Source organism: Molossus molossus, unplaced genomic scaffold (genome assembly GCF_014108415.1).
Source record: "Molossus molossus isolate mMolMol1 unplaced genomic scaffold, mMolMol1.p scaffold_m16_p_3, whole genome shotgun sequence".
Taxonomy (NCBI): domain Eukaryota; kingdom Metazoa; phylum Chordata; class Mammalia; order Chiroptera; family Molossidae; genus Molossus; species Molossus molossus.
In genome coordinates, this window is record NW_023425366.1 from 89,439,609 (window position 1) to 89,508,194 (window position 68,586).

Genomic DNA, 68,586 nt, shown 5'->3' on the forward strand with positions numbered 1-68,586 from the left:
CAATCCATTTACATTTAAGGTGATTGTTGATATGTACTTATTTATTGCCATTTTGTTTAGTGTGGTTATATTTTCTTCTTATTTCTTCTACTAATTACAGCAGTCCTTTTAACATTTCTTGCAGTGCTGGTTTGGAGCTAATGTATTCCCTTAGCCTTTTTTTGGTCTGGGACCTTCTATTTTGAATTATAGCCTTGCTGGGTAGAGTAGTCTTGGATTCAGATCCTTGTTTTTCATGACCTTGATTACTTCATGCCATTCCCTTCTGGCCTGTAGTGTTTCTGTTAAGAAGTCAGCTGAGAGCCTTATGGGGGTTCCTTTGTAGGTAACCTGTTGCTTCTCTCTTGCTGCTTTTAGGATTCTCTTTGTCTTTAATTTTTGGCATTTTGATTACTATGTGTCTTGGTGTGGGCCTGTTTGGGTTCTTCTTACTTGGGGCTCTCTGTGCTTCTTGAACTTTAATGCCTTCTTCCTTCACCAAATTAGGGAAGTTTTCTGTCACTATTTCTTCAAATATATTCTCTAACCCGTGCTCATTTTCTTCTTCTTCAGGGTCTCTTATGATGTGAATATTATTACTTTTCCAGTTGTCCCACAGTTCTCTTAAGCTGTCTTCCTGTTTTTTCATTTTGGTTTTCTGATTGGTTGATTTTTTTCTACCCTGTCTTCTAATTCACTGATCTGATCCTCAGCATCCTCTACTCTGCTGTTTAGTCCTTCTGGTGTGTTCTTTATTTTTGCTATGTCATTCTTTATTTCCACTTGGTTGGTTTTAAATGCTTCTATATCTTTACTCATGGTGTTGAAGTCCTTTCTCATGCTGTTGAGCTTCCTCAAGATCATGGCTCTGAACTCTACCTCTGATAACTTGCTTAACTTGGTTTCATTTATCTCATCTTCAGTAGAGGTCTCTTGTTCTTTCATTTGGGATTTGTTTCTTTGTTTACCATTTTGGCTAACTCACTGGGTTTTGGAGCCTGTCAAATTTTCCTTGTGTGTGTTGGTATTCTGCTGTTTGTAGCTCCCTCTACTGGGTTTGGATAAGCGTGGGAGGACCCACATTAAACACCACTGTCAAATCCTACTTTCCTGGGTAGATTTGCAAGCTCAGGAATGGTTCAGTTATCCTCTAGTTTTTTGCCTGGAGGCTATTAGTCTCGGTTACTTGAAGAGCCTTGGGTTCTGAGTTGAATGAAAAACTCCCTCACGTGTTCAGAGTAAGAGCATTTCCCAAGGGTGGGGCAGATACTGGTTGTTAATGGGCCTCAATTTGCATTTCTTTTGCCCACCTAAGTGGGGTTGAATCTCCAAGGGAGGGGCCACCATCTCTCCCCAGAGCCCTGGAAAGGAGTAACATGGCCACCATCCTGCATAGCCACAAATCAGCCAAAGCTCTGAGCACCCTCCAAATCCCAAGTGTCCCACACAGTTCCAGTCCAGTCCTCACTCCCTCTGCCGGAGCCCAAGGTGAGTGGCTGTGTCTAATTTAGTGCTCTCTGCTGGCCCTTTGCACTGTGGAGCCGATTTGGGATTTTTAGCCCCAAGGGTGCTTCTCACAGCTAAGACAGCTGCTGTCCATGGGCTCCCAGCCCCCCTTTCGCACCTCTGCAATCCTACCAGGATTGATTCAGTGTCCCTGATTATATGGTCCTTGCAAGCTGCTTTTCTGTTGCATTTTCCTGATGATTTGTCTTTATTTTATTTGAATTCCAATTTGGTCCTGGGAGATGGTGTGTGTAGCTTCCATTCACTCCACCACCATTTTTGAATCCTCCCAAAATCATATGAAATGTTAATGGGTCTTCTTGAAGAAGAAGATTAAAAAATATGAACAATAAAATGGAAATAAATACATATCTATCAACAATTGAATCTATAAACAAAATGAGCAAGCAGAACAGAAACAGACTCATAGATACAGAAAACTTTTTGTTGGTTGCCAGATGGGAGGGGAGTTGGGTGAAAAAGATGAAGGAATTAGGAAGTACAAATTGGTAGTTAGACTGATGAAGGGGGGAGGTAGGGTGGGAAGAGAGAAACCAAAGAACTTATATGCATAACAAATGGACACAGACAATAGTGTGGGTGCAGCAGGAGGGGGGTGGAATTGGGGAGGAGGGGGTCAAGGGGAGGAAAAAGAGGGACATCTGTAATGCAATCAACAATAAAGACAAGTTTTAAAAAAATAAAAAGAAAACTGTTTAATAACAAAAGGACATACCTTCAGTAAAAAAATATATTACTTATAGTTCTGGTAGGGTAGCTCAGTTGGTTAGTGTTGTCCTAATACACCAAGATTGTGGGTTCAATCCTCAGTCAGGGCACATATAAGAATCAACCAATGAATGTGTAAATAAGTGGAACAACAAATCAGTGTTTCTCTCTCTTCCTTCCTCTCTCTCTCTAAAATCAATAAATACATTTTTAAAAAGAGTTACTGTTAACAGTTAAAATGTGTGTGTGTGTGTGTGTGTGTGTGTGTGTGTGTGTGTTACTTATATAGAAATACATGTGTGGAATGAGAGTTATTTTTAGCAATGTATCTTCAAATAATTTTCTCTTTGTAATTCTTAGTGTTCTGGGTGGCTGTGAGAAGCTACTTAAAAATCTGTAATTCTCAGTTAGGAAAGGCAACAGAAGTGACTGCCACCCTGACTACTTCCTACTAGTCTCACTATGTTAAACAACTGCCCCCCGCCGCCCCCCCCCCCCCCCATCTATGTCTGGAAACCACCAACAGCTTCCTTAGCAATAGTGGTTTCTGATTGGGTCACTGTGAAGCCAGGCTGGGGAGTGAGGTCAACAGCGCCACCAGGGGATACAGACTGAATTCTGATCATCACTGGTCTCTGGTACACTCTTTTATGTTTTTTGAAAAAAATTTTTTAATCCTCACCAGAGAATATTTTCCCATTTATCTTCAGTTATAGCAGGAAGGAGAAAGGGAGGAAGAGAGAGAGAGAGAGAGAAACATCAGTGTGAGAGAGACACGTCAATTGGTTGCCTCCCACACGGTTGCCGGAGCCAGGGACAAACCGCAACCATGGTATGTACCCTTGGCCAGAATCAAACCCAAGACTCTGGTTCGCAGGCTGACGCTCTAACTGCTGAGCCAAACTGGCCAGGGCATCCCTGGTACCGTCTTCAGAGCAAGACAACATCCACTCCTTCACCCCTGCATTATGTTCCATCAGCCCAATGCCAAACAAAACTGGGTTGCTTTCTTACTGAGGTGATCCACCTAAAATTGCCACCCTCTTTCTATCTGGCACCCCCAAACCCCTGACTTCATTTTAGCCTCCCTGTAGCATTTATCACTTTTTAAAATACCATATAATTTACTCATTGACTATGCTTCAGGATTTTTTTCCCCCACTGATATAGTCTCAAACCCTAGAAAACACATTATAGTTCTCAATAAGTGGTTTTTAATAAAAAAATAGATAAAGAATGAACTAACAAATAAATGGATATTATAGCTCTTTAAAACTTCCTTTACCAAAGAATCATTTTTAGAGCAAAATTTATAAATGATAATTTATTAGCCATGTCCAGACCATACATTTTAGTAACTGCAATTTTTTGTTGTTGTTGTTGTTCAGGTAGAGTGGGAGGGAGAGAGAGGAACAGAGAGAGAGAGAGAAACATCGACGTGAAAGGGACACATCGAGTGGCTGCCACCTGCACGACCAACCAGGGCCGGGGACAAACTGCAACCGAGGTACTTGCCCTTAGCGGGAACCGAACCCCGGTCTCTCAGGACCGCAGGTCAACGCTCTAACCGCTGAGCCAAACCGGCCAGGGCAACTGCAATTTTTTTTTAACTTCATATTTAGAGGTAATTTTAGGTTACCAGACATGGCAAAAGCTATATAATGAGTTTACGTGTACCCATCAACAAGCTCCCCTCAATTACATCTTACATAGTCCATACAATATTTTACTTTGGAATATGCCTACATGTAAAAGTCAGGAAATTAGCCTGGCCGAGTGGCTCAGTTGGTCGAGCATCATCCTGTGCACTGAAAGGTTACTGGTCAATTCCCGGCCAGGGTACATACCTGAGTTTCGGGTTCAATCCCCAGTTGGGACACATACGGAAGGTAACCAATCTCTCTCTCTCCCCTCTTCCTCTCTCTAAGCATGCCCTTCAGTGAGGATTAAAAATAATAACAAAATAAAAATCAGGACATTAAACACAAAAACATGAATTCATAATGTCTACTTAATCAGTAAGCCTGTGACCCTAGGCCCACCTTACCACCTGCAAAAAAAATCACCTGGGCTGACCACAGCTGCCCCGTTCAGGCAGGGCATATACAGTCCTGTTTAATACAGACCCCACTTATTTTATTGCCAACATTGAGATTGTCAGTTGACACTTATCTTCATACAACTCAGCTATATATTAATGCTCCTTCCTAGAATTTAAACTCCCCGAGGACATAAACGGTTTGGTTTTGAAGTCTTATGTTAGGTTGGATTTTTTTTTTTTTTTTCACTGATATATTTTAAGTGCTCTCACCAGTGCCTGACAAACAGCAGTTGACTTAATCAATTAATTGATTACTACATCAAACCAACTCATTTATGTTGCCTGCCTGACCTTCATAGACTTTCATTTGTAACCTCTAGTATACAGCAACTGAGTTTCTCCAGTGGAGGAATTTTTCTATGATGAAAAATCATTCACTCAAACATTCTTGGATAATTACAATCTAAATTTTGTAGACAGAGTTCAAAGTGATACTTTTCTAGGTGTCGTACAATCTTTGATTCTCAGTTTACTCATCTGCAAAATGGATACACTAATGTCTCAGAAGATTAGAGATAATATAAAATGTGTAGCATATAGTGGCCACTGTACTATGTGCAAATGAAACAAAGGGAGATAACAAAAAAACCACTAAGGGAGACTTAGCAAAATTCTCACTCACACACTGTTTGGAAGTCTGGGATAATTAGATCAAATAATAAATAGTCTACATGAAGATCCAGTCCTATTTGGTTATGTCAGTATGTCTTAGACATGGCATATAACCATGAGTTTTAAAAGATTTTAAGAAAAAGGTTTATTAATGGCAGAAACAACTGTTATGAACAAGAAATGGTAAAGAAAGATAATATATTTTTTAAAGTTTTCCTAGTTCATTATTTTAAACTTCTTAAAAGGGCTACAGAGAAGACATACTTTATGAAATTTAACATCTAGACTAAGCAATTCAGTAGAATTTCTGAATATATATTTGAAGGAAAAGAAACATCATTTTGTTACTGAGAGCCATCTCTGAGTGTGTTGACAGAGCTGCTGAAGAGATAAGTGGGTGGAGAAAATATCTATTTTATTTGACCTCCAGGACCCCATATTCTCCTTGCTGTCATGATCTCCCTTATTCCTGCACCAGATCCTGTGGTTCACCCCTGGGACCTTCTAGCTCTCAGATTCTGAACTGTGGGGGTGTGGCTCCCTAAACTTTTGTGTTACATTGTTGCAAGAACTCCAATGCCATAGTGCTAGGTATGCATGACATAATTCAATAGGCAAATCTTAATTGTTTTACCAAAACTCTCCTTGCTCTGCATTAGGCTTTTATGGAAGTCACATCCAGATGACTGACATATGGAATTCGGATTTATCCCCGGCCCCACCCTCCACCGCCACCAGCCCCCTTGCCTGGGTCATGCTCCCATGCCTGGAGCCTTCACTATAGGACTCTCTCCTAGGAGAAGCTTTGTGGAATATTACACTGTACAATCTTCCCTGAGATTGCTCCACCATACTATCCGAAGTGCTCAGTTTGTCTGAACGCCAACTCAGGACTCACATGAGTTTTTTCCCAGGAAGCTTTTCAACATCCATGCAAATAAGCTTCCAATGTAGCTACCACAACATTGGTCAGATAGTCTAAATCATGTCTGAGCATGCCATATTCAAGCATTTCCTATACTACAGCAAAACCATAAGATTCTAGTAATGATCAGGAAAGTGGAAAACAAAAAATCAAAAGAAAAATTCATGTAGGTTGGGATAATCCACTGGAGTAGGGAGGAGGAGAGGGACAGATCATCCAAACTCTCTCTTACAACATCTTAAAGCTCTTGGGCCATTTCCACAGTGTAGTGGTTATCACGTTTGCCAAACAAAATCTTAGAGCTCTATTCTGTCCTTCTCTGGACTTTGGATCTTAAAAGAATGTTGACAGATCTCTAAAAGCAGAGACCCAGAGTGGTGCAGCAGACAAGTTAAATAAAATGCCAGGCCTTGTCAGGAAAAGATCCCATCAGTGCCATATCTGGAACACTGCATGGCGTTCTGGCAGCTGAATTATAATACAGTCAAGAAAAAGGAAGCGCTAGACACGGGTGAATGTAACATTTGCGATATTATAACATTTGCGATATTTGCTTTAAAAATACACATATCAGAATGCTTTCGAAGTTCAACCCAATTACCCTTGAGGGGAGGAAGAACTTACCAACACCTGGAATGACCTCCCAAACCTTAGTACCATTTCTGCCTTTTAAAAAGTTTTTATTTTGAAATAATTTCAGACTTAGAACAAAGTTGTAAAAGAGCACAAATACTTCATGTATATCCTCACTCAGATGTTGGTATACTACATAATCATAGTATAATTATCCAAAAAAAGGAAATTAACATTGGTTTTATGCTATTAATTAATCTATAGTATGTATTCAAATTTCACCAATTCTCCCACTAATACTGTTTTCTGGATCCATCCAGTATTTCACATTGCATTAGTTGTCCTGTCTCCCTTATCTTCTGCAATCTGGACAATTGCGTAGCCTTATCTCTTTTGACCTTGACATTTTATAACTGTGACGGCTAGTTATTTGTACAATGTCTCTTAATTTTGGTTTGTCTGATGTTTTCTCATGAGAAACTCAATTTATGAATTTTGGGCAAGAATACCACAGAGGTTACGTTGTGACCTTCTCAGCGCAGCTTCTCTGGAGGAACACGATGTATGTCTCATTACTGATGATTTTTACTTTGCTCTCTTTGTTAAGGTCAGTTCTAGCAAGTTCTCCCACTGTATTCATTCCTCACTGTAATTAATAAGTAGTTCATGGAGAGATACTTTGAGCCTCTGCAAGTATCCTGTTTCTCATCAAAATTTCACCCACTAATTTTAGCATCCACTTAATGATTCTTGCCCATAATAACTATTACTGAGGTGTTTGTCAAATGGTGATTCCAATTTCCCCATTGCTTCTAGATTTATTCATTGGAATTGTACTATAAGGAAGACCTGTCCACTCTCTCCAATTTATTTCTTTGATTACTTATATCATATGTACTAATAAATATTCACTTTATGAGTTAGAATTAATTTTTTTAATCTTGTTCAACTGTACCAGATTTGGCCATTAGGTATTCCTTCCAGTTGGTTCCTATGTCCTTTTGACATAATCCCACATCACCTTTCGACGACTTTTACTTTGTGGCACAGAGTAGATCTTGAACTTTCCCTGCCCCAGCCCTGGAATCAGCCACTTCTACAATAACCATCCTCTGTGCAGAAAGGGAAAGAGTTAAACAAAATACTTCTAACTCTAGTGTCAGTCCTGGGATCCTTCTTTATATTTAATTTCTGATTATAATATTTGGAGATCATGATGATTAATTTTATGTGTCAACTTGAATGGGCTAAGAGATGACCAGATAGCTGAAAAAATATTATTTTTAAAAAATATATTTTTTATTGATTCCTAGAGAGAGATAAAGGGAGAGAGAAAGGGAAAGAAACATCCATGTGAGAGCTGCCCACCTGGGATGGAGCCCGCAACCCAGGCATGTGCCCTCACCAGGAATCAAACCAACGAACTTTTGATGCATGGGACAACACCCTACCAACTGAGGCACACTAGCCAGGGCCTGAAAAAATACTCTTTCTGGGTGTGTCATTGAGGGACAGACTAAAAATCTGTCTACACCGATGTGGGTAGGTATCATCCAATCTGTTGAGAGCCTGGATAAAACAAAAGGGCAGAGAAAGGATGAATTTGCTCTCTCTCCTTGAGCTGAGACATCCATCTTATCCTGCCCTTGGATACCAGCACTGCTAATTCTCAGGCCTACAGACTTGGACCGAGTTACACCCCTGGCTTTCCTGGTTCTCCAACTCACAGATGGCAGTTTGTAAGAGTTCTCCCTCTCCATGCCAAGTGAGCCAATTCCTTATTTTATATTTTATAAATATATATAGTTCGTTCCATTTCTCTGGAGAACCCTGACTAATACAAAAATACTTGCCAGAAATAAGTTCTTTGAAAAAAAATTTTTTTTTAATCTTGAAAGACCATTTGAAACTTTGGCTGAGGCAAACTTGGTTGTAATTTCCCCGGCTCCCTTCTGGCCTCCTGGCTATTATAGTTCCTCATACATTAAGAAATAAAGTTCCCTTGGAGATTGGAGGACTCCATCTACCATTTCAACAAAATATTGAATGATGTGATTCTTGGTCGAGAGTAACAAAAGCCTTCTTTTTAAAGGATTATTTTCAACATTCAGAGGGTTCTAAAGGGCTGGTTAGATCTCTAGTCTGAGTATTTTTGGAGATAAAATATTTGAGACCCACTGAAGAAAACTCAGAAACCAACATAACTCATTTCTGTAGGATTACAGGAATATGATTTAGGTTCAGGTAATGTGGGAAAAAATTGCTAGCTCTTTCCAACATTTATTCTCCTTTCTTTATTGGTGGGCCCCACAATTTTAGCCAGGCACATGGTCACCCAGAATAAAACGATAGTTTCCACACTGCTTTAAAGCTCTGTATAACATTGTGACCAAGTTCTAGCCAATGGGTTATGAGTAAAAGTGACATTTATAACTCCCTGGTTATATTAAAAAAGAAATAGGTCCATAGGTGTGTAGCTCAGTTGGTTAGAACATCATCCCAATACACCAAGGTTGTAGGTTTCATCTCTGGGTCAGGGCACATACAAGAATCAAACAACAGGGCATAAATAAGTGGAACAACAAAGTAATGTCTCTCTGTCTCTCCCTCCCTCCCTCCCCATTCCCCTCTCTCTCTAAAATCAATTTTTAAAATGGGTCATGCTCCCCACTTCCCTTTTTTCTTCTTGATTTCCTGATGACTGAGACATGGATATTCTAGTTAGAACTAGAGAAGTCACATCTTAAAGAAATTACACATTAACAGCAACCAGATAGAAGATACCTGGGCCTTTTTTTCCCCTTTGGATTGTTAATAGATTGGGTTATATAGATTAATTTTTAAAGATTGTATTGCCTTGCATTCTTGGGATAAATCCCTGTTGCTTCTGGGATTTTATATATTGCTATCAATATATAAAAGTTCAATTTATAATATTTCATTGAGGGTTTTGGCTTTTGGTGAGGATTTCTGCATTTGTGTTCATGATGTATATTGCTTGTTTTTGTACTCTCTGTCTAGTTTTGGTATCAGGGTATAAATGGCCTTATAAAATGAATTGAAAGGTGTTCTTTTGTATCTTCTGGTACAGATCTGTGGAATTCTGTTGTTCTAACATCTTTTCTATCGCTGCTCCTTCACTTGTAATGTTCCAGGTTTCCTACTGAAATCATTTCCCTTCTATCTGAAGAACTTCCTTTAGCAATTCTTTTAGAACCTGTATGCTAACTATAGATTCTCCTAGTTTTCATTAATTTCTGAAGGATATATTCTCTCAATATAGAATTCTGGCTTACAGTCTTTTCTTTCTTTAAATAACACTTTAAAAATGGTATTCTAGTATTTTCTTGCCCTTGTAGTTTCTGATGGGAAATCCATAGTAACTCATGTCACTGTTCCTCTAGCTGGAGCTGGCAAACTGTGGCATGTGGGCTGACTGCCTATTTACTTTCTAGTTCTATTTTAACAATGCATACCTATGTTTTAATACTTAGTTTATTAATTTTTTTATTACAGAAATCCTTTTTTCCCCATTTGACACCCTCCTCCTGCTCCTGCCTCCCACCCTCCACTCCTCACCTTCATGACACTGTTGTTGGTGTCCATGGTTATGTCTATATGCATGTAAGTTCTTTGGTTTATCTCTTCCTGCCTCCCACCCCCAATGCCACACTATTTGTCCACTTTTATGCTACAATGTCAGTGTTGAGTAGTTGTTTCAAACATCATATTGCCTGCAAACCTAAAATATTTATTATTTAGGCCTTTTAGGAAAATATTTCTGATGTCTGCCCCATGGGTAATATGTTCTTTAATTCTGGCTTCTTTTAAGAGGTTTTTGTTTTTTCTTTAGGTGTCATCAATTGGATTATGATGTGTCCATTATGATGAATTTCTATGGCTTTGACTTGTTGGGTTTGCTCACTTTTCTCGAATTTGTGCGTATATGTATTTCACCAAATTTGATACGTTTTCAGCCACGGTGTCTTCATGTATTGTTTTCACACACCACACTCTTTTCTCCTCTGAAATTCTGATGGCATGATGAATGTTAGATTTTTTGTTTTGATCTGCCAAGTACCTAAGGCTTTCTTCCTTAAAAAAAAAAATATATATATATATATATATATATATATATATATATATATTTCTGTTACTTAGATTGGATAATTTCTGTTTGAGCTATCTTAAAGTTTACTGGCTCTTTCCTCTATAATCTTCATTCTGCTGTTGAGTTCATCCAGTGAATTTTTTCTCCTCAGTTATTATATATTTGTTATAACATTTTCATTGTTTTTTTAATTACTTCTTTTTTTTTTTTATCCTCACGCGAGGACATTTTTTTGTTTTTTGTTCAGGTAGAGCAGGAGGGAGAGAGAGGAACAGAGAGAGAGAGAGAAACATCGATGTGAAAGGGACATATCGAGTGGCTGCCACCCGCACGACCGACCAGGGCTGGGGACAAACTGCAACCGAGGTACGCGCCCTTAGCGGGAACCGAACCCGGGTCTCTCAGGACCACGGGCCGACGTTCTAACCGCTGAGCCAAACCGGCCAGGGCTAATTACTTATTTATTTGCTGACACTTAGTATTTTAAATTTTGTTTCAAGACTGTGAATTGCTCATTTGAGCATTTGAAAAATAGTTGCTTTAATGTTTGTCACAATACTCTAACACCTGTGCCATCTCATATTGACATCTGTTGATGGTCTCTTTCCTTCTGAATTAAGATTTTTTTGGTTCTTTATTTGCCAAATAATTTTATATTGATTTGTGGACATTTTTTTAAAATATGTTTTTATTGATTTTTTTAGAGAATGGAAGGGAGGGAGAGAGAGAAACATCCATGTGAGAGGGAAACATCCATCAGCTGCCTCCTGCATGGCCCCCACTGCAACCCAGGAATGTACCCTGACAATGAATTGAACCAGGACCTCTCAGTCAATGGGACAATGCTCAATCCACTGAGCCATACCAGCCAGGCAACATTTTGAACATTATAAGACCTTGGATCTTCATTAAATCTTATGGAGACTGTTAATATTTTTGATTTAGTGAGCACTTGACTTGGTAAGTTTTAGTCTACAAGTGTCTATCCACCTTCTATTAGTTATGGTTCTAATACCAATCACTTTTCCATTTTTATTATGCAATTCATACCTGTGCCACATGTGTGCCTTCCACTGGTCAGTCTGGGATCCATGTAGAGGACTTTCTATTAGCTTAGTTTACAAATTTACTGGTATGCTAATTAAGGTCAGATTCCTGTGTGTGCTGGTTGGAGAAGATCCCAGTAGTTCATAAATAGCTATATGGGATTTCTTTCTGAGCTTCTGCTCAGCTAGCACCCTGGTACTTCCTGGCTACTCTGAGCTCCCCAGAAACTGCCCACTTCTGTGATTGCACCACAATAGCAGAAAGATAGAGGAAAAACATATCAGTGGGGCCCCTCTTAGAGCTGCAGTCCACTGAACAGAGAGGAAGTTCCTTTCTTCATACTTTTGACTCCTGTAGTTTCCCAGGGCAGCTGCCTTTGCCGTACTGCCCCTACCTCCACGACAGGCTTGCCTGCTGGCTGGGGCAGGAGAAAATGGAGAAAAAGGAGAAATGGAGAAAAAGACCTGGGAAACTTCTTCCACTTTCTATGTTATTTTGTTCTCCTTTTTCTTTAAGCCAGAACTAGAGGGTTCTGAGGATTTCTCTGTGTGTATACTGCAGTGCTAGGTTTGGGGATTCACGCTGTGTTGAGTTCAGCCCGATGACACCAGATGGGAGGAAATGCTCAATTCACCATCTCTTCAGTGGTACTTTGAATTCTGTGTTATTCCCTGATCTACCTGCTGATATTTACTTTTCATAGACCTCAAATAGCTCCAGCATACATTCTGGGCAGGTTTATAGCTGTATTCAATGGGAGAGGAAGGCTGGTGTATGTTCACTCCATCTTACCAGGATTGGGACCTGGGCCTTGATGTCATGGAGGTGCCATGTCTGGTGTGGTCAACTTACGCAGGCTGCAACATGAGAAAGAAATAAGCTTCAGTCTTTCTTAAACCACTATTATTTGGGGAATCTTTGTTACAGCAGCTGAACTTATATCTAATTAATATAGACTTAGCATCTGGAAGTGGAATTTCTGTAATAAAAGACATAAATGATCTTATCTTATCAAATAGACAGAGATCAGCAATGACCCAGCTAATCCAGGGTGGAATGCTAGTGATTCTAGTTATGCCAGGGCAAGAATGTGGTTAACCAGTTACCTGCTGTACATAGGGAGGTAAGCCACAAATTGTCAGAGCATATAACTATAAAGGAACCATTAGAAAACTCAGAATCTTTGTGCATATTGGCTGCTTCTGGCCACTTTAAGTAGTCTTATCAAAGAAATGAAGTAAAAAATAGTTTTCCAGGTGCAGCCACTATGGAAAATAATATGGTGTTACCTCGAAAAATTAAAAATTGAACTGCCATTTGACCCAGTGATCCCACTTCTAAGAATATACTCTAAGAAGCCTGAAACACCAATTAGAAAGAATATATGTACCCCCATGTTCATAGCAGCACTATTTACAATCACTAAGATCTGGAAACAGCCCAAATGTCCATCAGTAGATGAATGGATAAAAAAGCTGTGCTACATACACACAATGGAGTACTATGCAGCTGTAAGAAAGAAATATCTCTTATCCTTTGAGACAACATGGAGGGACCTGGAGAGTATTATCCTAAGCGAAACAAGCCAAGCAGAGAAAGACAAATATCATATGATCTCACTTATTTGTAGACTATAATGAACACAGTAGTCTGAGGAATGGGGTCATCCCAGAGATGTGGAAGTGGGGTACAGACTGACAATCCCCAGAAGAGGGGGTGGGGGGAAGATAAACCACAGAACTTATATGCATGTATGCATGAACAATGGACATGGACAACAAAGCTGGAGACAGGGCGGGGTGGGAGGGGTATCAGTGGGGGGAAAAGGAGAAACATCTGTAACAAAAATAAATTATTTAAATTAAAAAAAAGAAATGTACAAAAATATTAAAAGAAAAACAAAAATAGTTTTCCATAAGAGATGAGAAATCAGTCTTGTTCAAAAAGACTTTCTCTGACTCACCTGAAATCTGAATTGAGTGAGAGGGCAGTAATTAATGTGCGCTCTCGAAGCATTGGAAATGCCAGCTCTTCTGTATTAAACACTGAAGTGATGATAAGAGGTAGCTCTAAAGAGCAGCTAAGAGAAAATTAGAATGGTCTCCAACCTTTCTTAAGCATCTCTGATAAACAAGTCCCTGGCACACAACGGGAGCCAACTCAGTCCAAACATCATACCATGGCTGTGGATCTCCCAATCAATCCATTGTTTTAAATGGCCTCAAGATAGGCAGCAGAGAATGGAGAAGGCCAAAGGACAGAGCACCAGTAAATAAAAGATCAGATATTTCAGCCCTGGCTGGGTTTGCTCAGTGGTTAGAGCATGGTTCTATGGACCACTGAATCATGAGTTTGATTCCAGTCAAGGGCATGTACCTCCATTGCCCGCAGCCCTCTTCAGGGTCATGCAGAAGGCAACCAATTGGTGTGTCCCTCTTACATCAATGTTTCTTTCTCTCTCTCTCTCCCTCTCTCCCACTCTATCTGAAGATAAATAGAAAAATATCCTTGGATAAGGATATTTTTAAAAAACAGATATTTCAGTCACAAAAACTGCGTCAAAGTGAGATCTATGTTTGGGGTTACTTATACCTTAAACTAATATGAAGTAAGTCAACTAGAAAACTAATTTGGGGGGGGGATTTTATTTCCAAGGGAACCATAAGACTGTCTCGTTGTTGTTTGCTTCTGTTCCCTGTGTTAGTTAGGGTCCACTGGGAAATACTCAAATTGTGTAATTTAAGGGGAGTCTAATAAATAATTATTTATAAATTATAAGAAGAAGTACAAGGCCACAGGGGATTCATTTGGCTATGAACAGAGTTGCTGTTACCACCCTTAGGCCACAGGTGAAGAGATAAAGCAGTTACTGAAACTAAGAGAGAAGAGCTGCCTGATAGGAGCTGTGTTCTTTGAGGGACATCCCCCGCCTACGGCAAGCCAGCAAGGAGCGAGGCAGGGGAAGAAGAACCCCCACCTCTCTCTTCCTTCTCTCCCTCTGGTATTGCTCTGGAATTCCCTATTGGCTGAGACTAATTAGAAAACGGAGAACAGAGGAGGCTCTATTGATGGAATCCACACAGGTCAGTCTTCCAGGAAAAAGATCAGGGTGGAGAAGGAGAAACATTAAGGATCTAGAGAAATGGTGAAAATGATCCCACATATCCCCAAACCTACACTGGCAGGCAAACGGGCTGCAAATGCTTTGCTGTCTCCAGGATGAGGCCACAGAGGACAATGGACAGAGAGTTCCTCCCAGAACACAGAGCAAGAAGCTGGCACATAGTCTCAGCAAGGAGCTGCATCCACTCCCAGGGAAGGGGTCCTCCCGTTTCCACTCATCTGGACTGGAGCAGCCTTCTCTCTCTAAATGGGAGTTTTAATTGTGGTTATCATGTTGTAGGGAGGAGATTGTTTGTCTTGTAGTTCATAGGTTGCTTGAGCCACAAGGAACCACATTCAGACATAATGAGAGGATTGCACTTCACCTAGCAACCCTGATTTCATTCTAGATGTAGTAATTAGATGAGACTTTTAAGTTGTCTCCCCTTTGGAAAGGAGATGAATATGCTTTATTGGTGAGTGAAAGCCTGTGCACAGATATTTGGGTGGTTAGAAGAATGGGCTGTGGTAGAGATTATTAATTATCCTCTAATATCTACTCTCCACATCTTTCTTTAGCAATAAAAATCCCCAAATTATAGCTTGGAATATGGCCATCAGTCTCCTTGGCACTCAGTTTTGCCATTTGACTAAGTTCTCACCAATAACATGCAGAAACGTGATGCCGAAATTCATTATTGTTCCACAGAAAAGAAAAGAAAAGGATCGCTGCTTCCCTCCTTGTCCTTCCTGCTGGCTACAGTGTGGGCAATAGCTAGAGGGACCATTTTTGGATGATGGAGAGAAGCCATGTGTTAAAACAGCAAAGCAACAAGTTGGATGGAACAAAGCTTCCCAATACTGTGAAAGCCTGGACTAAATAGTTTTGGATATGACATGAGAATAAAACATTTTTAGTATCTGTTCTTTTGAGGGTATGTTTCAGAAGCCAAACTTCCATATTAACAAATACTTAAACAAGAACATAACCAGAGAGAAGAACAGGAAATGCAATCATTCTGGAGAGATCCAAGAGAAAAGAACCTACTCGTAAGTTTAGAAACCACTATGCCTCTCTCATACCCACACCCAGAACAATATCTGAGTTCATAACCCTTTTAAAGAAAATTGAAAATATATATTGATATCAGAAGCCTAGGCATTTCCTCCTTGGGATTGTCTATGAAAAGTACCCATCTGATACTAGGTCCAGATACTTAGCATTCTTTCTTGTGCCCCCAAACTGAGGTAACTCTGTATAAAAAGGACCCAATATGGCTATAAAATAAAAAATTACTTGAGCCAAGGTTGCTTGTTCAATCCCCAGTCAGGGCACCTACAAGAATCAACCAATGGCCCTGGCAGGTTTAGCTCAGTGGTTAAAGAGTCGGCCTGCGGTGCAGAGAGACCCGGGTTTGGTTCCCGCTAAGGGCACGTACCTCGGTTGCAGTTTGTCCCCAGCCCTGGTTGGTCATGCGGGTGGCAGCCACTCGATGTGTCTCTTTCACGTCAATGTTTCTCTCCCTCTCTCTCCCTCCCACTCTATCTGAACAAAAAATGGAAAAATGTCCTCGGGTGAGGATAAAAAAACAAAAAAAAAGAATCAACCAATGAATGCATAAATGGGTGGAACAGCAAATTGATGCCTCTCTGTCTCTCTCTGTCTCTCTCTCTCTCTTTTCTTTCCTTTCTCTCAAATCAATAAATAAAATTTTTTAAATAATAATTACTTGGGCAGTGGGATGACATCAACAAGATGGCAAAGTAGGAGACTCCAACCTCCATCTCCACACAAAGAACAACAATTAGCTATCGACCAACAAAAATGACTCTGAAAGAGTTTGGGAGTCCACTTCAGAAACTCTAGCAACACAGCCGGGGCGGGTGGGTGGGTGGGGACGAGATTACTCTCTCAAAAAGGGAAGGAAGAACAGCTTCCTTTTGCTGGCATCATCCCATCCCGCAGACCAGCACTACTCAGTGCCAAGAGGGAACCTCTCAGCTAGAAAGAGTTCCCTCACCAGGCAAGAGAAAGCAGAATTAGCAACTAGCGTCTCACCCTTTCACAATCCTGCTTCAGCTTCACCCACTTAGAGACCCACAAATCTTGGAACGAGAAGAACAGGAGACACCCATGTCAGCCATTCATCAGAAGCCACCACATTTCCCAGTGACATACTCCACAGTCAACCCCAGTAGCTTTCCCCGCTGAAGAAACCAACAACCTGCACAACCACCTTGGGGCCCCTGCAGATTTCACTGCTTTTCAAACCATAGGAATTTGCGGCCATTTTATGAGGTCAGCATTACCCTGATAGCAAAGCCAGAAAAGGACACTACAAGAAAAGGAAACTGATGAATGTAAATGTAAAAATTCTCAACAAAATATTAGCAAATGAATTTAACAGCCTATTAAGAAGATCACACACCATGGTCAAGTAGCATTTATCCCTGGGATGCAAGGATGTTTCAACATACGCAAATCAGTCAGTGTGAGACACCACGCTAATAGAATGAAAAACAATACTCATGTGACTATCTCAATAGATGCAGAAAAAGCATTTGGCAAAATTCAACATCTTTTCATAATAAAACACTGTCAACAAGTTGGGTACAGAAGGGATATACCTTGCCACATATCACAACCCACAGGTAACGTCATACCCAATGGTGAAAGGCTGAAAGCTCTTCCTCTAAAATCAGGAACAAGACATGGGTGCCCACTTCCACCACTCCCATTCAACACGGTGTTAGGTGTCCTAGCCAATGCAAGTAGGCAAAACATTAAAAAAAATTTAAGTAAAAGGCATTTAAATCTGAAAAAAATGAAGTAAAAATGTCTGTTTGCTGATAATATGATCTTACATAGTCATGCACCACTTAAGATGGGGATACTTTCTGAGAAATGCATCTTTAGGCAATTTTGTCATTGTGTGAACATCACAGCATGTGCTTTCACAAACCAAAATGCTATAGCCTACTACCGCAACAATATATGCCATACTTCATGTGACTGACAGTGCAGTAGATTTGTTTACACCAGCATAACCACAAACTCGTGAGAAATATGATGTGCTTTGACATTATAATGGATATGACATAACTCAGTAATAGGAATTTTTCAGCTCCATTATAATATTATGAGACCAGCATAGTATATGCAGTCTGTCATTGACCAAAACATCATTATGCAGCACATGTTTGTATATAGAAAAATTTAAAGGCTCAGCCATAAGAAAAGATGAAATACTATCATTTGTTACAACATGGATGGACCTTGAGAATATCGTGCTAAGCAAGATAAGTCAGATGGAAAAAGTTAAGAACCATATGATTTCACTCATATGTGGGATATAAATCTGAAAGCAAGAAATGAACAAACAAGAAAATCGAACAAACAGAAATTCATAGACACAGACAACAGTATGATGGTTACCAGAGGGGGAGGGGTGGAGGGTAGTAAAGGGTAAAAGGGGACAAATCTGTGGTGACAGAAGATGATTTGACTTTGGGTGGTGAACATACAATGCAATATACAGATCATGAATCATAGCCATGTACACTTGAAACCTATACAATCTTATTAACCAATGTCACCCCAATAAATTTAGTTTAAAAAAAATTCCACCCAAAACTGTTTGAACTCATAAATAAATTCAATAAAGTTTCAGGATACAAAATTAATATACAAAAATCAGTTGTGTTTCTATATACTAATAATGAACTATCCAAAAAAAAAGAAAAAGAAAATACCATTTATAATACCATCACAAACAATTAAATGCTTAGGAATAAATTTAACTTCCTCTGTTAAATTTATTCCTACACTGAAAACTATAAGACTTTGATGAAAGAAATTAAAAAAGGACATAAATAAATGAAAAGATATTTTATGTTCATGGGTTGGAAGAATTAATATTGTTAAAAGGTCCATACTACCCAAAGCCATCTTTAGATTCAATGCAAATCCCTATCAAAATTCTAATAAAATTTTTCACAGAAATAGAAATAGCAATATATATAAATAATAAAAATAAAATAATAAACAAAGAAAACAATAAATAAAATGATAATAGAAAAAGAATAATAATAGAAAAAAAATTATATGGAATCACAAACAACTCTGAATAGCCAAAACAGTCTTGAGGAAAAAAAACAAAGATGGAAGCATCACACTTCTTGATTTCAAACTATATCACAAAATTATAATAATCAAAACAGCATGGTACTGGCATAAAAAAAGACATAGACGAATGGAACAGAATCAAGAGCCCAGAAATAAACCCACACATATATGTTCAATTAATATTTGACAAGTGAGCCAAGAATAGTCAATGGGGAAAGGACAGCCTCTTTAATAACTGGTGTCAGAAAATCTGTATATGCACATACAAAAGAATGAATTGAACCCCAAACCTACACCACTCATTAAATTAACTCGAAATGGATTAAGTACTTAAACCTATGACCTGAAATCATTAATTCTTAGAAGAAAGCACAGAAGAGAAGCTCTTTGACATCAGCCTTAGCAATGATTTTATATATATATATATATATATATGACATTGAAAGCACAAGCAACAGAAGCAAAAATCAACAAGTGCAACTACATCGAATTCAAAAATCCTCTGCACAGCCAAAGAAACAATCAAAAGAATGAAGGGCAACCTATGGAGTAGGAGAAAACCACTTACGTGATAAGAGCTTACTATTAAATATATATGAAGAACCCATACAACTCAATAGCAAAAAAATAAATAAAATCCAATTTTAAAAATGGGCAGAGGACTTGAACAGACATTTTTCTACATGGCCAACAAGTAAATGAAAAGGTGCTCAACATCACTAATATTAAAGAAATGCAAATTAGCCCTGGCCGGTTTGGCTCAGCAGTTAGAGCGTGGGCCTGCGGTCCAGAGAGACCAGGGTTCAGTTCCCGCTAAACCTCTGTTGCAGTTTGTCCCTGGCCCTGGTTGCGTCGTGTGGGTGGTAGCCACTCGATGTGTCCCTTTCACATCAATGTTTCTCCCCCTCTCTCTCTCCCTCCCACTCTATCTGAACAACAACAACAAAAAAGAAATGCAAATTAAAACCACAATAAAATGTTATCTCATACCTGTTAGAATGACTAATATCAAAAAGATAAGAGATATGTGTTGGGGAGGATACAAAGAAAAGGGAACCATGGAACACTATTAGTGGGAATAGAAAGTGGTGCAGCCACTATGAAAAACAATATGGTGTTCCCTCAAAAAATTAAAAATAGAACTATCATATAATCCAGCAGCCCTATATGTGGGTATATATCTAAAGGAAATGAAATAACTATCTTAAAGAGATATGTGCACTCACATATTCATTGTAGCATTATTCACAATAGCCAAGATATAGAAACAACCTAAGCATTCATCAACAGATGAAAGAATATAAAGAAGATGTGGTATTATATATAATGTAATATTATTCAGCCACAAACAAAGAAGGACACCCTGACATTTGCAACAACATGGATGAACCTTAGTATTATTCTAAGTCAGACAGAGGAAGACAAATACTGCATGAGCTCACTTATGTGTGAAATCTTAAATCATTAAACTCATAGAAACAGAATAGAATGGTGGTGGTCAGGGGCTCAGAGGTGGGGAAGATAGGGAAATGTTTGTTAAAAAGTACAACAGCCCTGGCCAGTTTGGCTCAGTGATTAGAGCATCAGCCCGCAGACCAGAGAGACCCAGGTTCGGTTTCCACTGGGGGCACATACCTCGGTTGCGGTTTTTCCCCGACCCCGGTTGGGATCATGTGGGTGGCAACTAGTCAATGTGTCTCTCTCACATCAATGTTTCCCTCTCTCTCTTTCTCCCTCTCTCTCTCTCCTGCTCTATCTGAAGATAAATGCAAAAATGTCCTCAGGTGAGAACAAAAAAAAAATTAACAACAAAAAATTTCAGGGAATCTGATGTACAGTGTAGTGACTATAGTTAATAGTACTGTGTTGTATACTTTGAAGTATCTATGGGAGTAGTGCTTTAATGTTCTCACCATAACACTAACAACAACTAAATGGTAAATATGTAAGGTGAAGGATGTGTTAACTAATCTTATTATGGTAAACATTTTGCAATATATAGGGTATCCCCAAAAAACTGTATACACTTTGAATAATTATAAAACCACTGTTTCTTAAAATACATTTCATTTTCAAAATGTAATAGAATCTATAGACACCCTGAATATAGTTTTTTGGGACATCCTGTATACCAGCATCACATCATTACATTATATACTGTTGCCCTGGCCGATTTGGCTCAGCCGTTAGAACATCAGCTCGAGAACCAGAGTCCAGGGTTTGATTGCAGCCTAAGGCATGTACCTTGGTTGCAGGTTCAATCTGTGGCCCCTGGTTGGGGTCATGTAGGAGGCAGCCAATTGATGTTTCTCTCTCACATCAATGTTTCTATGTCTCTCTCTTCCTCTCTCTAAAAAAAAAAACAATATTTTAAAATAAACATCAATGGACAAATATCCTCAGGTGAGAATTAAAAAACAACAACAACAACATTATGTTGTATGTTGATAAAGCTGTAGTTAAAAAAAAATAATAATTAGTTGAAAAAACTTTGAGTAGGCAAAAGGTAAAAAACAAAATTTATTTATGGTATAAGAAGAGCATAAAGGTATAAAAACATTTACATGGAAATGAGAAAGAGTGCTTGATAAGATTAGAGAGAACACAGTGAAAACTGGTACAAAGAAAGAATCTGTAAAATGACTGCTGATGGGGGTAAGCGGGAGGGAGGAAAAGGAGGAAGGCTGTTATTCAGAGAGAATCCTGGTGAGTTGACTGAGAGAGTTGAGCCAAATACATAATTGAAACCAGAACTGGCTGGGACAAAAGTAGAAGTTTAAAAAGTGAGATCATGAAGCCAATTTTGAATAGGAACAGTATTTATACATAGAGCTGAAATAGGTCCTGAGAGACTTCAGAGATCTCGTGCCTGTATTCTAAGCAAACCTCAGTTGCAACAGCCAGAAGGGTGTGGATCCTGAGAAAGAAGACACCTCCTTGAAGTGTTCCTGGTAGCTAACTGGGCTGAAATTCTAAAAAAAAAAAACAAAAAAAACACAGAACCTAGCAACCATGTCTATTTTTTTTTTCTTTTTTTTGATACTTTGTTCAGATAGAGTTGGGGGGGGAGAGAGAGAGAGAAACATCGACGTGAAAGGGACACATCGAGTGGTTGCCACCCTCACAACCCAACCAGGGCCGGGGACAAACTGCAACCGAGGTATGAGGTACATGCCCTTAGCGGGAACCGAACCCAGGTTTCTCTGGACCGCAGGCAGACACTCTAACCGCTGAGCCAAACTGGCCAGGGCACCATTTCTATACTGCATTTCATGGAGAAGCCTGCACTGAACTGCCTGCCTGCGTGATATTTCTGCCCTCTGAGCCAGCCCTTATAAAGGAGCTCCTGGAATTCTATTTCAACGAGTAGTACTAAGGCTTTTCTCATCCAATCAGAGCTGTGCAGCTATATCCCCATCAACATACTCACTGCCCAATCAGAGCAGTTCATTTCTGACCAATCAGTACAGTGCCTTTTGGACCAATCAAACTGCAAGGATTTGGAATCCTCATTTGCATCAAGATAGAGCAATCAGGGAAGGACGGGGACTTCTGCCTATATAAGCAAGCTCCCCCCTGACTCAAGAGAGCACACTTCCTCTTTCCGAGGAAGACTGTATTTCCTCGGGTAAGCTGAAACACCGAGGAGGTCTCACCGGAGCAGAGCTGAGCTGTCTAGTTGGAGAGGAGCCTGGCTCAAGGGCTGCCTCACAGCTGTGCTGTATAACAATTGAACTCTTTGACACTGAATGAAGTTTCCTTTTTCAGTGCACACCAAATTGGGGATTCCTGTTGGTGCTGAATTGGTACCGAGGACTATGGGTTGACAAGGGACCCTTGGAGCAACCAATCAGCGCATTCCAATTAGGTGGGAAATTCCTGTGTGCTGTATAACATGTTGAAGATTTCTTTTGACGTGCAACAATAGAAATTAAATTAAGGTGAGAGACAGCTATTCAAAGTCTTGCCATAGAAACATAAAGTCTGCTTGAGTAGGGATTTTGTTTAGATAATATGATTTGTATTTTATCATAAATACAAATGATATTTAATTTAAATATTCATAAAGGTGGTCCCCTCATGGACTAAGGGCTTACCAATTCTTTATAAACTGAACTAAAACTAAATATTCACTGTATTGGTAAATATTCCTTTCTTCTTATTCCCTTGACAAATGTTTGCCATTTTAACAGAGTCCATTACTCATTTTAAAGGATACTCTTGTTGTTGATTTCCTAAATATAATATTATTTAAAGATGAAAAGAATAACTAAATAAAAAGAATGGTTAAAATATAAAAATTTAACTGAATTTTAAGAATATAAAATGGAATAGTGCAAATATTATATATTGATTTCTAAAAATATTTTCCAAATGTATGCTTCTCAATTAGAGTTTCAGGGTCCTTTTCCCTATTTATAGTAACTGAAAAATTAGTACAATGAATTTAAGTAATTCCATATGAATTATGAAAATGACCACCATAATTAGGTCAGAAGGCCTGGTTTTATTATTTGCTAACCAAGAAATTAATTCTAACACCTCTTCCTATCTATATGACCTGTACAAGCCACTTAACCTCTCTGTTTTATCACCTTTAAAATAAAAGTAAGCCCAGCCAGTGTGTCTCAGTCAATTGAGCAATCTCCCATGGACTTAGAGGTCCCAGTTCAATTTCTGGTCAGGGCACATGCCCAGGTCGCAGGCTCGATCCCCAGTAGGAGGTATGCAGGAAGCAGTCGATTGATGTTCCTCTCTCTCTCTCTAAAAAAACAAACAAACAAACAAACAAACAAACATTTTTAAAAGTGTTTAATAATAAATAAAAATATCTTTTTAAGCTGCACACAGGATTTGGGGAAGCACAAGTGAAAGAACATAAACCACCTGTGAACTGTACCATAAACCACCAAGGGTGGGTGAACTCCAGGAAAAGCTACTCCAGAGCTCAGATCTCCAACTCTTCTTCTTGCTCAGCCCTCTTCTAATAATGCCAGGCCCCCTTCTTGTCTTTTGTTAAAGAAAAAATTTCAGGTTAGTAAACTTGAAGATCTAATTGGCTTTATTAAGCAATTCATGAATCAGCAACCAGAAGGGTGCACCAAGGAGTTGTACAAAATAGAAGGTTTCTGCCCTGGCCGGTTTGGCTCAGCGGTTAGAGCATCCACCTGCGGTCCGGGGAGACCCGGGTTCGGTTCCCGCTAAGGGCACGTACCTCGGTTGCAGTTTGTCCCCGACCCTGGTTGGTTGTGCGGGTGGCAGCCACTCGATGTGTCCCTTCACATCGATGTTTCCCTCTCTCTCTCTCTCCCTCCCACTCTATCTGTGTAAAAAATGGAAAAATGTTCTCGGGTGAGGAAAAAAAAAAATAGAAGGTTTCTTTAGGAAGAAGGATAGGGCAAGGGAACTAGGAACAAAAGGATTATTTTTAGACCAGGATATTTTTTTTATCTTTCAATTACATTTTACATTCAATAATATTTTCTTTTAGTTTCAGGTGTGCAACATAGAAGTTAGACAATCGTATGCTTTACAAAGTGGTCCCCGGATATATCCAGTACCCCCCTGGCACCATACATTGTTATTACAATAATATTAACTATATTCCCTATGCTGTACTTTACCTCTCCATGACTATTCTGTAACTATCAGTTTGTACTTCTTAATTCCTTCACCTTCACCCAGTCCCCCTGGCAACCATCAGTCTGTTATCTGTATCTATGAGTCTATTTCTGTTATTATGTTTGTTCATTGATATTGTTCTTTAGATTTCACATATAAGTGAAATCACGTGATATTTAGGACCTCATCCTTAGGGGGAAAAGTGAACAGAGAAGGGTTTTTATCATGATTTTTGCCTCTTTTTTCTATGGGGGGTGGAGAGGGCCCATGTAACAAATTACCTCATTGACATTGACCAGAAAATTCCAGCCTGGTTGACTAAGATTATATTTCTGGGAGAAGTTGAAATAGCAATTAGGTCAGGTATTAAATCTAGGTTTGTTATCATGGGCTTTAGCACGAGGGATGCTATTTGAGGCCTGTGGTTTTCATTCTAATGCTTCTGAGTTCTTATATCCTTCCTACTCCTACTCTCTCTGTGTGAAAAAATGGGGATTATATTATCTACATTTTGAATTGGTATAAAGACAACCTGGAGAGCCCCTGGTTTAGTGCTTAGCACACGATAGATTCAAGAAACCCAAGTAGAGATGGCGGCCAAAAGCCTCAGAGACCATGTAATTCACTGATCTCTTTCGCACATGAGGAAACTGGAATCCAGAGAAGTAAGGAAATTGCCCAGAGTTACTGTTAACTCCCCCACCTCCAAAAGGTTTAGGCTGTAATAAAGAATAAAAAGAATTTATTTGTACAAAGAAGGGATTGCAATCCAGGGCACAGATTCGGGTAACAACCTAAATTATGCTCCAAAGGGACCAAAAAAAGCAGGGTTTATAAAAGGCAAAGTTGTAGGAGTTGTTCTCATTTAGGTTCTTGTGTAAATGAAGGATGTTAGCTAGGTCCTTTTGAATTGGTTAGGTCTATTATGTAAGTGGAAGATGCTGGTTTTCTAAACGCATTTGTTCCTTTCAAAATGAAGAATGCAGATAATTTGCTCACTGTGATGAGGAAGGAGTAAAGTTTACATATGTCCATGTAGCAATCAAACAAGTCTGTTACTTGGCCTTGAGCTGAATTTAGCAACAGAAACAATAGTTCCAAGAAGTGGGACAGGACACATGCACTGGCTTCACTTCCTCAGTGGCCTCCTGGTTTTAGCAATCCTTTTTCCATTTTATTTTCTCTGTTACCATTACACATTGGATCTAGATTCAATCCCAGGTCTCTGGACTCTTAGAGCTCCTTCTACAGCAGCAAGCCCCTGCAGACTGTGGCAGGGTCAAAACAGATGCATGACAAGGGAGCCATCTTCAAGCCAAATTTTCTGGGAGAATCTTCCAGTAAATCTATTATTAGAATAAATTGGGATAGGGAAAGAAGGACATAAAATAATCTTCTTTTCCAATGTGTTCAGTGAAAGATTCAAGCCCCCTCCCACAAAATATTCTAATTAAGGTTTTATTTATTTATTTTTTTTGTTACATATCTTCTAGTACACTCACACAATGGAATACTATCCTGTCATTAAAAAGATTGAGGTAGAGCCCTGGCCGGTTAGGCTCAGTGGTTAAAGCATCAGCCCATGGACCGGAGAGTCCAGGGTTCGGTACCCGCTAAGGGCACGTACCTTGGTTGGGGTTTGTCCCGGCCCCAGCTAGGGTTGTGTGGGTGGCGACCACTTGATATGTCTCTCTCACATCGATGTTTCTCTCTCTCTCTTCCTCCCTCTCTCCCTCCCACTCTATCTGAAGATACATGCAAAAATGTCCTCGGGTGAGGATAAAAAAAAAAGAGTGAGGTAGATCAGTGAGCACTAGCACAGAAAGGTATGTCTGCTAGATTTGGGGAAGAAAGAAAATAACCATATGGTGTCCCATTCTTGTTTTATGTGTATATAAACATGTAATTAGTCTGGAAGGACATCTTCCAGACCATTAGCAGGGTTTATCCTTCCACATTATAAAGACCTTTTCCTTTTTACATTATGTCTGTATTGTTAAATTCTCAGGAGTACCTGTGACTTTAATTACTAGGAAAAAATAAAGCTATTTTTTAAAAATGTAATAGTATTGAAACAATTAATGATTAAATAGCATAAAAGTGCAATAATCCATGTATACAGGAAGCCAGAGCAGAAATGGAAAAAGGATAAAATGAAAGCCCAATGAAAGATTAAGAGCTTAGACAAAAATAATGGAAATATTCATCCCTCCTCTTCTTAAAGATGATTACTATCTAATAGCATTTTCTTTATATGAGCACAAAAACATTAACAAATGAAGGCACATTTAATACTTTTGGTGGAACATCTTTTCTCTAAATCTCTGACTTTAACAAAGCAAAGCAGACTGCCCTGGCCGGTTTGGTTCAGTTATTAGAGCGACGGCCCGTGGACCAAAGGGTCACGGATTCAAATCTGGTCAAGGGCACATACCTCAGTTTCAGGATGGTCCCTGGCCCTGTGGAGTCATGTGGAGGCAGCCAATTGGTGTGTCTCTGTCACATTGATATTTCTCTCTCTCTCTCTCTCTCTCTCTCTCTCTCTCTCTCTCTCTTCCACTCTGTCTGAAAATACATGGAGGAATGTCCTCAGATGAAGATTAAAAAAAAAAAAAAAAAAGCAAAGCAGACTCTCTTGGAAACAGATATGAAAACTCTTCCTAGCCCTATTCCAAAAGGGGAATAAATCCAAATTATGCTCCACAGCACATATACAATCTCCTGCAGAGTTTACATTTACTGCTACTCTATGTCTCAGTGCTAAGGATGCAAAGGGTTCACAACAGGCTCCCCAAAATGTGCCACTTTGGCATGTGAACTGTTTTGAACTGAAGGCGATGAAGACCCTGCAGTCTCATCAGGAACTTTTACTTCTCCCTTAAAGAATTTAAATTAGGGCCTTTGCCCATAATAAAGGTTATCACCAGAAATAACCTTTTAAACCTATCGATATGGCAGGGCAAACTACTAATTACTAAACATCTTCTCTTCCTTTTTTTTTAAATCCTCAACTGAAGGTATTTTTCCATTGATTTTCAGACAGAGTGGGAGGGAGAGATAGAAAGAGAGAGAGAAACATTGATGTGAGAGAGACACATTGACTGGTTGCCTCCAACAAGACCCCAACAAGATCCAGAGACCAAACCGCAACCGAGGTACATGCCCTTGACTGGAATCGAACCCACGACTCTGGTCTGCAGGCCAACACTCTAACCACTGAGCCAAACCAGCCAGGGCAACATTTTCTCTTCTTAGCGTCCTGCAAATGACCTTTCTCCCCTCTGAAGCCCCAAGACACCTTCCCTAATCCTTTTCTCAGAATGTCACATATACGTCATCTTAACTTTCTGTCTTTGAACCTCTCATCTATGCGGGGGTCTCTCTCTTGTGTATGTGGGGTTCTCATCCATACATTTATAAGTAAATTTGGTTATTTTCTCTTATTAGTCTATCTCATATTGATTTAATTGTTAGCCTAGCCTAAAAAACCCAGGAGGATAGCGGAAAGTTTCTTCCTCCCCTACGGCGAGTCTGGAAATCCCCAGAAGTGATCAACCGGAGAGTGTATATAAATGCACGTGTACATTTCTCTGGGGAGAAGGACTGTAATCTTCATTAGATTTGCAAAGTGATCTTTAAACAAATTCATACCACAAATATTAAGAACATACAGCATTCATGTATTCATATATATATCCAAATAGTCAACAGACATTTAAGAGATTTTTTCTCCATTTATTGTTATACGTGTAGTAGGAATGTTATTAGCCACCTTACAGACATTCTTTCTATAGCAATATTACAAGTAAAGATTATCCCTGTTTTACCAATGAGGAGTATAGAGAGTTAAGGTGGTCACAAATTCTTTGACACTGCTCCCATTTGAGGGTCTATGCCCCTTCCCCTTGAATGTAAATAGGCACTCTGATCAGCTGAATATGATGGAAGTGACACTGTATTGATTTCCAGGCCCAGGCCTTAAAACACAGCAGCTTCTATTTCCTGTCTTTTGGAATAATAGCTTGTATAAGCCAGCCATCATGTTGTGAGGAAACCATTGCAGCCCCATGGAGATGCCCACACGTAGAGGAACTGAGCTCCCAGTTGACAGTAGCAACCTGCTGGCCACATGAGTGAGCTGTCATGGAAGTAGATCCTTCAGACCCAGTCCAAATGCCCCAGTTAATGCTGTGTAGAGTAGAGATGTGCCATCATCTCCATTGAGCTTGTAGTACATAGAATAATGGTAAAGTGTCCACATCCTAACCCCTAGATTCTGTGAGTATGTTACCTTCAAAGGAGAATTAAGGTTGTAGATGGAATTAACGTTGTTAATCGTTGTTAATCGATGTTCAATGAGCTCAGTTCATCTCCAAATCTCAACTCTGTCCTCCTCTATTTTGGCTTCATCCTGAGACTATATCTCCCATTCTGAAGCCAAGATGGCTGCAGCAATATCTAGCTTCACAACCTTATATCACCAAATTCTGTAACTGTGTGCATACTCTTTTTTCTCAAAAACCTAGTCATTGTCTCCATATCTCCTTGGCTCTAATTGGGATAGGTGCCCACCATGACCATATTACTTGGCCGGAGAATTGGGACCTGCTACTTGGTTTTCCCCTGGAATAAGGGAAGCCATTACTCTACCATAAGTGTAGTTGAGCAGAGGTGAGTGGTATCCCAAACGAAATTTAAGACTAGAAAAATATATTGCACAGCAGTAAGTATCCACTATGATAGTAGTGTTGTAATAAGTTAGTAAGAGACATTTTTGAGTGTTTGTTTTTTTTTAATTTTTGAAATAAGAAGTAGAATCGCTAGGGCTCACAAGAACTATATATAGTCTGATAGACAAGTATATAAAATATCGAGCCCAGCCACTTTGATACTTAATGAGATAATGATTTTGTTCCTCTTGAAGTCACTTCATGTTCTTTCCAAGCCGGTCTCCCACATCTGTCTATGCGAACTTTGCTCCAGCCTCACCTATTGTTTGTCCTGGATTCCTTACTTCGACATCTTAATCTTTCAGATTCCTATTGCCCAAGATGTCCCTTCCCCTCTTCCTTCTCTGACAGCTAAATTCTTTCCTAAGGCCTAATTTATAGGTACTTTCTCTATGATGCGATGGAGAAATAATGATTTTCGTCCTAAAATTTCTCATCATTTTTAGATTAAAATTTGCATTTTTCCCACCAATTCCCACTTTAGTCCATGGAAGATATCACTGATGGTGGCAGTCTCCCGTTGGCCTTAAATGTGGCCCTAGATTTCTTCTCTAGTGGAGAGTCCCTAGTAACCAAACAAACTTTGCTAATAAAATAAAACTTATGGGCCACTTTGCATGAACACTGGGTACTGTATCCTTGTTCTTTCACATTTTTAACCTTAATAGCTCATATCTCATGGGCATAAAGCTTTGCCTTTATAAAGTATTCAATAAATGTTTGGCAAACAGAACTTAATTGAATGGAGAGCAAAACTGAAAAACAAGCTAATGACAGTGGTAACTAGTTAAAGCTAATCATGAATTAAGAATACACATTCCTAACATGAACATTTAAAATGTGAGGACACAGTTTCCTTTGCCCAAAAAGTATGTTTTCACAGAATGTGAAATAAAATCTTACTGTATATAAAAGCTTTCCCTGAGGAAATGGTTTAAAATTATGTAAAGCAAAATACTGGCATTTGATCCTAAGAAATAAAATATTTTAACAGATTCACTTATTTAGAAAATATAATATGTGGTAAGTGATATATTTGAAGAGGGGGTAAAATTCACCTTCATAACCTGATCTGGCTAGGGAATAATTTCTGGAATTGTGGACAATTGTTGTGTGTATTTTTAGCCATAATTTTAGATGACCTGATAGCTTTGGGAATTACACCATTTTATAAACCAGAAGTGATTACATAAAATCGTGTTAAAGTGATTATAATAAGAAGTACATAGGCAGTAATGTTTGCTGCTTTGCAAAAAAAAAAAAAAAAAACTTAGCCCAGGAGACTCTTTAAAACTGAATGAAACAGAAAATGCTGTTGATTATATTAGACCTGTCCCTCCAGTAAAAGTCAGCATTCACTGGCAATCACAGCTAGCACCATTTGCCCTGAACCTCACATCTCATTCACTACTTGACATCAAGGCTGCCAGTTGCATCCTTAAAAAACAGATTCGTTATTTACTATCATGTCATAAATGCCCCCTTCACCTCACCCTCATGTCATTTTAATTTATAGTATTCTGTTTTGAGGACACGGAATTTTCATTCATTCAGGCCAATCAATAAAAGGGATGTAAACACAACATAAAGATTAAAGAATTTAAAGGGTCTCTTAATTTAGTTTTCGTAAAACTTTCAAGTTTTGAGCACATTTAAATAGCAAATAATTAGTTCTTTGGTAATTTTTCTACATTCATCATTAAGCTTTATTTTTAAATAGAGTATTTATCATGCTTTTTCTTTACAAATGGCATTTCAGTATATTAAGGCAGCTGATAAGGGAATGTTGTTCTTTACATAATAATCCCAATTAATAAACACAGAAGAAATTATATATAATTCCAATAAAATAACAAGTCTGGTTAGTGAACATTAATGGCTATTAATGCCATTAGTGAAATGTTGATGGAGAACTTTATAATGGATAGGTCAGGTGAATACCGCCTGAACCCACTGATCAATTTAGTATCATTACAAGTGTGTCAGGCAAACAGTTTGTGATACACTGGTAATTTTTTTCTGCTGCTGCCTAACATATTACTCAAAAGTTTAGAGGCTTAAAACAACAGTAAACATTTATTATCTCACAGTTGCCCTGATCAGAACTTCAGGAGTTGTTTAGCTGGGCAGTTCTATAGCTCGTGGAATCTTGAAGTTGCAGTCAAGATGTCAACTCACGTAACAGTCATGTGAGGGCTTGACTGAGCCACTTCTAGGATGGCTCACTCACATGGCTGTTGGCAGGAGGACGCAGTTCTTCTTCGCCTGGCTTTCTCCATAGGACGGCTTGAGTTTGCACCTGCCCTGACATCTGGCAGATTTAGTGATCCAAGAAGGAAAGAGGAAGAAGCTGACATAACTTAACCTCATAAGTCACATATCATCTTTTTTGTTATATCCTATTAGTGCATAAGTCAGTCCTTCTATTCAATGAGGAAGGGAACTACACAAGGGCATGAATATGAGAAGGAGGGGGTCATTGGAGGCTTTCTTGGTGGGCAGATACCACAAATGAGAAGCCATTCTATGAAGTGTTCTTGCCCCCTCTCACATAAAAATATCCCAGAATCTAATCGAACATCTAGATCTAACTACTGATTTATAGAAAACAGTTGAGGGATAAGGACCGGGTAGAGAAACAAATTAAACAACACAACTGAGAAACAGTCAGTCAATTCCAAAATGTGGGACAATCTAAAGAATAAGATCTGATTTCTTCAGCCAACAAATGATATGGGAAAATAGTTATAGACCAAATGAGATTTAAGAGATGTTAACTAAGTGGTAATGACTCAAACATATCAACTATAAAGACAATTTTTTGAAAAAGGAGAAACATCTGTAACAAAAATAAACATTTTTTAAAAAAAGAAAAGAAAAATAAATTACTATGCCCAGCCAAAATAATAATAATTATAATTTTTTTCTCACTTGTGAAAATTTCAAGGACAGAGTATTAGATGATATTAAATTAATGTTGTTACGCATTTTCAATAGGATAATGGCATCATGTTTAATGTCCTTATTTCTTACTGTTACATACTAAAGTATTTACAGTTGAAATGCTATGGTGTTTGGAATGTGATTTAAATAATCCAACAAAACTAACAAAAAGTTAGATAACTTTTTGATAGATAAAACAAGATTGATAAAACAGAGATAGATAAAACAAGATTGGTTCCCGACCAGAGTGGTTCAGTGGGTTGAGTGTTGTCTCATGGACCGAGAGGTCCCTGTTCATTCCCACTCAGGACACATACCCGGGTTGCAGGTTCAACCCCCAGTGGAGGGTGTGCAGGAGGCAGCTGATCGATGTTTCTCTCTCACATTGATGTTTCTTTCTCTCTCCAAAAAAAAAAAAAAAAAAAAAATCAATAAAAAACATATTTTTTTAAAAAAGATTGGCAAAAAGCCCTGGCCGGTTTGGCTCAGCGGTTAGAGCGTCGGCCTGCGGTCCGGAGAGACCCGGGTTCGGTTCCCGCTAAGGGCATGTACTTCGGTTGCAGTTTGTCCCCGGCCCTGGTTGGTCGTGCGGGTGGCAGCCACTCGATGTGTCCCTTCACGTCGATGTTTTCCTCTCTCTCTCCTTCCTCTCTCTACCTCCCACTCTATCTGTACAAAAAATGGAAAAATATCCTCGAGTGAGGATAAAAAAAAAAAAGATTGGCAAAAAAATGTTGGTAATTGGTGACACTGACTGATAGGATTATGGGAGCTCATTTTACTGCTCTGTCTAGTTCTGAGTATGTTTGAAAAATCTCCACAGTTTTAAGCCACTGAAAGATTTGGGTTAGTTACCGCAGCTGACATTACCTAGAGGTGCCCAAAAAGACACTGCAGGATTTTTAGCTGGGTGGGAGGCAAGGCTGGGTCTGTAGTCACAGCTCTGCACTCTATGACCGTGTAGTGTGTGGCAGAAGAGAAGAACTGGACTACGAGGGGAGGATGGGGGAGGCAAGGAAGTCCATTTGGAGTTCATGCAACAGCCTGCACTTAATGGTGCTAATGGTTTCTTCTAGGGAAATGACAGTAAGACAGAGAAGAAAGGAAAAATCTTCATTGCTGAGTGGCCACATCCTCCTATAAACTGCAGTGGCTTCCTGTCCAATAATCACTATTTCCTGTGTAACTTCCCTCCCTGGGATAACCCTTTATTTTTGCGTAAAGTATCTCTCTTATCATTTAAACTCAAATTTCCCTAACCTTTGTAAAAGTTGTTGTTCTATTTATAGTTTAAGAGTTGTTTTCAAGGCGAGAAGATATTTGCTGTTATGCTTCCTTTCAATCTATATCTCTCATAGGAATATTGTGATAATATTTTTAAGTGTGTGAACCCTATTGAGAAACTTGGGAAAAACCACTATGTAAATATCAAGTGCCAATTATCATGAGGATAAATTGGGTGTCACAAAAGAAGACTAAGAAAGATTTTAATTTCTTAAAGTATTTTTAATCCTCACATTTAAAAAGTATTTGTATTTGACTTGAATGAAAAGGCTCAGTTAGAGCCAGTTTTAGGAACTTGTTTATAGCTTTTGTAGCCTTTCATGGATGAAACATTAGCAATTAGAAGATTCTAAGTTGATAAGAAAGGATAAAGCATGGTCCAAAGGAATGGAAAGCCTCAGGCTCAAATAATCAGAAATGGTTTTATCAAAACCTTGCTACTGAAATAATGTATTTACTCCAAAATAGAACAGAGTTCTCTAGCTACTTGTGGCTCAGAAAAAGAATCATCTTGTTGATCAGTCTCAGATATGATTTGTCACTGGAAGTGGCAGTGAAGGAAGAGGAAAGGTAGTCAATTATATCTCAGTAAATATGGGTGGGGGGAGAAAGTGGAAAGGTAGCAAGTTTCAGTTTCCATAACTGAAATAAAGTTACTTACATGACTGACCGTTCAGAACGTCTAAAAACACTTCATTGTGTATAGAACGCTTTGTGGGGAAGGGGATTTGTTAATATCCTTCTATACCCTCTACATAGGAATGTCACAAGGATTTCAGACAAAGGAGTCAAAACCTGGACCTCTAATGAAAAACAGAACCCATTAGTTGTGAAATTTAAAATTTGTCAAACTAATCACATGGGGTTATATAGAACCCTAAAACCTGATTTAAATAAAATACAGTGTTCAATAAAGAACAATTCAGTGAAAATATACATGTTTCCTTACCAAAGGGGCCCTGTTTCCTAAGCCATTTGTGGGCTTGAATATGTGTTCCTTGAAGACCACTGTCTTTATCTGACTTTTTTCTGGGCTGGAGGGGGGAAGCACCACATGAAACAAATATTGCATCTACTTTTTAGTCTCTTGATACTTTCAGTGTGGTCCCTGAACCAGCACATTCTGTGCCAACTGAACAGCTTGTCAGATGTGTAGACTTTTAGGCCCCATTCCATATCTACTGAATCAACAGCTATTTTAACAGGATGCTCAGGTGATTCATATGCATAGTATATTTTGAGAAGTACTGCTCTAGAACACAGAATGCTTCAGATTTGTGTGTGTGTGTGTGTATTATTTAAAATATTTTTTTCTTTATTGATTTTAGTGAGAGAGTAAGGGAGAAGGAGAGTGTGTGTATTTTATTTTTATTTTTTAAAATTTATTTGGGGGGCATCAATTTGTTGTTCCACTTACTTATGTGTTCTTTGATTGATTCTCGTATGTGCCCTGACCAGGGATCAAACCCACAACCTTGGCATATTTAGACAATGTTCTAACCAACTGAGCTACCTGGCCAGGGCCATCCTTCAGATTTTTATTCTTACCTCTCACTCCAAATCTTACATTTGTGTTTCCATCTCAGTCTCTGTGATGTTTGTTTCCCACGTCTGGTCCAGGTTTTCAGGCTATCTTGGCCCAGACCCTAGAGCTTGAAGTCGTAAGCCCCTTGGGGACAGGGAGCAAGTCAAAAATTACGTCTACATCCATTTCTGTCCCTGCTGTATAGTAGAAGCTCAAGTACCATTTGCAGAATGAATAAAATGGATGGCTCACATGGCTTTTAATATCAAACAAAAGTAAGTATGAAACCTGAGTCCTCCACTTACTAGCTGGGTAATCTTGAATAGATCACTCAATTTCTCTGAGCCTCACTAGAATGGGAAGTATGATCCCTGACTCAGAGAATTCTTCTGAGGAAGAAAGAAACTAGATGGATATGCCATAATGTGTACATTCCACTCTAATGGTCCTGGGTTGTTGGTTTTTTTGTTTCTTTGCTTTTTCATGTCATAATAAACTAGTACTATAGTGTTCAAATTTTAAACTGTTTTGCCCACAGTTATCTCAAGCTACATAACAAAGTACCTTAGACTAGGGGGCTCAAACAACAAACCTTCATTTTCTCACAGTTATGGATGCTGAAAAGTTCAAGATCAAGGTTCCAGCAGGGTTTGGTTTCTGGTAAGAACTCTCCCTGGCATGCAGACAGCTGCCTTCTCACTGAGTCCTCACAAGGTAAAGAAAGAGAGTGCTCGGATGTCTTTTCCTCCTTTAATAAGAATACCAATCCTGTCAGGTAGAGCACCTACCCATAGGACCTCATTTCATCTTAATTACCTCTTAAAGGCCCCTATCTCCAAAGCAGTCACAGTAGGGTTTGGGGATTCAATATATGAATTTGGGGCAGGGGAACACAATTCGGCCCATAGAATCCCCAATACATGGCATTGCAGCACACACAGTTGTAACACATATTTTCTGTGATACACATCTGCATTGATTATAGCAACACTATAATTGTTTGGCCCTGTGATGTCTTCATGTTTCCCTCATTCCAATTTTTGTGTTTCCTTGGTGTTCTCTATCCACCATACTTACAGAATCTCGTTGGATCAATTCTCTAATAACAACCATTTTCTAGATTCCTCAGAGTTCTAGTAACACAATTCAGTTATTTTTATGCTTCTTAACATTTTAAACTTTGGATAAGTAAATAAGCTACCATAAACGCAAGTAATGTGCATAAGTATTTACCTATACTACATTAAAATTAAAATAAGTTAAATATATCATTTTAAAATCTAAAAGTGTACTTTCAAAAAGATTATACAAACTAGCTTCCCTCCTTTACTTTCTGAATCAATCTCAGACTATTCTGCTCTTTTATTTCAATCTAAAAAAGCATATGCTTCTTTAAAAAGAGTCATTACCTACTTTCCACCTGTGACTGATAACATTTATATTTCGCATGGACAGGCTTTTCACCTAATCCCTAGATGCTGATGTGTTCTGTGACTGCTGTGATGATATGAAAACCGTGCCAGTTGAACTCTTCAATATCCCCCAAGATCTGCATAGAAATAGACCAAGCACTTAACTTAGAGAAACACTTAGTGAAAGATGGTTATTATTCGATAAACACCTACTTCATGATTGAGGTTGGCAAGAACAGAAGGATAAAAAAAACAAATTCTTCCCTCTTGGAGCTGGTTGGCTAGTTGGAAAGGCACTCATCTGAACAAAAATTAAATAAAATGCCATCATTGATTCTCTAATGGAAGTGTCTATAAGATACAAATGATTGGTGGTGTCTTAAGTATACTTTGACTATGGTTGTAAATCAATATTGATGACAGAAAAACTCCTCAAGAGCATTGTCTAGATTTGCTGTCTTCAATTTCTCTTTTCCCATTTTCTCTTGACTACATGCCAGGTAAGCTTTGATCCTCACGACTCCGCTGAAGCAGCTCTGGTCACAGTCACCAGCTCCGGAAGTAATCACAGCCTCCCCCGTGGCTTAAACTCCACTGTACACCTCACAAACTTATTTCTCCAGCCTGGATATTTCCTCATCTGAACTCCAAACCATCCACTTGAATGCAAAGTATATGTGTCAAAATTATCATATCTATAACTGAATCCTCAATTTTCTTCCACAAACTCTCCTCCATGACCATTCCCCCATCTTACTGGTCAACTAGTTGCTCAGGCCCAAAATACTAAATTATCATTAATTCTTCTCTTTACCTTACATTCTTCATAAAATTCACCAGGAAATTTTGACTCCACCTTCAAATAATATACAAAATCCAAGACTTCTCATTACCACCAATGTTTGCACTGCTACAAATCATCATCATCTCGTGCCTGAATCCCTCAATAACCTCTTTTTTTTTTTTTAGTCCTCACCCGAGGACATTTTTTTTTGATATTTTGTTCAGATAGAGTGGGAGGGAGAGAGAGAGAGAGAGAGAGAGAGAGAGAGAGAGAGAGAGAGAGAGAAACATCGACGTGAAAGGGACACATCGAGTGGTTGCCACCCACACGACCCAACCAGGGCCGGGGACAAACTGCAACCGAGGTACATGCCCTTAGCGGGAACTGAACCTGGGTCTCTCCGGACCGCAGGCCAACGCTCTAACCGCTGAGCCAAACTGGCCAGGGCTCCCTCAATAACCTCTTAACTGGTCACCCTGCTTCCCCTCTTTCTCCCTTACAGTTGACTCTCCACACAGTGGCCAGAGGTATCCTACTAAAATTTCAGCCACATCATGTCAACCCTCTGCTCCAAAAACCAATAGTTCCCCGTCTCACTCAATGCATTCAGTGGCCTACAAGACTCTACACAGTCTAGCATTGCATCCACCTTCACCTTTAACCTCTGAACTCCTTTCCAGCTCCTCTTCCCCACCCTTATTGTGATCCCACTTCACTGGCTTTCTTGCTGTTCCTCAATCACACCAGCCATGCTCTGCTTTAGGGCCTTTGCCGTGGTTGTTCTCTGTCTGAAACACTCGTATGCCAGATATCTATCTGCATAGCTTGCTGCCTCACCTCCTTTAGGTCTTTGCTCAGATATCACCTTTTCAGTTAGCCTTCTGTTCCAGATATGTTTCAATCCAAGAAGCAAAATCACTTGAAACTAGATATAGATAGATAGATAGATAGATAGATAGATAGATAGATAATACACACATTGCATAAAGTCAAATCCTGCAACCAATCAATCTATATAGAGAAATATCTCTCTATATATAGATAAAGATATAAATAGATTTATATATAATACATAATTTAGATATACATTTATTTATTTATTTATTTATTTATTTAGAGAGAGATATTGAGAGAATATCTCAAGATCTCTGACTTCTTACAGAGATTTTGACCCCACACAATTGTGGGAGCTTGTTCAGCAGTCTCTGTAAGGCTACTTTCTTTATATCTGATGCTGAAGCTTGAAGTCCACAGATGAGAGAGTGGGAAGGAAAGAGAGATATACAATTGGGAAGAACATGCTGGAATACAACAGGACACGTTAAAATCCATATCAGTTCTCCCTACCCTCAACCTGTTGATGTGAGAGTCCCACAGGCAAAGCTGGCTCCTTTGTCAAGAGCTAAGCACACACCTGGCTCAGGAGTCAGAGGGGCTGGAGCAGATGCAGGAGAAAGTGGAGCAGTTGCAGGCCTGGCCACTGCCCCGTGCTAATGAAGTGAGCCAGCAGATGAGCTACAGCGTCCATGAGTTACGGTAACAGCTGTCCCACTTCTCAAGAACAAAACAACAAATTGATGACTGCTCTACTTCTTCCCTCCAAACACTGTGCAAGAAGCATATGTGGAAGGCAAACACAATGTAGCCTCATCAAGTTACACATGACAAAGCCACCGAAGCTTCCATGGTCAATCTGAAATCATGATCCTGCCTGCAACACTCACTATCCTTCTCCCCTTAATTATTTTTTTCTATGACACTAACATTATATACATTTTACTTATTTGCTTGCTTACTGTCAGTCTTGCCCCATTTAAATATGAGATTCATGAGGACAGTGATTTTTTAAAAATTATTCACTGTTCTATGTCTAGGGACCAGAGACGTGCCTGGCACACAATAGGCCCTATGTAAATATTCATTGAATAAGTGCATTATGGAAGCATTCTGATAAACATTTTTAATATATATGTAATTAACTGTCTCGAGGACAATCACATACAGATTTTCTAACTGAAAAGCAAATAGAATTAGAGGTATAGGTGATGAATTCACAACCTGTGAAATAGTGAGAGAGCTGAAGAATGAATGGGCTATAACTTATTCATATTCCTTATCCCTTAGGAACAGGGGGAAAAAATTAGAGAAAATAGTAAAGTCGCAGAAGATGTTTTATAGCATCTTTTAGGTAATATATGAAATAGTGAAGATTAGAGTTTATTAGTGTAAAAAGGAATGCTTATCACTAGATTTTGTACTTGATAAATATACTTGGCTGCTGCTGATAACTGTCTTTAACCTTCTGTTTTATCTTCCACTCTTTTCAAAATGTGCATGGTGGATGGAGACCTGTGCTCAAACATGGTATGAGATACAGCAATCAGTGCTTCATTTTCCCTCACCTTGTTCAAAACCTCCTCCTCAAAGAAAACGCGTCCATTTCCCAGTGGTAATGTGGATTGCTCCCTTTTGTGGAATCCTTTTATACTGGTTATCTGCAGCACAGTTCTCTTTATGAATACCCGTGCATATGCCTCACAAGCCCCATATAATGGTCAGGGCCCCAACACTAAACAGGTGGCACACATACGTTGGGATAATTCGCAATGAACTTGCTATGTGGGTCTGAGCAAGATGTACAGAAACCACCAGAGTCTAGAAATCCAGGCCACCTAATGTGTGCTGTCACACCTTAGGCACAAAGGGAGGAAGTACTTACCAGAAAGACAGAGAGTTGTGGACAGTGGGCCTCCCTGAGAGGAGCTGAGACTTTCTATAACTGCCAAGTAAAGATGACTTCACAAGGAGGTAACCAGGGTCATCAATACCCTGACCTCATTCTCCTCCTTATCTACTTTCTTGTCAAGACAACCCATTGGCTAATCCCAACCAGAAGCCAATAACCACAGGAACTCACTAATGGAATCCCAACCAGTCAGCTTCCTGGGGCAGACTGCAGGTTGGAGGAAAATGTGGAGTGAACCTGGAACGGCACCTGGAAGCTATGCAGCTTCCCAGTGAAAGCAGGGACCGGGTTCCTTCTTTTCTCTTTATTCCCCAGAGCACCTTTCACAAACTACTTGGTGTGCACATTCTATGCTCACTGTATACCTGTGAGGTCTACTACCCTATCTCAAAACAGTTGAGCAGAACATAAGGTAAATCTCAGTCACATCTGTAGAAGGGATAATAGTTTGTTCTGAGAAATGCATTGTCAGGTGATTTTGTCGCATTGACCATCATAGAGAGCACTTACTCAAACCTGGGTAGAGCCCAGTACACACCCGGGCTATACGGTACAGCCTATTGCTCCTCGGCCACAAGCCTGTATGGCCTGTTGCTGTACTGAGCGCAATAAACACTTGTAACATTATGGTGAATATTTGTCTACATAAACATAACTAAACATAGAAGACGTGCAGTAAAAATATGCTATAAACGATAAAAAATGGTACGCCAGTATGTGGCACTTACTATGAACGGAGCTTGCAGGACTGGAGGTTGCTCAGGGTGTCAGTGAGTGACTGAAGGCCCAGGGCATTATTGTACTGTGGACTGTATAAGCACTACTCTTGGGCTACACTGTATTTATAAAACAACATGACAATAAACCGAGCACAAAAGTGATGCAATGAGGAGATGCCATAAACACGAGATAAAGCTGCTGCTCGTAAAACATGGCATCCTGCCTTACAGCAAACACTTAAAAAATATCTCTCCTTATCGATTTTTAGAGAGAGAGGAAGGGAGAAGGAGAGAGAGATAGAACCATCGATGAGAAAGAATATCAATTGGCCTTCTCCTGCATGCCCTGCACTGGGGGATCGGGCCCACAACCTGACTGGGAATCGAACCAGCACCCTGTTGGTGCATGGGTCAACGCGCAACCACTGAGCCACACTGGCTGGGCTACAGCAAACATTTTTATAAGTAGAAAGAGTAAACTCTACAATAATGATAAAAAGTATAGTTAATAAGCGCATAAACCAGTAACACAGTCATTATCATCAAGCATGATGTGCTATACTTTAATATGACTAACGGCACCGTGGGTTTGTTTACAACAGCATCACCACAAACAGGTGATGTGTTGCACTACATTGTTACAATGGCTACAGTGCCACAAGGTGACAAGAAGTTTTCAGCTCCTTTATAATTGTATGGGACCACTGTCATACATGGGTCCATTGTTGACTGCAGCATCATTCCACAGCATATAACTGCACTATAATGACTGCAGTGAGTCCTGACATTATCTCTGAAGGACCAGGAATCTGCTTCAAAAGCAAGAATATTCCATTAAGAGTTATTTGTGACGTCATCCAAGGCAAAATTGAAGCATAAGGCCCTGAAAGATGTTCTGAAAAATTTTGGTCAGTGGGTGAGGTGACCTGAAGGTGCCAACAGGGCGAGAGGCACAGGAATGGTATGATGAACTGGAAGAGCAGTAAACCACTCAGTTCCTACAACAATATGCATTGTGGTCAAATATTAGGGGGTATGAATTCATAGACTGGGCCTCACACTGTGGCACTGGCTACTGGGAAACAGCTTCCTTGTATAAAAAAGGTTTTAACCAGGGTCTCACAGGTTTCTTATTATTTGATATATTACTCTTTTAGCCTTATAAGTTACATTTATGATTTATGTGTTGTGTTTAAATGTTGGTCAATGACAGATATAGAGAAAGATCAATAAAGGAAAGAGAAAGGTGCCTGAGAACTTTGGAAGTTAATTTTTAGATGTCACGCTAAGGAAATCAGAGAGGGCAACTAGGAACATGGCATATATCTTAAAAACCAATTAGCATTCTACGTGGCTTTTATTAAATAGATACGGCCTTTAACTAGCTATATTGCTTTCACTCAACATCCTAATAACCTGGAAAGTAGTAAAACTAAATGAATACCTTATTGATTAGCTGTCAAAATATTGTAATATTTCATCTTTCTCATAAAATATGCACTAAAAATTTATTAGGACATTAATATACAAATTCACCTCTCTAGTGGGATGTGCTATAAATCCAAAATAATATGCTTTTGTTGGTCTTTTCAAAGGTAGCATTCTTGTACAGAACTGCAGAAAATACACATTATATATAGCAATTTTTATAAATAAGGGTTTGTCCTTGAGCCTCTCACATATGTTCTTAGTTCTCTCTTTAGTATTTTAAAACAGTATAATTTCTTCTTTTTTTTTTTCAATCCTCACCCAAGGATTTTTTTGTCTATTATCTTCAGATAGAGTGGGAGGGAGAGAGAGTGAAACATCAATGTGAGAGGGACACATTGACTGGTTGCCTCCCGCACAACCCTGACCAGGGCTGGAGACGAAATGCAACCAGCAACTGAGGTACATGCCCTTGGCCAGAATCAAACCCTTGACTCCCGTCTGCGGGCCGACACTCTACTGCTGAGCCAAACTGGCCAGGGCAAAACATCGTGATTTCTTTATGCTCACTTAGAAGATCTTAAACAAAGAAATAAGCTGCATAAACATGTATTAAACAAAGCACATATTTTCATTCCTGGAAACATAATAAAAATAAAAATTATTAGGGAACAATCATGTTTTTCTCCCAAATAGAAAGGACCCTGTTTTATTTTCCTTTGGGTTCCCAAACCTGAAGTGAATGCCTGGCATGTTACAAGAGTTTTATAAATGTTTTAACCACTATATAGCATATGGAGCATATATATAGCTGTGTACCCCTGTTGTCATTAAAACTCATGCTTTAAGAATTATCAAATGACTGAATGTATGTGATACATGTTGCTTACTCCAAAGTATTTGGAATGATGCCTCTGGTGTACTTTATTAGAACACTTTCAGCTTCTGGGAATGGAAAACTGATTGTCGTGGAATAAGAAGTTAGGAGGTAGGGTGGGTTCGCGATTGTTCAAGTTGGCAGCTCAGTGACATTTCCAAGGGCCCTGACTCTTTCCATCTTTCTGTTTTGCCTCTTCAGCACACCAGCCTCAACCTCAGACTGACTCCCCCCATGGATAATTCCAAAATTAATACAGTGTTCAGAGACAGGGAGGAAAAAGAACTGTTTTCTTCCCTGAGTCTTTTTCAAATCATGGAAACGTTTCCCAGAATCCACTCCTTACACATACAGCAGGCTTCTCCTCAAGTCTCATTAGCCAGAATTGTGTGTGTGTGTGTGTGTGTGTGTGTGTGTGTGTGTGTGTTATAAGACTAAACCTTAGTTATTTCAGAAATAATTGTCCTCCTACATTCCGATAGAGCAGTCAAGAATATTGCTACAAATATCATTGTAAGTAATCTGTTCATTATAATTTAAGACTAGGAAAGCTGTGTTTTTACTTGTATAGCAGACGACATTGACTACTTACCCAAGAGCAAGAAAGAATCTCCTTCCCCAAAACAATACCCTGAAAAAGAACAGAACTATACAAATGGGAAATAATATATCTTTAGGAAAACTGGAAGACAAGATTAATTGCCAGCAGTGATATATTTAAAATTCCCCATAAGAAAGAGAACAGACAGTGTAAATTTGAAGTCTGTCCATCCAGGAATATGTGCCAAAGAGGACTACTCAGAAAAATGGGTTTGGCCAATGAGAGACATTGGCAGAAGATCAGGGGGCAGGAGGAAAAAGAGGACATTTCTTCCTTCACTCCTGCCCTGCTCCAGTGGAAGGTTCTGGAGGAGGCACTGTCCCTGTATAGCTGTAGCTCCTGTTGGGCAACCCACCTTGCTTGGCTCCAGAACCTGCCAGGCCATTTCCTCCCCTGACCAGAATACTAGGTGTTCAAGTGCAGGGCCCTAGACACCTAGGGGAAGTAATAGCTTTCGACTGTGTCTGGTCCCCGGGTGCCTTGACATCCTTTGTTGGTTCCCTTAGCCCTGTCTACACCTCTGTAAATCACCCCTTCATTTAATTCTCTTCAAAATCCTAGCCGTGCTTGCCTTCTGTTTCCTGCCAGAACCCTTCTGACATAATTATGCTTACTGAGATTCTTATCTAAAAGCTAATAAGCTACCTCTTTTATAAGAAAAGTACAGGCAAAAAGAACACAGGTAGTAAACTGGCATGGTTCAATAAATAATGAGGTCTATGATAGAAATTTGAAAGAAAGAAGGTAGGTTGAAGAAAACATATTAAGAAAAAGGTCTTGCCCTGGCGGGTTTGGCTTAGCAGCTAGAGCATCGGCCAGTGTACCAGTGAGTCACAAGTTAGATTCTGGTCAAGGGCACGTACCTTGGTTGCACTTTGTCCCAGCCCTGCAGGGTAGTGCAGGAGGCAACCAGTCGATGTGGCTCTATCACATCGATGTTTCTCTGTGTCCCTCTCTCTTCCTCCCTCTCAGTCTATCTAATGATAAGTGGAAAAATATCCTCTGGTGAGGAATAAAAGGAGGGAGGGAGGGAGGGAGGGAGGGAAGGAAGGAAGGAAGGAAGGAAGGAAGGAAGGAAGGAAGGAAGGAAGGAAGGAAGGAAGGAAGGAAGGAAGGGGAGAGAAAGAAGAAAGAAAGAAAGAGAGAGACAGAGAGAGAAAAGAGAAAAGAAAAGAAAAGAAAAGAAAAGAAAAGAAAAGAAAAGAAAAGAAAAGAAAAGAAAGAAAAAGGTCTTGCGCTAACAAATACAAATCAAATGTTTGAGAGGAGAATGAGAAAAAGATAATATCCTACTTATTTTTAAAACTAAAGGTATGATTACAAGGCTGGTGAAAATAAACCTAAGAAACACACAGCTTGTATTTATTGCTTTTTATATTTAATAAATTAATGGGCATTTTATCCATTTAAACAATTTCTCAATGTGCCCATAGGAAGAGACACAGTGGGCCAGCAATGTTATTCACTTGAACAAAATGCGTCAGCAGTTTGCACGTTTAAAATGGTTGTGAACAATGACTTCAAGTCAAAATTCTATTAGTAGAGGTCACTTGATTTATGAACACCAGGATAAATAAATGAGCTTTTAGTAAACACTAACTATGGGCCAGGCCCAGGGCTGACGTGTTCACGTATATCATCTCCATTTATTTTCTTAAAAAGTGTGCTGCAATGTGTGGTTGTCAGCTTGATTTATTTGAGAGTTCTCTTTCTCAGAATCCCCTTCTCTCTATTGTTCCAAGTTAGAGTTGAGCAAAAAACCTCATGGGAGGTTGTCAGATATCATAAGAGAGATGCAGAGGTCTCAGCTCATCCTCACTGGCCTCTGTGCTGAGTCCAAGAATCATTCTGACTGCTGACCAGCTGTGGTCCCAGGATCATCACATGATGCTTGGCTACGGACTAACACAGCCCATATTTTGGATGAGTAAACATTTTCCCTTCTTGCACCACCTCACTGAAGAATCAAATTCCCCAGTTGGTAGAAGTCAGGGATCCAGTCAGTTTGACTTGGACAAGCACCTGGATAGTTCCACCAAGGCTACTACTGCACATTAGGAAGTAGGTAACTTCTCAAAGAGGAAATCAAGGCTTGGGAAGGGAGAGTAGAAACTAAATGACCAAAAACAACAAGGGTATGAGGTGTCCACTCTGTGCATTTACCCAAGATGTTCTATCACTGACCAGCTAGTATAGTAGATAACATTTACTCAGCACCCTCTCTGTGCCAGTTACTCAGCCATTTATATGTACTATCTTATTTAATCCTCATAACAGTCCTAGGAGGGAGATACTTTTCTTTATTTTACAATGAAGAAAACAGATAAGGTTGACATTTTGCCAGCTTTTGGCCTGTAAAATATAACTGGCCAGAGCTGGAGTAGGTTAAAAGTGTTAACTCTAACTTCAGAACTACTAGATTTTCAACCCCAATATTACCAAAAATTTTTTCTCTTTTTTTTTAAATTTTTTCCCTTTATTGATTTTAGAGAGAGAGGAAGTGAGAGGGAGAAAGAGATAGAAACATCAATGAGCGAGAATATTGATTGGCTGCCTCCTGCATGCCCCCTACTGGGGATCGGGCCCACAACCTGGGCATGTGTCCTGACCAGGAATTGAACTGGCGACCTCTTGGTGCATGGGTCGACGTTCAACCACTGACCCACACTGGCCGGATGCTAGAAATTTTCCTAATCCATTGTACAGTGATTTCAGTACTGCTAATTTATATTGTAATGACTAACTATATCATATAAATCTCACCCTCTTCATTCTATAGGCACAATGCATGAAGTATTCTATCTTTTATTATTCAACTTATTAAGATCATTACATTTTATAAACCTTTTTTCTTAAGCTATAATTATCATTTATAAATCCTATTATTCTACTTAGCAATCACTTCTAAGGAAGCTTTTACAATTCAGTTAGTCTAATACCTTTAAATATTCTCACACTGAGCTTATGTAATTTTTCAATGTTACAGAAGACTCACAAACAAACCTTCTCAAGAACTCAAATGACTTTTTAACAGCTTTATTGAAATATGATTCAAATGCCATCAATTCACCCATTTAAAGTGTACAACTTAGAGTTTATACAGATGGTCCCTGACTGTATGATAGTGCAAAAGCAATACATATTCAGTAGAAACCATACATTAAATTTTGAATTTTGATCTTTTCCCAGGCTAGCGAAATGTGGTACAAGACTCTCTTGTGATGCTGGGTAGTGGCAATGAGATAATTTTGCCCAACTGTAGGCTTATGTAAGTGTTCTGAGCACTTTTAAAGCACTAAACTATGATGCTTGATAAATTAGGTGTATTGGATGCATTGTTGATTTACAGTAATTTTCAGGTTATAAAGGATTTGTCAGGATGTAATCCCACTATAAATTGAGAAGCATCTGTAATTCAATGGCTTTAGTATATCAAAAACTTGTACAAATGTCATCACAATAAAGTTTAGAACACTTGTGTCACCCCATAAAGATTTTTATAAATCAAATATGTTAAATGTGTAGATAAGATTAATTTTATGTTTTCTTAATTAAAACTAAAGGTATGATTACAAGGCTGGTGTTCTAATTGTACTCTTTATTAACTTAGTAAGATTTTAACTAAAATCACAAATAACAAAACAGTTATCCAATTACTCATTCTAAATTGGAATCATGAGGTCCTTCTAACAGGTCAAATTATCTAAACATTATACATATGTAAATCTAGATTGTTCCTTAACAAAAAATGTTTTAATAGTGTCTATTATTTACTTCATCATTTCTATATAATTCCAAATCTTCCCAGAACTAAAGAAAAATTGTCATACAAATATTATCTGGTATTTTCTTTCTAGAACAAGCTTGGGAAAATATTTTTTCAGCTAGATGAAGTTGCCTATCAACAAGAGATTGAGGTGAGGGTTTGAGAGCTAGAATCCGAGACTCCCAGAACAACTTTTCTCAGAACCAGGAGTGACAAGCTAAGCCTACTTTTATAGACATTGCATGAAAAGATTTGGGTGTTGACACCTCAGTGGCAACTGACGGAGGAGGTGTAGGGTAACCTAGCAGAGAAAAGGGCCGAGCAGTACGGTGGCAGGCAGAGGCTGGAGATAAACTTGTACAAGAGAGACTTTATACAGTGAAAGTAGCTGAGGAATTTTAGGACAGGAATGTCTAATAACCTGAGCTGTAGTTACCCTCTGCTTCTCCCAGCCTTCAGCACAATCTGATACTCTTATATTATACTGAAGTAGGGCAACTAGGAAAGCCAAGAGTGGTGTAGGGAACCAGAGGGCGCTATAGATGCAGAGAGCAGTCCGGGCAGATGCAGAAGCAGCCTGGAGGGTTTAGTAGCCAGGCTCTGGACTGCAGTGAGTGGCTTGGGCTTGGGCTTGGGCCATGTTACTTGGATATTAAAGGAAAAGGTAATCCCAGAAGGACAGAAGGACAGGGAAGCCCCAGGCAGCAGAGGCTTCCTCGAAGGAGGGTGTAACCACATGCTTCTAAAGGAAAACTCTACTCAGGAAATGAGATGATGGGTTATTTCCTATTATTGTTCCTAAGAAGACCTAGTCATGGAGAATCTCATTTGTGCTGATTTACACAGTTCTACACAGTTACATTCAGCTACTCAGCACCTCAGCAGCCAAAGAAGGCTTCCCAGAGTCTCTTTTTCAACCAGTGCTAATGAAAGAAGGTGTCAGCTTTTCATACCATCAGGGAGGAAATGAATCATTTGACTGCCAATGCACCAAGTGCTCTTGAATTGTCTCAGCAACACCACAAATTTTGAAATTTTGGTCTTTCTAAGTATACAGGATGTTTTGCTGTTTTTTTCAGCAGGGTTGTTTATCTTCACAACCCTCTGATTTGACTTTGTTTGACTTAAAAATAGTGCTTTATGGGGGACTATGCATATGTCCCTAAACAATTGGTCTGGTTGGTGAAGTTAGTTAAATCACAAGCATATAGAGAAAAGGAAGCAGTTAAACTGGCCAGTGCCATCATGAGAGCTCGAAAATTGAGCCTTATTTCCCATTTTTAATAATAACTAATTAGCCCTTTGTATCTTAATCAGTTCACTTGTTTTTGACACTCTGAGTCCCAAGGGCACATACACAGAGTTTTGAGAATTGGCATTTCTAAACAGCCTTTCTTTTTCCACTTGCCCAGTATATAATTAGTAAAGGGATGTGAAAGAGAGAGGGTGTGTCCTGCTTCATGCCAGTGTGCCCTGGCTGCTGGGAGCATTTTCATTCAAACCACCTGGCCTGGCCTGGCTGTCCCCGGCAGGTGTCTCTACCCAGAAAGGCCCCCACACCCCCTCAGAGAAATCAGCAAACTCTTTGCTGGGCAGGTGTCCCTACCCAGAAAGGCCCCCACACCCCCTCGGAGAAATCAGCAAACTCTTTGCTGGGCAGGTGTCTCTGCCCAGAAAGGCCCCCACACCCCCTCGGAGAAATCAGCAAACTCTTTGCTGGGCAGGTGTCTCTGCTCAGAAAGGCCCCCTTACCCCCTTGGAGAAATCAGCAAACTCTTTGGTGAAAAAAATATGACTGGCAGCTGGAACTCTTCCACTTAACCTCAGTAAACTGTTAAATTTACCATAACTTGAACTTGGACATTTTGTAGCTTGCTCTGTGTGTGCATGTGTGTGTGTGTGTGTGTTGGGGGGTGGGGGTGCCCATTACTGACAGACTGAGCAGCCCAATGCATATGTGTGTAGCTTCACAACTGCTTTGGAGACAGAGAATGTGGGTGGGCAGTTACATGAAAGAAAACATATTTTTCTGCTTGCAAGAGAAGAAAGGTTCACACAAGACTGAGCAGAGCTATAGTAATCAGTTTGCTTCTTTTCTTTGTCAAGGAGCACAGCATCCTCTGCACTGCGCCTCCTCATCCGGGAAAGCCTTTCCCTTCGGGGTGGAGAACTCCCTCTGGGCCCCCGGGACAGACCATGTCAGCTGCACAGTAAAAAACAAGAATGTGGCATTCCCTGCAAAGAAAGAAAATGCATTCTGATATTGCATCTCAACTCTCCTGTAAAATATGCCCAATTTGTTCAAAACAATGGTAAGCTTTCTACTTGAAAACATTTCAATTTTTTCCCCTAGCTTTACTGGATTGTGAAGTGCATGTGAAACCACGTAAATATGGTGTTAGGGGTTAAATCTTGTGTGCCCTCAAAATTCACATGTTGACATCCTAACCCCCCATTTCTCAGAATGTGACTTTATTTGGACATAGGGTCTTTACAGAGGTAATCAAGTTCAAGTCCGCTTATTAAGGTAGGCCCTAACTCAATCTGCCTGCTGTCCTTAGGAAGGGGGAAATTTGGACCCAGAGTTCACATACCGAGATGGCGATGTGACTGAAGATCACCATCTACAAGCCAGGAAGAGAAGCCTGGGACAGACCTTCCCCTCAAAACCCTCAGAAGGAACCAGCCCTGCCAACACTTAGATTTGAGACTTCTAGCCTCAAGAACTGTGAGACAATAAACTTCTAAATTACCTGGTTTGTGGTACTTTGTTACAGCGATGCTAACAGACTAATACATGTGGCCAAACAATAAGCTTTCCTCCGCCCCAGACAGGACAGGCCATAATTTGGGTTTCTTCTACACAAACGGAAATGCCCGCCGTGCCCAAGCAGGTAATCCACAGCAGTGAATCTGGCTAGATGGACTAGTTGGGGTTGTCAGAGGGGAGTGGGGCGAACTGGAAAGCAGGCGGTACCCAGCTCCTGCCAGCTGTTACCGTGCAGCAGTGTAGGCCTAGCGCTGACAATCTGACTTTTTGGAGAGAAACCCAAAACGCAGATTTTTTTTAAATGTAGAAATCTCCCCATTTTTAAATATTGATAACTAATTAAGATTTAAATATTGTCCTGACCAACACCACATGGCCAAGTAAGATTTGTGTGAGGACAAATTCGGCCCACAGTCTAATGACATTTTGAGAGATTATGCGGGATGCTCACAGAATATGAGAGGTGGAATCCAGGGACTGCATTTTAGCCACGAAGTTCATTTCCAAGCCTCCGTGCACATAGGTGGGGCTGTGTAACTCGTTCTGGTCAATGGAAGGTGATCACTGAAACTGAAGTATGTCATTGCTATGCTGAGGTTGGCAAATGTCTGAGCTGCCTTCCTTTTATTGTTATCCCCTTCCAGAACCTTGGAGGTACATACTCATGTTGCCAATTTAAGAGGTCAGATTTAATCTGACAAGGAAGAGGAGTGTAAAGAAAATTACAAACTATACATGTATGGGTTACCTCTCCCTAACCCTGACACTAAAAGAAAGGGAAAGGATACAGGGAGAAAGTTGCCTTTTATTAAGACAGAGTTTCAATCTCCTCTCCTCAATCTTGAGGAACAGGAAAAAAATGAGTTCAGGTCAAATTTCCAGCTCCATCTGTGCATGGGCACACAGTAAGGAGTGGGTGGGAGGTAGCAGTTATCCCTTGCCCAAGAACAGCTAGTAAGAAGTTGCTACCATTTCTCCATTCATTCCCACAAGAGGTCCACTCAGAAGCACAGAGCACATATGTTGATGGCTAAGGTGTGCCCTTGCCTGTTTGCCCTTTCCTTCTTCCCACTAGAGATGGTACGGACATCGGCTAAGTAAAATTTGCACTTCTGTTTTTACTCCAAAATTGTATCATCTGCATAATCCTGGTAAAATTCGGATTGAATAATCTTATCAGACATAGTTTACTTCTAACACTTAGTTGGTATAGAACTTAATGAAGGGGTAACATTATTAGAAATGTAACATTTTCCTGGATACTAGAGAATGCCACCGAAAGGCTGGGCCCCTTCTTTGGATCTTGCACCTTGACCTTTGGGCTCTTTCTTTCTTTCTTTCTTTCTTTCTCTCTTTCTTTCTTTCTTTCTTTCTTTCTTTCTTTTTTTTATGTTTTCACTGATTTTTTTAGAGAGAGCGGAAGGGAGACAGAGATAGAAACATCGATGTGAGAGAGAAACATCCATCCATTGCATTACTTGTTTATTTGACTTGTTAAGCTGACTTCCCAGTACTTTCAACATTTTTGTACTTCTGTAAGTCTTTGCATGCAGTAAATTTCATATTGTAAATTCCTTGAGGGCAAGACCATATATTCTATTTATTGATTTATCCCAAGTATCTACTATACAACGTAGCCTTTTATTTGAGCACAGCTATATTATTTTTAATTAATTACATGTAAATATAATGATTTATCAGTTACTTTCCACAGTTCTACATGTCAAAAATAAAGCTTTTGTTAGGCAACACACAGCTTCCTTTAGTTAAGGGCTGGCACATAGAAACGAGGAAACTGGTTCTGCCTTTTGTGTCAATATCTGTTGATTGATTTTGAATTTTTTATTGTAACATTTGACAAACCCAACAGCATTAGGGAATTATATTGTTCAGACCTTTAACACTGTGAATACTTATCTCATATATTTACACTTGAGAACTTAGTCTATTTTAAAGTCAAATAAACAAGTAATGCAGTTATTACCTAACAGGATGTTATAGAAACTGAAGGTGAGTACATATTGTTGTAGATTTTCCTCACTGCACTGGAAATTTCCCTTTGTCATTTAAACATTAACTGGAATAGACTGAATTTTACATAAATGTAAACATGTTAATCTTCCTCTCTGATGCAACTCAAGAACAGTGTGTCCTGTAGGTCACTGCACTTTCGCAGTAATTCTGAGTAAGTTCCCTGGTCAAAAACTGAACAGAGTAACATTTGTTCAGAGACACATCACTGATCTGACCTGTCTCATGTTTTTGCTCTTCTTTGTACTTTTGAGTTTCTAAATCATCCCATTAGGGGTTGTTTTCTAATGGGCATTTGTCAGCAGTTTAGGCAGAGTCTCTTGAGGCATTTAGCAAAATGTCCTGGAGTGTTCTGGGAGCATTGGGAGAGATCTGAAGGCAGGGAGGTAATAGGGAAGCTAATGGATAGGGAGGGAGCAGAGTGCCTGATCTAGTATCGGATAAGAGTACACCTTCAGGGGTTTGCAATGGAGATGGTGGAAGGTCATACAGAGCCAGGGAAGTCAGTGAAAAAACACACTAAGCGAAAGAGACAGATCAAGGCTCATTCCCCGGGAAATGGCTGTTTGCAAGAATGACACAAAGCTGGCTGGCAGGTGTTCAGGTGAGTTTCCCCTTTGGGGAAGGGTGAAAGGGAAATACGAGCCTTACAATCCTGGGCATCAAGGGGCCAAGCAGTCTTCCTGTCATCTCCCCAGAAGTAATTAAGGGGCCTGACAACATGGCTGACAGCCAGGAACAGCACAGCCAAAGTGCTCAGGGCTTCAAAACTCCATTGAGGAGCAACTGGAGCAGCTTTTCAAATTCTTTATAAGCAGGGGAAAACCGAATGCCTAATCACCCTCATTTACTAAAAAGGGACGAAGCAATTGGCAAATGACTGCACTTAGAGCGAACAGCTAGGATGCAGTGAGAAGCAGGAAAGGGAACTGGTATTTTTCATATAAGTATTTACCTAAGTAAAAGGGAACAGCATGCTTTCCCACTCAGTAAGACTTTAACACAAATTCATTAAAATTAGAAAACATTATTTTAAAACAGGGTTATTTAAAAATACTATACATGAATGCAGCCATATGAAATTCCTAGGCACCATTAGATGCTTCACTTACTGTAACTGTCCTAAATAAGTGCTTACTTTAAATCCAGTTTAATTACCAGGTTTGGGTAAGATACACTTAAAAAAAAAAATGACTCCCAAATTCTTGATTAGGTTTATTCACCAAATTTCATTCAAGTTCCTGCTATTTTTTCATTTGAACTTACCTCCAGCAAAGGAGATTTGATTACTCTCAGCTTTAAAAAAAAATCATTATTAAAATGTACTTCACATATAAATTTCAGGTGTTTGACATGTTAATTTGATATATTTCTATATTATAATATGATTGCCATTGTAGCAATAATTAATACCTCTATTACAGTACATAATCATCGTTTTTTATAGTGGTTGGAATAATTAAGTTCTGGTCTCTTAGCAAGTTTGATTATTATAATATAATATTGTTGTCTATTTTCACTATACTATGCATTAGATCTTTAGGGCTTTTTTATTTGTTGTAAATTTGTACCCTTAAACAACACCTGTCCTATTCCCACACCCCCAATGCCTGGTAACCCCCACTCTTTGTTTTTATGATTTTGGCTTTTTGAGATTCCACATATAAGTGATACAGTACTTGTCTTTTTCTGTCTGATTTATGTCATTTAGCATAATATGCTCAATGTGGATCCATGCTGTCACAAATGGCAGAATGTCTCATGGCTGAATAATTTTGCATTGTATATGTATACCGCACCTTCTCTATCCATTAATCTGCTGAGGGCACTTAGGTTTCTTCCATATCTTGGCTGTTGTAAATAGTGCTGCAATAAACATGGGAGTGTAGATAATCACTTGATATCATATTTTCATTTCCTTTGGATATATACCTAGAGGTGGGATTGCTAGATCATATGTTAGGTCTATTTTTAATTTTTTGAGGAACCTCCATATTATTTTCCATTGTGGCTGAACCCAACTACTTTCTTTTTTCAAGTCACCAAAGGAAGATCTGTTTGCCATGTGGTATGTGCTTCTTATCTCATGAAAAAAAAAAAACATATACACATCCTTTCTTCCTGTCAAAGTGGAAGTAATGTTTCTTCCCCTACATAAATTCAACCCCTCTTCTGTATGTTTCATCCCCTTCTACTTGCTTAAATTTTAAGTAATTATGGTAGAGCCTTAGGATGGAAAACTCCATAAGTGATAAATATTCATTTGTAGAAAACTATAGATAAAGGGAATGTTCACAATACATTCTAAATTAAAAAAAAAAAAAAAAAAAAAAAAAAGGCTTTACATGAATATTTATTTGAATACCATTTAAAATTGATAAATAGCCCTGGCCGGTTTGGCTCAGCGGTTAGAGCGTCGGCCTGCGGTCCTGAGAGACCCGGGTTCGGTTCCCCCTAAGGGCATGTACCTCGGTTGCAGTTTGTCCCCGGCCCTGGCCGGTTGTGCGGGTGGCAGCCACTCGATGTGTTCCTTTCACATCGATGTTTCTCTCTCTCTCACTGTTCCTCTCTCTCCCTCCCACTCTACCTGACCAAAAAAAAGATGGAAAAATGTCCTCGGGTGAGGATTTAAAATTGATAAATAGATAAATGACAGATAGAGAGACAGACAGAAAAAGATTAAGAAACTGTGTACAGCCTGGCCAGTGTGGCTCAGTGGTTGAGCATCGACCCATGCAACAAGAGGTTGCCGGTTCAATTCCCAGTCATGGCACATGCCCAAGTTGTGGGCCTGATCCTCAGTGGGGGGCTTGCAGGAGGCAGTCAATCGATGTTCTCTCTCGATGTTTCAATCTCTCTCTCCCTCTCCTTTCCTCTTCCTCTAAAATCAATAAAGGAAAAAAAAACAGAAACTGTATACAGTTGATCCTTAAACAACATGGGTTTGAATTGCACAGGTTTAGTTATAAATGAGTTCTTTTCTCTTTTGCATTTCTAAATCACTTTTATTTTTCAATTATAGTTGACATACATTAATATATTAGTTTCAGATGTGCATCCCAGTGATTAGACATTACCTAACTTACTAAGTGATCATCCCAATAAATCTCAAACCCATCTGACATCATATATAGTTATTAGAATATTACTGACTATATTCCCTATACTATACTTTACATCCCCATGACTATTTTGTAACAACCAATTTGTACTTTTAAGTCCCTTCACATTTTTCACCTTTCCCCCAAACCTGCTCCCATCAGGCAACCATCAAAATATTCTCTGTATCTATGAGTCTGTTTCTGTTCTGCTTGTTCATTTATTTTGTTTTTTAGATTTAATTGTTAGTAGATATGTATTTATTGCCATTTTATTATTCATATATTTTATCTTTTTATCTTCTTCTTCTTAAAGATGACCCTTCAACATCTTATATAATACTGGTTTGGTGGTGATAAACTCCTTTATTTTTTCTTGTCTGGGAAGCTCCTTATCTGTCCTTCAATTTTAAATGACAGCTTTTCTGGGTAGAGTAATCTTAGTTATAGGTTCTTGCTTTTCATCACTTTGAGTATTTGTTGTCAATCCCTCTGGTCTGCAAAATTTCTGTTGGGAAATCGGCTGACTCTTCTGGGAGCTCCCTTGTACATAACTGCCTTTTTCTTGCTGCTTTTAAGATTCTCTCTTTGTCTTTAACCTTTTGCATTTTAATTATGTGTCTTGGTGTGGGCCTCTTTGGGTTCATCTTGTTTGGGACTCTCTATGCTTCCTGGACTTAAATATCTATTTCCTTTACCGGGTTAGGGAAGTTTTCTGTCATTATTTTTTCAAAAAGGTTTTCAATTTCTTGCTCTTGCTCTTCTCCTTCTGGCACCCCCATGATGCGAATGTTGGTACACTTGAGATTGTCCCAAAGGCTCCTTACATTATCCTCATTTTTTTAAAATTCTTTTTTCTTTTTTTCTGTTCTAATTGGGTGTTTTTTGCTTCCTTATATTCCAAATCCCTGATCTAATAATCCACTTAATCAACTCTACTGTTTATTCCCTGTATATTATTCCTCATATCAGTTAGTGTATCCTTCATTTGTGACTGGTCTGTTTTATGCTGTTGAGGTGTTCCTAAGTTCACTGAGCATCCTTATATCCAGTGTTTTGAACTCCTCCTCTAGTTGATTGCTTGTCTCTATTTTGTTTAGTTCTTTATCTGAAGTTTTGTTCTGTTCTTTCATTTGGGAGGTGTTTCTTTGTCACCTCCTGTTGGTAGACTCCCTCTGTTTCTTTCTACGTACTAGTGTTATCGAATCGTAAGAAGCTAGGAAAATTCCAGGACAAATAGAACAGGGAAACTGAAACAGACAGTTAAACAGCAGTTTGCAACCATCTAATAAATCCTATCTTCACCAAACCAAGGATGCTTTAGAGTAAATGGTTTGTACTTCTCCTTTCCAAACAGAACATAAATAGGTTAAATTACCCAACTCAGGGAGATAGATAACAGGAATCCAATTAGTGCCCATTTGCCAACCATACCCAAGGCAAAACAAATTAAGATAATAAATCTCATTTTGGTACATCAGCATGAAGCTGATGAATATTCTGTTGATCCTCCCCTAAGACCTCCCTTAAATTGCCAGCCTTCAAAACTCCTGAAAATGAAGGTCCCAGCATCTTCTCCCTCCAGGGAGCACCCCTGTGCCATTCCTTCCCCCCTCTCCTCTCTCCTTCCCCTACAGGCACATATCTCCTAAACTCCAAGGGACCCCAGGAGACTTGCAACCAGGGGAGCAATGGGCAGCAGCAGCTCATTATTAGTAGTTAAATTTTTGGAAAGCCAGAACTTTTATGCGAATTTTCGACTGTACTGATGTGAGGGTTGGGATGTTCAGCACCTCTAACCCCTGTGTTGCTCAAGGGTCAACTGTGTAGCACAGTGGTTATTCCTCAGTGGGTGAGTGGAGGTGATATGTATTTTCTAATTTGTGTCCACAGAGATGAATTACATTCATAAATTAATTTTTAAGTTAAAATTTTCAGGTAAGTCTATGTGGGAAAATGATACAAAGAAAAAATGAGTAGTACAGAGAAGTTATGTCTTAAGATTCAGTACATTTTGTAAAGGGGATCTGCCAATTAATCTCTGAGCTTTCTACAAGCTAGCACAGAGGAAACTCAATTAATTACTGATTCATAAGTTTCATAAGATAGCAACAGCTCAGTTTACTTTGTGTTGTATTAGTCCCATTTTTCCAATAGAGAAACAGAGGCATTAATGTGCCTGAAGTTCCATGGTTCATGTGTGGCAAAAATGAGAATGACACCCTATCCAAACACATTCATCTCTTCATTGTATGTGACTATTCAAAAGAGAGTTGAAAACAGAAAATATGGAGGAGGTGTCATTGAGTTTGACCAGAAGAGGGGCCAGAATTTCAGCTACGTGGGAAAGGAATAGAAAAGGAATCCCAAGCAGAAACAAAAACATGGCAGTAGAAAAGCAAGATCAGGGAATAATAAACAGAGTACCAGCTTATGTAAAATGTAAACACTACTTAACCCTTTGGCATAACACATTGCAATTTTTATTAAAATTTCACTAAAATCTGGTTGTAATTATGATTCAATATCACCAAAAACATTTTCAAAAGGGATAATAATAGTACCTACTTTGTAGGATTTTTTAAAAGATTAAATGATATAACATGTTAAACATTTAGCAGTTACCTGGCACAAGTAAGCATTCAATAAACATTAGTTGCTATTAGTATTTTAATTATGATGAAGTCAATACAGTTACTTTCAGGCACTCTCTAAATGCATCATTTAGAAAACATGTTTTTAAAAATCATGAAAGCTTTCTTTCTTTCCTCCCTCCCCTCCTTCTTTCTTCCTTCTTTGTTTCATTGTTTCCTTCCTTCCTTCCTTCCTTCCTTCCTTCCTTCCTTCCTTCCTTCCTTCCTTCCTTCCCTCCCTCCCTCCCTCCTTCCCTCTTTCCCTCCTTCCTTCCTTCCTTCCTTCCTTTTTTCCTTCCTTCCTTCCTTCCTTCCTTCCTTCCTTCCTTCCTTCCTTCCTTCCTTCCTCCTTCTTTCCTTTCCCATAAACTCAGGTCTCTATCCAGAGCCTTAGATTGAGAACATTATCCAAGAACACTTATTTGAATAACACAAAGGAATCCATTTGATGTGTATTATGACAACAAACAAAATGATACTTAAATATCCCCAAATCTGGAAGACATAAATTACACATCAGCTGTTTAAAGACCTAACTTTCTAGTTCCAGAGGCAGACCCAAAAACATGGGCTCCTTGTCCCTCTGATCAGTGGTTCTCAAAGTGTGATACTCCAACCAATAGCATCAACATTATGGAGACCTTTTTGGAAAAGCAAATTAGCCCTACCTCAGACCATTCGAATCAGAAATTCTGGGGGTGGAGCCCAGAAACCTAGGTTGGCTGAAGCCCTCCAGGGGATTCTGGTACATGCTAATGTCTGAGAATCACTGATCCCCATAAGTCAACTTTTACACAGAGACACTGAATGTGGGAAAAGCATAAACAAATTGTCATCACCCCCACATTCTCATGACCAAATGAGGGAGAGAGGAAAAGATCTTTAGCCAAGATGAAGCTATGGGTTATTTTTCTCTAGACACTGTAGGCAAGTGAAAGAGATAGGTGGGTGGAGGCATACATATAGCCAATAGGTCTTCAGGGAAATTGAGTCTGACCTTGCTCCAAGGCTGTCACTGGCAGCATGAATGAGGTATGTGCGCTATGCGTTCTGCTATTCCAGAGCGATGGTCATGGGACCTTTCCTCCCACTGGGCTAGCGGGATGCAGTCCTCTCGTTAATAGGGGCAGGCTGCCCAGTTCCAGCAAGGGAAGCCAGGCATTCAGGAAGTGGCTGCCAGGCAAAAGCAACTCTCTGAGTCCTTTAAAACAAATATCCAAAAGCCAATCACACACTAACATTTTAAACAGAACACTGGTATCCAAACTTAAACTGCTGTATTTAATCAACTTCCATCAGCCTGTTTCATATTGAAAGATTTCAAATACTTTGTGAAGCTGGCATCAAAGGTAGAAAGCCTGATTGTAATTGGTATTTACCTGGAGGGCGTTGGCCCTATCCGAAGCAACTGTCCTAGAGAATTCTCACAAAAACAAACTGAAGACTATAATTTTAAAATGTGCCCACAATCACAATGTCACAGAGTTAAAAAATTTGTTGGAAAAATATTAGTATAATCTATCAATTACAATATGGTCTCTCAAATCATTTTTAGGGCCATTCTATGTAATTTATTCTTGGAGCATCGTGTCATGATTAAACCTAAGATTAGGTTTTCTATTTAGTTAGAATATTCCTTCAGCCCTGGCTGATTTGGCTCAGCAGTCAGAGCATCAGCCCTGGGACCAAAGAGTCTTGAGTTCCATTCCGGTCAAGGGCATGTACCTCAGTTATGGTTCAGTCCCCAGCCCGGATCGGGGTCATGTGGGGGGGCAACCAATTGATGTGTCTCTCACATATCAATATTTCTCTCTCTCCCTCTCTCCCACTCTATCTGAAGATAAATGGAAATATATCCTTAGGGGAGGATTAAAAACAAAAAAGAATATTCCCTTAAATCTGGAGGGCAACAAGCAAATGATATGTACTTCTTCATTGGTAAATGACTAATACATAGAAACACCCTGAGAATAAGATGTTCTCACTACAGACACTGAGTAATGAACAAAAATGTCACAGTCTAACTCTCCATAAATAACACATTGACTTGATGTATTATATTCTTTTTCTATCTATGCAAATATTTTCCAGTTACATTCTATTAGCCAAGTAAAAAACATTTTTTTTTTTTTTATCCTCACCCGAGGACATTTTTCCATTTTTTGTTCAGGTAGAGTGGGAGGGAGAGAGAGGAACAGAGAGAGAGAGAGAAACATCGACGTGAAAGGGACACATCGAGTGGCTGCCACCCGCACAACCGACCAGGGCCGGGGACAAACTGCAACTGAGGTACAGGCCCTTAGCGGGAACCGAACCCGGGTCTCTCTGGACCACAGGCTGACTCTCTAACCGCTGAGCCAAACCGGCCAGGGCATAAAAAACATTTTTAAATTACTTCCTTAAAATGATGCCATCTTCTTTATTTCTTCTAAACCCTATATTTACTTTCAACCAAAGACATTTTTTTAAGTTTTAGCATTCTCTGGAGATAATGTTAGGAAAGGATTAGATAGTGGGGGGAAAAAAAGCAAATATATGGAAGTTGTTCTATTAAGAGGAGAAATGTCTATTTTTTTTTATATGTATATTGTTCTTATTTTATGAAAACGTTTCTGACTCACTCCAACAGCGGGAATTAAGTTTCTTAATAAACTCAGGGCTCTTTTGAGAATTTGCTTGTCTAATAATGGTACTTTGAAAGAAAATGTAATTCCCGTTCAACTGTCATAACAGATTCACTGCTTTTAAGGGATGATTTAGGTGTGATATGAAAACATTAAGATTTGAAATTCCCTCATTAGCCTTACTTTAAATATGATGGCTTGAAGTAATAACATACTGGGCTCTTTCATCTTTGGGTGAAAACTTTTCCACTATTTACTCCACATTTTTTAATAGTTCTTGTTGAGGGAAGAGCAGAGTAACCAAAAGATTAAATGTACCTCTTTAATTCCACATGCCTTCCCACCTCCAGGCCGCCATTCTGTCTCATCTGCCTAGAATTTAAGGAATGAGACGCTTCTGTTTGGCTATATGAATGATCTAATCTAAACTTTGTAAGAAGCCATTAGGAAGTTACTAGGAAATTGAAGTATAGGGATATTCAGAAACTCCAAAGCCTGCATGCTTTACCACCATACAAAATTACCAGAGACAGAGAAGGCTCAACCAATTTATATTCATGGAGTACACAGCTACCACTCCCAAACTATAGGATCTACTGCATGCATCCTACTTCCCAAAGACAGAGATTTTTCATAGTATTTCCCTTTTAATACTAGTCACGCAAAAGATGAAAAATCTTGCTTATTAGAGATTATTTACAGTTGTATCATTTAAGATTAGGTTTGGCTGAATGTGACAGAAATTCCCAAACAATGGTGGCTTAAATAAGATAGAAACTGTTTCTGTGTGATGCAACAGCCTGGAGGTAGGCAGCCCTGGGCTGGTGTAGCAGATTCTCTGAGCCGGAGACTCAAACGCCTCTACTTTAGTGCTATACCAGTCCCAAGTTTACTTGATGGTCCAAGATGGCTGCTGAAGCACCAGCAATTACATTTGAACTCCGGCCTGTGGAAGGAGAAAGTGGGGAAAGGGTATGTCTTCTCCTTTTAAATTGCCCAGAAGTTACACACATAAAACTTTGTTTGCATTAAATAGGCTGGCCAGCCCTAATCAGATAGTCGCCCCTGGCTATAACAGAGGAGGAAAAGTTCTCTTTATTCTGGTTGCCATGATGTCGGCTGAAACCTGATACTTATTGTTAAGGAAGACTAGGGCAGGGGTGGATTTGGAGACTTAATTCACAATCTCAGCTACAGGGGATGAAAATACATTCATGTTGAAAGGACAACTGTGTAAACTGAGAACTAGGGAGAACTGGAGAGCATGTGTAGCCAGATTGTTTAATTTTTTTAAAAAGAAGCCAGAAGGCCCCACCGGTGTGGTTCACTGGTTGAACATCGAACCATGCACCAACAGGTTGCCGGTTCGATTCCTCATCAGGGCACATGCCCAGGTTGTGGGCCAGATCCCCAGTGGGGGGCATGCAGGAGGTAACCAATCGATGTTTTCTCTCATTGATGTTTCCATCTCTTTCTCTCTCTCCCTCTCCTTTCCTCTCTCTAAAATCAATAAAGAAAAAAAAATTTTTAATAAAAAAGCCAAAAATCTGGATTTTTGTGTGGCATTTACTGATTTTTAAATATTTCCAGTTGATCACAATATTTTTTTTAAGTGTGGGCCAAATAAAACCCATCTGTGTCAACTTGCAGGCTGGCAGTTTGCATCCTTTGATCTAAAATAATTTCTATTTTAGATTTATTTTCCATTAAACAACAAATATTGATTGAGGAGTACAATGTGTAAGGGGCAATAAAGGACAAAAAGATACAATTTCATTGGATCAAGAAAGTCTCTGATGTAAGGAGACAGGGTTCATGACTAGAATTGAAAAAAGAGGTTGCTGTAACTGGTGTTTTTTTGTTTTTTTTTTTAATTTTGTATTGGTGTGGGTTCAGTGTCTTTACCTGATCCTCAACACTATATCTTATTTCCTTAGGTCTTTCCTCAATGCTTAATAGTTTCCACTTCTTTTTCAGCTCACCCAGGTGAATACCTCTGTTCCTAGAATTCTATTTCATAAGTGTATCATTTGCAAATATCACATATTCTCTTCCTTATTTTGTTGCCAATGTTCTATTCTACTGAAAAAATTTCTTTAAGCCTTTCTTTACATGTGCCAATCCTTATAAAGTTAATCATACACACACACACACACACACACACACACACCATACTTTATGTCTGAATTTGACCCATTGTCCTCAAAAGCATGTGACAGGGAAAAAATTATTAATATGTAAGTGTTGACAACACTTACTACTGCTCCTCTCAGAAGCAGAGAGCAGAGATTCTAGGTGAAGCCGCCAGAGCCGTTCAGTCCATCTCTCGGGAAAAGCAGTGAGTGTGGAGCACAGGCTAGTTTCCCTGGGGGACACGAGACATACAATCCTCCCACTGTCTTCTGGAGCTGTCATAACTGGCAGACTATAGTCCAGCTACATAATTTGCAGGCCCCTTGTTCCAAATTGTTAAGAATTTGAAGACAATGACGGCAGAGCATTACACTAGGCGTGGGGCGCTTCTGAGTGCAGGGTCCTATGTGACTGCACAGGTCTCAGGGCCGTGAAGCTGGCTGTGACTATAGTAATGGACCCACGGTCACCGTGACCAGGGAAATGGGCAGCAGGGAAACATGGCCCTGACACAGGCTGAGGGCTTTTTCAGATGCATTTTGAAGTGAGACAGACAGGGGAACAGTTTGCAGTATGAGATGAAAAAAAAAAGGAGGGGAAAGAATAATGGTTTTTGAGTATTTATTTGTTTAAGTCATGATCTATATGTCTCCCTTTATGTTGTTCAAGAAATACAAGTGAAGAAACAGTTATTGTGAAAGAATGTTTCAGTCTGTAGGACTCTGCTGCCATTGAGGGGCTGAAACATGGGGGGCACAACTATGAAACCATTTCACAGCTTGAGGTCGTGTCTCTGACTTGGCTGACACTTTTGGAGTAACGGTAGTTTGTCTGCATTTATGACCTGTGAGAAAAACGACACTATTCTGGACTGGCTGATTTCCTTCCTTCCTTTAACAAATGTGAAGTTCTTCATTATCTTTCAATAATAAGCTTCAGTGTTTTTACCTAACGATTGTTAAAATTAGGCAAACAAATGATTATTTGGTTAAGCAACCAAATAAGTATTTTCCCAATATAATTGCAAAGAAGGTCATAATGAATCTTACTTGTTCATATCTCCTACCCAGAAGCTATATTCAGGAGAGGATCTTCTTGACCTGTTCCCTTCACCTCCTGCATTACTCTTTAATCCACAGCTGACTTTCATCTTTACTGTTTTCACTAGACCTCCTAGAGCCCCAATGCCATGTTAACAAATGTTCCTATATCATAAATTTCCTCCCAGAAATTTCCTTTGACCTCCTCGCCTCGAGTAATATGTCGCTTTTCACCAAAAATATAGCTCATATTGAGTTCTAAATATTACTTTCATACTATCACTTTTTAATAGCCTTAGGGAAAAAAAATGTCTCCTTCTTTGAGATACATGACACCTACCATCCCTCGTTGTCATTGAAAACCACCTATTTCTGGTCCCTCCTCCCTGTGGAGGGGCCTCAGAATCCTCAACCCCCTTGTTCCCCCACCAAGCTTATCCTAAAAATGTCTAACCTTGAATCAATCTAACCATCCACCTCCTCTCCTACACCTCCAATGCTAGGCTACCGGAGAAAATCACACAAATATTCAGATTACTGTCACCAGAAACATATGGTCTCTACCTCATTTAGAATTCCAGTGCTATTTGTCAGTTCCTCATATGTGAATGTTCTCTCCAAATCTTCACCACATCTACTGAAAATACTTTTAAATTTCCTCATGACTCCTGTGCTGACATGGACCTCCTTTTTCTTGGAAATTAACCTTTCTTAGCCCATAGGAAAAAATATATATATTGCTCTTAGGGGTGGACTTTTTCCATCTCCTGCCTCATATTTACAAATAAGTCTATAAATGCATTCACCTTTTGGTAAATTGATTGCATTAATGGCCCAAATTAATGGCCTCCCTTTTCTATACCCTCTACCCTTCAATTTTGTAACCCTTCCCATTCTGACCCTGGGGTTTGCTATGAGACTTTCTTCTGTGAAGGCTTGGAAAAGCACTTGTGTGTCTCCACCTTCTTTTCTGGAACCCTACATGGCCTTGAAAAGAATCCCAGTCTAGGAGGATGAGGGCACATAGAGCAGAGCTGAATTGCCCTAGCCTAGGCCAGCCTGTCCCGCCAGCCTCCAGTCAATCCCTCAGCTGACCACAGATCTATGAACAGGCCCTAAGACAAGATTTGCTAAATCTGATCCAGCACAACTGTTTGACCAAATCTCTGGGCACCAAGGTCCAGTCAAGTAGACCCACGAAATTAACCATCACAATTTGCTGTATTCATTTTTTGTACCCATTAAGTATTCACCCTGTTCAGTTATCATATTATTAATATACTCAAGGTATTGATACTGTCAAACAGTCCTTTCTTCTTTGTCCTTATGTTTCATTTATAGCCTTTTTGCCTAGATTGCTTCCTAAGTCTCTGACTGCTGCTTTTCAGTTTTCTATTTTTTTATTAATTTATTTTTGTTACAAATATTTCTCCTTTTTCCCCCACTGACACCCTCCTCTCAACCACCATTGTTGTCTATGTCCATTGGTTATGCATATGTGCATATAAGTTCTTTGGTTTATCTCTTCCCTCCCTCCCACCCCCTTCCTCTGAGGTTTGTCAGTCTGATCTCTACTTCTATGTCTCTGGGTCTATTTCATTCATCAGCTTATTTTGTTCATTATATTCCACAAATAAGTGAGATCATGTGATATTTGTCTTTCTCTAATCGGCTTATTTCACTTAGCATAATACTCTCCAGGTCCCTCCATATCATCTCAAAGTCAGTTTTCTTTATGGCAAGGCTTCCTTTGCCTGCTTCTTCTTCTTCTTCTTTTTTCTTTTTTGTGGTACGTGCCTCTAGCAGGAACCGAACCCAGGACTCTCTGGTCCGCAGGCCAATGCTCTAACTGCTGAGCCAAACTGACCAGGGCCTTTGCCTGCTTCTTAAAAGATCCTTAGGGTTGTGCTTCCTAGACTACCTGGATCCTCTTTGGTACTAGTAGCTTTAACTACCAAATCTGTATCTTCCACTTAGCCTTCTATGCTGAGTTTCATACATTCATTCATCTATTACTAAAATGAGATATATTTTATTAAGTATTAAATACTATGAGGGTTTATGGCAGTGGTTCTCAACCTTCCTAATGCTGTGATTCTTTAATACGGTTCCTCATGTTATGGTGCCCCCAACCATAAAATTATTTTCATTGCTACTTCATAACTGTAACTTTGCTACTGTTATGCATCGCCATCAGAAATATGTGTCTTCCGATGGTCTTAGGTGACCCCTGTAAAAGGGTCGTTTGACCCCAAAGGGGTCGCGACCCACAGGTTGAGAACCGCTGGTTTATGGTAACATCTAAAGTGGCCCCCAAGACCCTCCTGCCTCCTGTTATTCGCACCGTTGTTTTACCCTCCTCTTGAGTGTGAGCTTCTAATGAACAGAATACAGCAGAAGTAATGAGATGCCACTTCAGAAATTAGGTTACAAAAAGACTCTGTCTTTTGTTATGTTCACCTTTTGTTGTTCTTTCTTGGTGCTATCTCATTTTGTCTTTCTTAGAAACCTCGCTCTGGGGGAAGCAAGCTGATAAGTTACGAGGAAAGCCTTATGGAGAGACTCATGTATGAGAAACTTGTGTCTCCAGTCAACAGTCAGCAAGGCCCTCAGGCGTGCACCAGTCATAGGAATGAGTTTGAGAGCAGATCTTCTCCCAATTGAGTCTTGAATTGACTGACGCTCTGGTAGATACTGTTATTGCAGCCTTGTAAAGACTGAGTCAGAGGTACTCAGTTACAATGCACCTAGATTTTTGACCCACAGAAATAATGAGGAAATAGATATTTGTGTTTTTAAGCTGCTAAACTTGGGGTAATTTGTTTTACAGCAATAGATAATTAATACAGGGTTACCCAGGATCCAATGCCATATAAGAACCAGCCCCTGAACTTAATAATCCTTCAGACTATTAGGGATGACAGAAAAGTAGCCATGATTGCAGTACAGTATGATGGGTGTTACAGAACATACATAGCGAGTGAGGGAGGCACAGAGAGAAGAGCATTTCAATCATACTTGAAGACTGAAGGATTCACCCAGCAGATTTTATTTTGTCATTGAAAATGAGGAGAAAAGATGGTGGAATACTTGAGGAGAAAACGAATTTTTAGAACCTCTCCTGGAAAGAATAGTTGAAAGAAACAAAGAATGGTATCTAGGCAGTGTGGATTTGGGTTTGGAGATAATGGAATTATAGGATCTCCTGTTAAAGTTGGGGTTCATTTTTCAAATGCTCTTAGCAATATGGATCTAATAGAGAAGTTGATGGTTGAGTTTTGGATTCAGAGACGATGAAGCAGAAAAGCAAAGGACCAAGGAAAAAAGAACTGAGAAAAAGAGCAAGACAATTCTTACAATTCTGGTTCATGGAATTTAGGTTAAATAGGAAAAGGAAAACAAAGCTGCTCAGAGTTTGGGGAAAATGCAATTAATTCTGATCTCCCACCAATCACTAGGGCCAACTGAGTCTTTGTTATGCTATGTAACTGCCATGTTTGCTTTAAGCCTAGGTCATGTACTCCATTCCTAAATTGGAGGAGACTTCCAGTCAAGGGTGGGAAAGAAATGGTTACCCAGAAGGAAATCCAGATATGCTACTGTGATGTGAATGGATGCTTGAAAAGAGACTGCTAATTCCCTATAACAGTCTCCATTCCTTCTAGAGTAAAGAACCCCTAATTTTTAAGGGGTAGAATAACAACTGCATTTCCTAGTTGCCCATAGTGAGGGATGGCCTTGTAACTAATAAGCTGATCAAAGGGATGTGGTCAGAAGTAGTGTGTGCAGCTTCTGGACTGTGCCCTTCAAGGGAAGGAGATATCATCCAACTATTCCTTTTCTGCCAGCTGGAATGAGTTGTGGTTGTGAGCTGACTTGGGCCATGAGGAAGAGATTACATCCTAGGATAGCGGAACAACAGAAGGAACCTGCAATTCCTGGGTGCTCTCATAGAGGCTTTATGATACTACATGAGGGATAATTAAACTATATATTTTAAGCTGCTTTTAATGTAGTTCTGTGTTTTAAGCAGCTGGACCTATATTTCAACTAATTCAGATGTTCAGTGAAAAAGATAAGGTAAGAATATAAATTACCATAGCATAAGACAGAAAGTAGTAAGCAATAAGCAAAGGCGGGGGTTAAAATTGGGATACTGAAAAGAATCACCTCAAGCCAGGTTGTGAGCTTTCTAAAGAGGCTGAAGTTTCTGCTCAGTAATAGACCCCAGACTATCCCTAGGTGGTGGAATGTGGGCCAGGGAATGTGCCTCCACAGCTCATTCTTCCAGCAGTGCTTCTAGAAAGCAACAGTGATGGAAGCATGATAATGACAATTGGTCGGTGCATCGAACACCCAAGGAACACTGGGACCTTGGTAGACTCTTAAATTAGTTGTGGTTTGGATTGATGCTTCTTGAAAATAATCATAAAAATTTAAAATTTTAGGGGTAGAAGAAATCTTAGCTACTAGAAAAATCTTGTGCTCCAGTGCATTTTTAAAAATTCCAGAGATGCTAAGTAAGTTTTGCACATAGACAATGGAACCCAGGGCTCCCAGCCCAGTGAAGGCTGAGGGTTTGTACTTTATCCCTGTGAAGTGTATCTTTCTCCAGCAAAATTTTAACCTCAAGTTGCTATTTGCAATGTCCCCTTTTATTTTTCCACAAACATACCTTGCATTGGCATAGCACTTTAGCTTTCTGAATATTTTCACTTATTTTCTCATTTGATCCTGACAATAATTGTATGCAGTGAGGATTAAGTAACATTCCTATTTTACTGATAAGGAAATTGAAGTCTTCAAGTGACTTTACCATAATGAAGAGCTAGTAATTGGATGGAATTGAGTATGATGCTCTTTACCAAGTATCCACTTATTTCCGTCATTTTTCCAGCCTTTCTGACTCTTTATTGAGAAAAAATTGGCAAAAGTAGGTTTATAGTTGTGACTACGCACTTGTTAATTCTTGTATTATTATTGATTAATTATCGTAATATTTTCCAAAT

The 68,586-nt window shown here is 39.4% G+C and overlaps 1 long non-coding RNA gene across 1 annotated transcript; it reads left to right on the plus strand.

Annotated features, from left to right (window-relative positions):
• Nucleotides 1–22,377: 22,377 nt before the first annotated feature.
• LOC118642500 lies at nt 22,378–49,995 on the plus strand. Its single transcript, XR_004961721.1, has 3 exons — nt 22,378–22,752; nt 49,355–49,560; nt 49,810–49,995. It is a non-coding gene; the product is annotated as an uncharacterized LOC118642500 (long non-coding RNA).
• Nucleotides 49,996–68,586: the final 18,591 nt, after the last annotated feature.